A 71,046-nucleotide genomic window follows, 5' to 3' on the forward strand; every position below is an offset into this window, starting at 1 on the left:
TGTATGCAGTTCACTGTGAACTGAAAGAAACGAAAACAAATGTTACAATGTTACAGTGTTAAGCTGCTAACAGCACTTTAACCAACCTGAAGTAAATACATAAGTCAACCAGTGTCAAGGCAGGAGGCTTTTCTGTCCTAATAGCCCGCAGGTCAAATCTCCTGCCCACTGAAGTCTGCTAGGATTTCAAGCCACTCTTGGATTTGATGAGTTAGTATCTTCTTTTGGAAATAGTGGTATAGCATTTACCTCTCATGTACAAGGTCCTGGGGCCAATTCCCAGCACTGCATAAAAAGCGAGGAGGGAAAAATGGGAACAAAGAAATTGAGAGTTTGTATTTCTGCAATTTAACAAAACTCCTCACATGGCTTTACATCCAATACAATATAGCTTGATTGCAAAACATATTTGGGACGTAGGACTTGGTCAGCTGATTCAAATAAACAAACATGGTGCTGTGCTCCCTGACCCCTTAGTGAGAGGAAAGACAGATTGGGATGCTTACTAGAAATACGGCATGCAATCTTGCTCAAAATTGCCTATATTTTTTACAAAAGGATAAAAGTGTGTATGTCAAAAGCAAGTGTTTACCTCCTGGCTAGCCATGATATTATATTCTTGCTTTTTAGGCAAAAGGGTCTTCTGGACCCGGGGCAAGGATCCTAAAAGTGAGAAGGTGACAGTGAAGACAAAGACTGCTGAAGGCTGTGTGTCGGGAAGGCCTATGTCTGGGCTAGCTGTGTATAGATAAGTGTGTAGTGCGTGCGCATGTGTGTGTGTGTGTGTGTGTGTGTGTACTATGATCATGTAGTCCATCTAGTTAACTGGTCATACTGTCTACATGTGATGTGAGAAGTTCATGAGTCTTTTGGTTTCCTGAGGAGACAACTTTTTAAAGACAGTTTCCCCAGCTAAAGGTCTATCAGTGATGGGACTGTCTCACACACTGGTTTTGAAGAATGAAGAAGATACCTTAAAATCAAGTGTACTTTCCTGCCAAAGAATGAATTACAGAAACATCTTTGGAAAAGCAAGCTGTGAAAGGTTCTGCCTCCACTTCTCCAGAGAAGAGACAGGGTTTCTCTGTGTAGCCCTGGTTGTCCAGGAACTTGCTCTTTGACCAGGTTGGTCTCTAACTCAGAAATCCACCTACCTGACCAAGCCAGCTCAGTCAACAGAGTCTCAAGGGAGGCAGTGAGGATTGAAAAGAAAAAGGAAATTAGACACTATAACAGGACCCCAGACAGTTCTGAAGCTGAAGCAGGTTTATTTTTTTCCACTCTAGGGATGCACAAAGAATATGGTAGCTGTGGAGCAAACAAGGCAATAAACAGTCCATACAAGGCAATTGTAGATGGTCCTGAAACTGTTCGTAATTTAACGTTAATTCCACTTCCCCAAGAAGGGCTGCTTTGTCACATACTCAGGAGCTGACTTCAACTGAACCTTCCCATTTTAATTAGAAAAATAAAGGAGAGCCAGTGACTGGGTGGGGTGAGGGAGGTGGAGAGAGAAGGGGTCAGAGGGGGAGAAGTCAGAGGATAAGGGGGAAGAGAAACTCCAACATGGAAGTCCAGAAAAATGAGCTAGATACAGGTGGGATTAATTGGCATTAACCAGCTATGAACATTAAGGATTTTGTAGGTCTAATCTCTCATCTAGAAGGGCAGTTTGTATCTTTGTCTATTTGATGCAATCTTGTTGTGTAGAGGGTTTGTGGATCGAGAAATGAATACATAAACCTGTATGAAAAGCTATTGGGCTGTAGAGTTGTGCTTGTGTTGGGTTTTGGGGTGAATGAACACCCCAGGACAAAGGTGGAAAAGAGGTGGTAGAAAACTACCAGGGAAGGGAGTTGTGCAAATGAGCTAAGACCCGGGTGGCAGCTCAGATGGGGCAACAGAGGTATGCGGGGCTCCATAGTGGAATCCCTGGAGTGAGACCTCGGGCCAATAAAGAGATAAGCCACTATTTTTTTTAAAAATATTTACTGCAACAGGCAATAAACACAGGAACTTTTCAAGTTGATCAAGACTTTGAGCCTACTTCCTTGTCCTAGACAAATGTTAAATTCCTGCCGGAGCCTACGCCCGTGTCCTAGCCCAGTGTCAAGTTCTTGCCAAATTTCTAGAAGCAGCACCAGGAGCTCTCCACACTTGCCTGCCTCCCAAGTACTGGGATTAAAGGTGTGTACTACTCCACTGCCAATAATATTTTCATTCATGAGGTTTATCTTCTGTTCTGAGGGAGGGATTTAAAAGTAAAGACAGTGCATTATTTATTAAATCAAACATTAGAAGGTCTTAATAGAAAGTCACAGTTCCCTGCTCTCCACTCAAACTTATTTCCAATGTCTCTTCCCCCAAACCATCCCCCAGCTCCTTCTCCACAATTAGCTTCAACTTTTATTTTCCTTTCTTTTTTAAGATTATTTATTTCATGTAGATCCCATTACAGATGGTTGTGAGTCACCATATGGTTGCTGGGAACTGAACTCAGGGCCTCTGGAAGAGCAGTCAGTGCTCTTAACAACTGAGTCATCTCTCCAAGTCCTCAGTTTTTCTAAAGAACCATGATTATATTGCAATTTAGACTTCAATGTAATTTTGGAAAGGAAGATCCTGAGGATAAAACCCAGGGCTTATGCATGCTAGTCAAGACTCTACCATGAATTAGGCTCTAGCTGGACATTAGTTTTTTGTCCCATTACGGATGGTAAGGATGTGACTGCCTCTGCAATGGTGCCCTCTCCCTGTGTTGCACATGTCATTTTATTGAGGGCTATAGGGTGTGACTACTTGTGAGGCTTTCCTCTTGGGTCAGGTTACTCTACTACCACACCCAACAAAATGTGCCTATATCCTGCTGGGAGTGGGAGGAAGGATCAGTGTAGCTCTTTGCATCCTGGGGTTCAGAGGGTTTCCATCTTTCAAATGCCCCACTTCCAGTGCCTCTTTGTCCTAGAATGCACACTGAGTGTCAGCATCAGCTGGACTGGGTCAGGACGTAGCTCCACATTTGCATATGACAAGTCACTTTCAGAAACCCTACTCATGCACCGCAGAAGCGAGTCTGAGGACAAGCCATTGTGTTTATTGGAGTTTATTAACAATAATAAATTGGAGTTTATTAACAGGTGTAAATATGATTCTTTGAGGGATTTTCTTTGCCTTCTCTACTCACAAATAACTGCAGGGCATTTCTACACCAGCTCTGTCACATGCTCTAATCTGACTAGGCTGCTGCTATCCAGCCACATGGTCCTTTACCTGCATCTGAGTCTTGCCCTGGTCCATGTGTGTCCTCGTGACTGCTCTCTTATTGAGATCTTATGGTGAATCCTCTTGGCCTCTCCAGTGGTTTCTCTACACCTTCCTCTCCTGATCCTTCTCTACTCTCTGGTCTTCTTTGGAACCCTCTAACTGGGATTGGAAGTCTTACCTTTTTTTCTTCTGCCCAAGTAATTGGCTGGTCAGCTCTTTTTTAACCAATTTAAGGTGATGGAAAACAATTTTTACGTAACACCAAGGCTGGAGATGCTTGACCAAGCCATCCTCAGGCCTGCCACCAGAAGTCTCGGCTTAGACAAATCAACATCTGAATACACAAAGCACAAAACCATCCCCCAACAAACAGGTCTTAGGGGCTGAAGAGCTTGACAGTTAAGAGCACTTACTGCTCTTACAGAGGACCCAGGTTCTATTCCCAGCCCCAACATGGCAGCTTACAGCCTCCCGTCGCTCCAGTTCTAGGGAATGCAAAGCCCTCTTCTGACCTACTCAGGCACCTGCGTGCATGTGGTGCATACACTTATGCAGGCTCATATATATACAAATAAATAAGTTAAAAAATGATAAGTTTTTTTCTGAAGGGAGGAGGCAGCAGCTGGATGTCTTTGGTTAAAAGCTCTGGCTGATTCTAGAGAACCCGGGTTCAATTCTTCATGCCCACACAGTGGCTCACAGCCATCTATCTATAAATTCAGTCCCAGAGAATCTGACACCTTTACGGCTTTCGAGGACACAGATATACATGCAGGCAAAACACCCATATATGTAACAAAATGATGGGTGGGCAGAAGACATGTTTTGACATAGACTTAAGCACCGTGTTTAATAAAGAGACAAGTGCTCAGGGAAAGAGAAGCACGCATCCAATCGTAGGTGTAGGTGTGGGTATCCAGGAGAGTCAATTCTAAGTGTCTGGGCAGTAGCCACATTTACTATTTTGGCAGCCTCTTAAGTTGTACATCAAAGCATTTTTTAAGGGATGATTTTCCCTCTTCCCCTTTCTTTTAAGAAATTATAGGTGTTTCTCATTGGTTTGGATAGGATTGCAATCTGATACAATAAGACCGACCATGAGTCATAAAGGTTGCACAAAGGTATTATGACATCTTTTATCGTAAATGAAGTTTATGATCTTGCTGATGAGATTGCTGGAAAATCGAATGTTTACAGTTGGGGAGAGAAAAGCTGTACTTGCTCATATATACTTAGGTCTTAAGAATGGTTTGTGCCTGTTGTGGTGGGATTTGCTTGAAGGAAGTAAAGGCCTCACAAGTTTGAGGCCAGACAGGGGCTATACATTTTTTTCAAGCACACAAGAGGCAGAGGCAGCAGATCTGAGTTTGAGGCCAGCCTCTCTACAGAGGGAGTTCTTGGACATCCAGAGCTACACAGAGAAACTCTGTCTTAAAACAAAAAAGTTCACTGATATTTTAACATTCTTATCCAAGTGTCTCTGTGCAAAAGTACTGTCTCTACCTAGGCAACCTTTATAGCACAACCTGTTAATGATGTTGGAATTTTTAACTCCAAGCTTGTGAAAGACCTCAACCAGATTCCAAGGCGAGGAGGCTCCTTCCCATTCCAATGTCCTTTCACCTTTTCTTGTCTTTCCATTCTTCCTGACTTGGGCACATCCCCTCTGTCTCTCTAGGGGGTAAGGTTCTCACTTTCTCCCTGCACTCCACCTGCTGTGCCTATTTCCAGGCCCCCACATTCTGCACAGGAAATGCACAGCTGTTTTTCCTTGTTGGCTTTTTCTCCTACTCTGAGCCATTGCTTTCTCCTGTCCAGTACGTTTTTTGAAATCCAAAATTTTGTTGCCAGTTCTTATAAGCTCGACTTCTCGTCCAATCTCTTTGTCCAAAGGGGCTAGGACCTTTACAATTCCATTCTGATAAGCTATTTCTCCTAAAGTAAAATGAGCCAATCCAATCCGTATTAGATTATTTTAAATGCAGGTTTATTGGGAAGCTGTTCTAGGGCAGGGACCAAAGCCAGGGAAGTCACCAAGGGGAGAGAGAAGTTGGGGAAGGGGAAGAAAAGGAGAAAGAGAGAAAGGGGGATTCAAGCAGGGGGTGGAGGGTAAGAGTGAGTGCAAAATGTCTGGATATTATAGAGAGGAGCCTCTGGAGAAAGGGCAACCCAGACCCTGGGGGAGAAAGTTCAGGATTGGGGGTAGGGTATGCCAGTTAGGGACTGAGGGGTCCTGAGAGAACCTGGAGGCCAGGTCTGCTTTGACATGTAAAATATGCACATCACTCCCTTGTCCCCCAGGTCTGAAACCAAGCATATTCTATTTAAAATTATTCCTGTGTGTGTGTGTGTGTGTGTGTGTGTGTGTGTGTGTGTGTAGCCAGGCATGCTGATACATGACTTTCATCCTGGTATTCAGCAGGCAGGGGCAAATGGATCTCAGCTTGCTCTGTATAGGAAGTTCTAAGACAGCCAGAGCTACTCAAACAAAAAGTGTATGGGTTTCAGACTTGGTTCTCTCTGCTGTGTTTGGTCCTAGGGATCAAACTTGGGCAGTCAGGCTTGGAGGTATCAGCTCTACTAGACAAGTCACTTAGGATTTATTTCTGCTACTTTCAGGGATTAAACCTAGGATTTTATGGATGCAGACTCTTTACCATAAAGTTACATCTCCCATGCTCCCAAAATATCTGTCTTTTGATTTCAGTATGAAATAGCAGGGAGCAGATATATCCAGCCTTTCTTGTTTAATTGAAAGCTGTAGTCAGATTTAATTTTGTGGCAGATGCCTTTATACATTCTAGTTAACAAAACCGAAAAGAAATAGTTATATTGACAGCCAGGGTCAACACTCCCACCACTGCCAGCTATTATTTGATAAAATGTAAAATTTTAAGCAAAGACACCTACTTGTGCAGGTTGTGTGATTGTCAAACCTGTTGCCTAAGATGTCTCAATACATATATTTACTATGTACTTTGTGTTTCTGGAGAAACAGAAGCGGGAATGTAACAGATGGAGCATCAAGACATTGGCTGGTTTTAAATGTGGTCTATTGCAAGATGGATGGGAATCTGGGTCATCAATGTTTACAGAGACCACATGGTGTTTTGTTTCAATGAGGAGGAAAATGTTTTGTAATTAAATGTGGTTAAAAAAGCTTGTAGCTTTTTCCAACCAAGCAGCAAGAGGAATTACTCACTGTCCAGTGAAAAATCAAGAGTTAGTTCTCTGAGGCATTGCTAAGGCAAGGAAAATGTGTAGCTGGAATGGAAATTGTTTTCCTGGGTATTAGAAATAAAATCTAATGCACTGAAATGGAAATCAATAAAGCACGATCTAGAACTGCAAGTGCCTGTAGGGTGCTCCGGGAGTTTAATGTATTTTTGTGTGTTTAAGTACATTCATTTAAATGGTGGCACACATCTTAAAGTTCAGAGGCAATTTTTAGGGACTCAGGTTTCTGTGAGTTTGAGAATCTCTTCAGTTTTACTTCATCTTAAGGTTATTTATTTAAAGATTTATTTATTATACAAATACACTGTGGCTGTCTTCAGACACACCAGAAGAGGGCATTAGATCCCATTACAGATGGTTGTGAGCCATGTGGTTTCTGGTAATTGAACTCAGGACCTCTGGAAGAGCAGTCAGTGCTCTTAACAGCTGAGCCATCATCTCTCCATCCCCTTAAGTTTATTTTTGTTTTGGTTGTTTGAGACAGGGTCTGACTAGGTAGCCCTGGTGGAACTACTTGTTTTGTTGAGATCTACTTGTTTCTACCTCCTGAACGCTGTGATTAAAGGTGTGGGCTACCACACCTGTTGAATTTATATTTTGAGATATGGTCTTGCATAACTCAGGATGGTTTCAAACTCCTTATGTAGCAGAGGGACCTGGAGCAACCTGTCCTGCTTCTACCTCCCATGGGCTAGGACTGCAGGTGTTTACTACCACCCTCAACCCCTCAGTGTTAATTAGTTCTTTTTTCTTAGGTTAAATTTAAGGACTATTAAAGTAATATATTTACTTAATATTAATATGTAGAATTTAAACTAATGATCTGAGTTACCTTTTAAAATAAGTCTTTCTCTATTCTCCTAAACTAGGCAGAGAAGTATCTATGACTTATTTCTGGGTGGCAGAATTTTGAGTCATTGTTACTTTTTTTTGTATGTTTCCACGAGTCTATAATATGTTAATGTGTGCATAATCTCTTTTATTAAAGTAAGACAGGCTTTAAAATTTAAATAAACTTCAGATGTATTTTTAAAACCGATAAGATAAGCATGTAAGCTTTCCTGTGGAGTACAGTAAGAAAGAAGGGAGGTGTCTTGAAAGGCTGCCTTCTGCTAAAGGCTGTTCATGAGGGGAAGATTAAAGATATGTCAATGCCTCTACAGGAACTTTGCTAATGTGTCTGTTGTTGAGGTTCTCTCTCTCTCTCTCTCTCTCTCTCTCTCTCTCACACACACACACACACACACACACACACACACACACACACAATCTTCATTCACAATTTCAATTCTTAAATATGCAAAGTATTTTAATTTCATTTTTTTGGTTTTCCTTAACAAGCACTTCTATGGCATTGGAAAGGCAGCCGGTTATGTTCTGCATGCTAGACACGAGTCCTCTGAACAACCCACGAGGGGATACTAAGATGGAATACCTTCTGAACAACTTATTCTGTAATGCATATATCCTGTTGCATAGGAAGACATCAGGTTCCCTGTAATCTGTAAATGACTTTTCAACAGGCACTGGCCAGCCTGGTCCTGGGCCCCTTCAGATGCTAACATTTTTATAAGCATCATAACCTCAACCTTTCTACCGTAGTGGCAGTAATACACTGGAAACTGCCTGGGTCTGTCAACCCACATTTACATTTACTTATTGACTCTGCTTCATCAGATTTAGAAAGAGCTGGGAGCTGAGCCTTTAGGACTACTCTCTCTCAAGCATTTGCTCTGTCACACCTGGCCCTCGGGCTTGGCCAAGGGCTTCCCAAGACACCTGTGGAGCAACTGGGTCCCAAAGGAGTTAGGGATGTGAGCGCCCTGGATTTTAGGCATCTTGATGAGTTAGATTGGATTGAGCTCAGCAGCACGTTCTCCAGAACCACCCCGACAGCTGTTAAGGAGAAGAGAGGAAATCAGCTTCTCAACCTGACAGTACACAATCTTCTCACTCACTGGGTCTTACGATGTCTGCTAAGGTAGCCACTACTCAAGGAGACGTTTGGTGTTTAAAATGCAGCAGGCCAGATCAAAGAATGTAATTCCTAAACTTAGACTCGATCATCTTTTTATTATTTATTTGAGACAGGGTCACATTATGTATCCTTGGCTGGCCTGGAGCTCACTATATAGGCCAGGATTTTTGAGGCTCACTAGGAATCTATTTGTCTCTGTCTCCATACTGCTGGGATTACAGGTGTAAGGCACCATTCCTGGCTTGATCTCATTAATCATGCATTTTAATAAAATCAGCATTAAAAGCAAATAGTTCTGATCATTTTTCTCTTAGATTAAAATATACTGCAAATATATACATCAGATTTCAACGCCTTATCAAAATGAGATAAGCTATTCAATGTTTTTGTACAGATAATATGATAAAATGTTGGAATGATATCTCCTTCTTTCCTTTCTTCCTTTCCTTCTTTCTTTCTTCCTTCCTTCCTTCCTTCCTTCCTTCCTTCCTTCCTCCCTCTTTCTTTTTCTTTCTCCCTTCTCTCTCTTCCTTCCTTCCTTCCTTCCTTCCTTCCTTTCTTTTTCTTTCTCTTCTTTTAATAATTTTAATGTGCTGGAAAACTCAAGATCACATTTCTGGTTCCTGCAGTGGTTGAGAGAAGAGGCTCTGAGCCATCCTTTTAGCGATCACTACCTGACTAACCCTGTGAAGAGTCTTTGTAGTTTCACCCCAGCATCTTCCTCCTTGTTACTCTGTCTACACTCTGGAAATGGTCTGTAGGCATTGAGTATTAAGGCAATTGCTGATTTTCGCCGCCAGAGAGAGCTGCGACGCTACTCTTGTTGCCCAGCAACCTCTGGTCCGGAAGTAGTTCTTTGTCCCACCCCATGGTGGCCGCGGGCGCGAGTACTTCCGGTAGTGCGGGCGCTGGGTCGCGCTGAGCGGGTTGGAGGCTGGCGGCGGCGCAATGACCACGCTCCGGGCCTTCACCTGCGACGACCTGTTCCGCTTCAACAACATGTGAGTGAGGCACAGCCAGCCTCTGTCCTGGCGGCGCGGGACGGGGTCAGCCTCGCTGGGCTGTGGGCGGGTGGACGCGGCGCGGGTGCGCTGGCCGGTGACCTTGGCTGAGGCGCGGCGCGCCCGGTGCGCCGGGTGATGCGGAGATGGGCTGGACACCGAGCGCCCGCTCCCTGAGGCGGGCTCCCTGCGGAGGGCGGGCCGGGAAGGAGCGCGGTCCTGGTTAAATTGTATCCCACTGAAGTAACCTTGCGAAGCTCCGGGCCCTCTCCGCAAGTTGTGGTTTGTGCTTGGTAGTTACAGTAGCAGAGCGCCTAAAGTAGTCTGCCTTTTTTTTTTTCTTGAATAAAGACAGGGTCTCACTTTGTATCCCTGGGCTCCTGGAACTGTGTAGACCAGGCTGGCCTAAAACTCACAGATCCGTCTTTCTAGTGCTGGAATTAAAGGCATGCCCCACCACACCCAGCTACATTACCTTTTTTTGGGAGGGGTTGGGGATCCACTGCACTCAGGAAACCCCGGTGCTGTGTGGTTTCTTTTCAGTCCAGGTTTAAAAGACCCGTGTTTTGCCGTTCTCCCCTTCTCGCTTTTTTAAAAGAAAATTTTAATTTGGAAAATCATGGCCATTGAGAAAGCTAAGCATTTCACCGGCAACTCCTGTAGATACATTTTTTAGACCTCGATTTTGTAGACCTCGATTATTTGCTGGACATAACGTAGACGTACGAACCGGATGGTTCAGGTAGCAGAAGGGAAGAGACTCTAGGATGACATAACTGTGGACATTTCGAAGAGGGGATGAACTTTGATGAAGGAGATTTGGCGAGGAGGAAGTTCCGGGAAGGGCTGCAGGTGAGAAAATGGGAGTGTGAAGCAGGGGCAGGCCTTTGCTTCAAGTGAAGCCAGGTTTAATTACTATGTTAATTGGTTCAGATCCGACCCTTAGGTCCAGCGTGTGTCGAATCCTCTCCGAATTTAATACTTGTGGCAGGCGCTCTGGAATGATAAGCTGTTTAATCTTTATAACTTCTGTCATGTGCTGATGTCCTCAGTTTCTGGGCGAAGGAAGGGGTTTCGTGCGCGCGCGCGCGCGCGCGCGCACACACACACACACACACACACACACACACACACACACACACACACACAGAGAGAGAGAGAGAGAGAGAGAGAGAGAGAGAGAGAGAGAACCCTGACAGGATAGGTGGAGATTGGCCCTGGTGGTTGTTAACAAAATTGGCCTCATGGAGCTGGAGAGAGACGGTTCAGTTGTTAAAAGCACTGGCTGCAGGGGTTCACCACACATGGAGGTTCACATTTGACTGCAATACCAGTTCCAGAGACGCTGGTTCCTTTTCTGGCTTCAGTGAGCACCAGGTATGCATGTGGGGTATATACACAGGTACACGTACACCTATTAAATAAATGAAAAAAGACCCTAGCACTCAGGCCGAGGTTTGGGGCTCAAAAGTCTGAGGTCCTTTGGTATCCACAGGAGATTACTTCTAGTATGCACCAAGATTCAGTGATGTGTAACCTCCTTATTATGCAAATAACCAGGCACTTCCACATCCTGTAAATTAGATAACTTACCGTACAGTGTACATGTTTTATAAGTACTTCCAATACTGGTGTATTGGGGAATGATGGGGAGGGTACAGGCACATGGTGTTTAAAAGTTCTTCAGTCTGATTGATTAGAGGTGATAAAGTAGCAGGTAATCCATTGAGGTCGCCTTGGCTTCTAGGGTGATCCTGGGAGATGCTGTGTAAATGATGCAGTGCCTGAACTTAAGAAATACACGGGGGCTGGAGAGATGGCGCAGTGGTTAGAGCGATGGCTGCTCTTCCAGAGGTCCTGAGTTCAAGTCCCAGAAACCACATGGTGGCTCACAACCATCTGTAATGGGATCTGATGCCCTCTGCTGGTCTATCTGAAGACAGCGACTGTGTGCTCATACACATAAAATAAATATATTAAAAAAAGACAGGTAAATCTTGCATATGAAGCTTTAGGAAGAGACAGTGGCTTCATCTGGGAATGGATAAAGCAGAAGGAAAATAGACACGAACAAGTATTAAGCTCACAGGTGATGATGCCTCCTCTTGTTAATGCCAGTAAAGGAGCCCCACTTTCTCATCTTATTAGTAGGCCATGTTAGGAAATAGTGAGTCACCAGGTTAGAAGCTAGAGTAAGAGATGGAGAGGCCAGTCTGAGGAAGAAGGAAAGCTGGGGTGGGACACAGAAGCTGACGAACAGAGGACTCGAAGCAGGAGGAGTGCACTGTCATGAGGTGTCGGTGGCTTCTCTTTGCGCTCCCTTCAGGAGGCACAGTGGCAGGTGCACACAGGAGAGAATTGTAGGAGACTCCTTGGTGGTGAGAAGAGGGAGGGGTCTGCTACCCTTAAAATGGCAGAAAAGCAAGGAGTGTCTCGGTGCATGGGCTTCTGGGTTGGCAGAGTCAGCTAGAGGCCTTGGGCTGTTTTCTTACAGTTGCTGCTTTTTGCATTTTCATGTGTGTAATAGAGGAAGGGCAGAGACAGTTGAGGTGAGCCAAACATGGAAAGTAGAGGGTTGGGGTGGGGGTAGGGGTGTCTCTAGAAATATTTGTGTGTCTGAGTACACTGTCGCTGTCTTCAGACACACCAGCAGAGGGCATCAGATTCCATTACAGATGGCTGTGAGCCACCATGTGGTTGCTGGGAATTGAACTCAGGACCTCTGGAGGAGCAGCCAGTGCTCTCTTTCTCCAGGGCAGGGCCACAGCATGGAAGCCCTCAGGATTGGTTCGTGGCATCTAAGGTCAAAGCTGTTCTCACAGCGAAGACCGGCTGTGTTGTTTTGCCTACCACATTTATAGGTGTGCAGTCTGAATAGTGAGAACTGAAGAAGAGAAACTGCAATGCCGATGTCACTAGGTTTTATGTGTTTTTTTACATTACTATTTCTTGGTGAAATTATTCATGTTAACATGTAATTATTTTTAAAGGAGTGATTTAAAATTGAAAATATTTTATTTTGCTTTGCTAAAGGGTCGCTGCTTTTTTAAGATTTCCTTGAAGGGACACTATCCCTGGGCAGTATCCCGTTCAGCTGGGCTGGTGCACATTGTGCAGCAAGCAACCTCGACCAAAAGAAATAGGAGGGAAAGGCATGTTGATGCGCATCTGCTATTATTTTTTTTAATTTTATTTATTTATTACATATAAGCACACTCTAGCTGTCTTCAGACACATCAGCAGAGGGCATCGGATCCTATTGCAGATGGTTATGAGCCACCATGTGGTTGCTGGGAATTGAACTCAGGACCTCTGGAAGAACAGTCAGTGCTCTAACCACTGAGCCATGTCTCCAGCCACCCTATATGCCAGTCTTATGGAGGCTCTTCCTCAATCAAGATTGTCTCTTCCCAGATGTCTAGGTTTATATTGACCAAAGCCAATCAATACACAATAAGTAAATACAATAGGTCTGTCTCAAGTGTAAAGTAGGTTTTGCATGGATTAAACACAAAGCTCCCAGTTCCCAGTAATGCATTAGTGTCACGTTAAGGAAAGGAAGAAAAGCACTTCGCCTTGCTGTCATTTTAGCAAAAGCAGGTCCAGAACTGAATTCTCTACTTCATGATCCCTTAACTAGTACACAAGTCTTCTTTTCTGCCTGCTCAAATGCTGTCTTGTGAAATTTGTCCCTGCATTTGTGTTCAGTTTCTGTCCTTCACAAAGGGCTGGACTCTGTTTATTGAGCAGCACAGAAAGCATCACATGGGGGAAAGAAGGGATTCTTTACAGAATCTGTAACAGTTTCACAAGGGATTCAGTCTCTGACTCCAACTGATCCCAACTGATCAGGACAACAAACAGCATCACACACATCACTGTATATCAGCCAGTATCCAAACACTGTATCCGTGTTTATGAAGGCTATTCATCTTAGAAGATTGCTTTCAACCTCTGTATTTGCTGCTTTCTGTAAGTGATACACATGCACTCTTCTGGGTCAGGAGGATGGAAGAATATTTAACTTAAGGTTAAAGCCATTAGGTTTTAAAAGTTGATTACAGGGAAATCCAGGGCAAGTAAGTTGATTGTTACCATGTCTCATAAAGGCAGGTTAAGCACAGGCTGAAGACACAGTAGGCTACCATGTGTAGGTGATTTCAGGGTGCATTAACAACTCTGGTTGTGAGGTCCAACGGAAGTACCAGTCCTTTAAAAGAGGTATTTCCATAATACTCTTATCACCACAGGTCTTGGAACCTAAAGGCCGAGAACTCCTGGGCTAGACGAATGCAGGGTGACTGCCTGACATCCTTCAGTCTCAGAGATTGACAAGAGAGGGAGACAGTTGAAAAGACTGACTAGGAAAGAGACAGGGACAGCTGGTTGGAGATGGTTCTCAAGAATGCAGAATTTGGGCTTGTGTGATGGGACATGTTGGGTAGTTCTCATAGCACCAGGGTTTCGCTGACAGGAGGGAGCAGTGTGGAAGGAAGTGAACTTCAGTTGAAAGTACATGGGGTCTGTGAGGATTTGTAGGAAGAGAATAAGAGGAGGCAGGGGAGTGCTCCCATACACTTTGAGAAGGGGAAATTGTAGGGGAAGGCCCAGGGCCAGACAGGGATGGTGGAATGGGGAGTGGACAGTTGGACTGGCTGTACACAGGAGACACACGCCTAACTGGTCCTCATGTTTGTAAGAATCTGATGGAGTAAGCTATAACTCTGCTTATAAAGAGGCAGTTCAGTGAAAAAGTAGGGATCTCTTTATTGGTGCACATACGGCCCTGGGTCATTTAAACCATCTTTGGCTTTTAGGTTGGTTCCAGAGTTGTAGAAGAGCATTTTGTTTTTTTGTTTGGTCAGTCTTTTGAGACAGGGTTTCTCTGTGTAGTCCTAGGTGTCCTGGAACTTGCTATTGTAGACAGGGTTGGCTTTCCTTTGCCTCCAGAGTGTTGGGATTAGAAGTGTGAATCACCATGCCCAGCCCATAGTTTGTTTTAATTAATATAATCTTTTACGTTGGGCTCAAGAATTCTTACTCTTGCCATTTCTTGTTTCTTTCAGTAACTTGGATCCACTTACAGAAACTGTATCCTTTTTGAGAAAAAAATAAAATAAAACTAAGGATTATTTGTGAAGATCAAATTGGAGAAACAGAAGAAAAAGATGAGTTCTGGAAACTGTTTTAAGGAATAGGTTTTGAACAGCACAAGCGACACTGAGCAATTACAAAGCTGAGTGGGAGTGGCCTTAAGATAATGACGGTAAGACTCACTCACACTGTGGCTCTACTGGTCACCTTCCCACAGTAATCCTGGCTTGTACAGACAGCAGCAGCAGTACAGGTAGGCGGGGCCCGTCTCCCTCTGCTGTGAACCAAATCTAGAGAGGGTAAGTGGTTCCATGTTTCCAGGAGCCCTGCTGAAGAGAGCCAGGGTCTTTCTGGCATCGATGGCTTCCAGAACAAGTGTCTTCATATGTGTTTGGGGTGTGCAGTCAACAGGGGAGGGGATTGCTTTGGGAAGCACTGCACAGCCCTTCTCTCTCTCTCTCTCTCTCTCTCTCTCTCTCTCTCTCTCTCTCTCCCCCCCCCCTCCCTCTCTCCCTCCCTCCCTCCCACCCTCCCACCCTGCCCAGTAGAAAATGAGCAAAAACGTGTCAGGGTGTTGCTGACGGTGCTTCAATAGTAGATCAGTGGCTCACAGCACAGATAGGATGCTAACACCACGTTCCACTCACTGACTGCTGCTGGGAGTAGCTGGTAGCTTACTGCAGGGCAGGAGCTAATGAAGCGTTAGTGCAGTCTCACCAGTCAAAAGAACCCAGTTTAATGCATTAGATATCCAGAATTTTGAAAAGATACAACCCAGTACTGCTGCTGGTTAAGTAAGGTGCCTTAGAAGCTGCTGGTGCCCTAGTCATCTGGCATAGTCTTTCTGAAAAGCATTTAGCAGTAATGCCATTTCCCAAAGACTGAAAATAAAAGCCAACAGGCAGTTTACTCCAGGGATTGGCAAATATAAGGAGCATCAACCAAATCTCGCTTACCACTCATTTCTTAAGCATTGTTTTACTGGGGTACAGCCATGTTGTTAATTAACATACTGTCTGTGGTTCTGAGTTTGGGTAGACAGACTACCAGTCCCAAATACCCCATTTTATTGTCCCTTTAAAAAAAGTGACATTATAAAAGTTATTTTAAGAGAATTATATTAAAAAATTGGAATATCATTCACGTTTACCAATAAGGAAATGATAAGCCGTCTTCATCAAGGACATAAAGAATCTAGACTTTAGAGATTAGAAATCACCTAGCTGTCTCCTGGAGAGGGACGAAGTATTTTAAGTCATGTCCTCATGCAAAGGAACACAGCCACAAACAGTGGGATAGAAAAAACAAAAAGCCCCCAAAGCTTACATGAATATGTAGAATTTTCAAGAATTGCGTATCACAAACATTTTCCCTTTGGGAAAATAGTAGACTACAAATTAACCTATACTTTGACCATATGAGGCCTAGTGTTTATGTAGGGAGTGGGGATATTGACGGGAGTCATGGTAGTAGTGTCAGTTGCTGGATGGCAGAAGACCAGCTGGCCTGTCCCCTGAGTTCTGCAGGAAGGGGCTGCCCTTCAAGGCTAACATGGATGACAGTCTCCTGGGAACGTTTTAGTAGAGCGTGTATTAATTGTGTCTTATGTCATTGACATAAGGTGAAACAAACATGGTAGTGAATCATAGCAGTAAGGACACCTTGGTGTTGAAGAGGAACCATCATTCATTCTCTGTAAGAGGGCCTCACCTTGTGTCCCAGTTTGGCTTCAACTACAGATGTTTCTGCTGGAGTCCTGGGTTACAGGCACATGCCAGGCCAAGTGGGCATTTTCTCTGAACATAATTGATTCCTTAATAAATTTAATAGTTGTGCAACTGTAGTCAAAGTAGGAACTAGCCATTGAATTTTCCGGTGTAATTCAGAAAATACAAATGTTCCCTGTGCCAAGCAGTTGACCGAATAAATTTGAGAGTCTGAATTTCTAGGGGCAGGGTAGATGGACCATGAACAGGAAGTATCTTAGACGACAAATGGCACACATAACACAGGTACAATCTGATCAGTATGGTGGCAGACTGAACGAGAGTCTGCTTTCTATTAGGTGGCATCATATGCATTCTACATCTACATGATGTGCTGCTGTAAACACTCCATTTTGTGGCATTAGAGAAATTAGTGTGCTACGTGGAGTATAAAGTAACAATGTTTTTGCACGAGAAGGTGGGGGATAGAGGTGAGAGGCTGGCTCGGCTGTCTTTTCTGATCACTCTCCATGTACACAGCTTTCCCCAGGTGCTGGGATTACAAGCAGGCAGCCAGGCCCATCCAGCGTTTATGTGAGAACAGGCATCTGAGCTCCAGTCCTCAGCTGACAGCACTTTATCCCCATGCCGCCTCTCATAGCCTCATGGTAGTTTTTGTTTTGTCTCTACATCTCCCTGGCTGTTCTAGGACTGTGTAGACCAGGCTGACCTCACACTCAGAGATTTGCCTTCCTCTGCCTCCTAAGTGCACCATCACACCTGCTGTCTGATACTGTATTTTGAAATGACTACCCCTCCACCCAACCCACACAAAAATACCCTGTAACAAGGAACCTTTTGCTCTTTATTACGGCTCATATTCCTTAACAGCTCTAGTATGGGATTCCTTTTTACTTACAGTACCTTGCACACTGGCCAGAGTATTTCATCGTTGCTGAGGCGCCTGGCGGGGAACTAATGGGTTACAGTAAGTACAGTGCCACTAGTACTTTTTTGGGTGAGTAAAGGTTTTAATACAGGTTTCAGTCTGCCCTACTTTAGAATTGGTGTAAATCATGAAAGATGGAATTTTATTTTCAGGTCAATGACAGCTTTGTGTCCAGCCTTGCACTAGGCCAAGAGATACAGCAATGAACCTCAGAAATGATTGCAGTCTTTGTGGCTGACTCCCTGTTAGGTTTCTGAATGGTTACTTTGTATATAAGGCGGTGATTAAGGCATATCCATTTAACCAACTGCTAACAATCTGTGGGAGCTATGAGTTGCTGCAATCATACATACATTGTAAATGTAATTTTAAATGTAGCTATTTAAAAAAGAAACCTAAATTTATTTCAATGTATCTTATTTGAACAAAAAGTATCCTAGTCTTTGTTCTTGGTTTTTAGTTCATCATTTAAAAAAATGTAAGTCTAACTTTAGAAGTAGATATAGAGTATCGTTTGCAAGTAGCATTTCAGATCAAAGTGTTAATCATTAGCTTGATGACAGTACTTTAAAAGAAACGAATGGCAGACTATGAATTTTTGTGCAAATTGGTGTTTTAATTACTGATTCGATTTTTCTGTTGGTAGTCATGGGCAAAGCAGAAGGCTCAGTGGCCAGGGAAGAGTGGCACGGACATGTCACAGCTCTGTCTGTTGCCCCTGAATTCCGCCGGCTTGGCTTGGCTGCTAAACTTATGGAGTTACTAGAGGAAATCTCAGAAAGGTGAGAGCCTGTTTCTTCTTCTGAGTGTGAACTGTTAGGGCTTTAACAGGAATCTCAAAATGTCAGCTTGTAGGATTACCTACAATTGTGCTAGATTTATAGCAGTACCATTGACGCTCCTTTGCTATTGAGAACATTCATGCAGTGTTTTGTGTCCAACCACAGACAGCTGAGCTAACTGACTAGTTGGACTCAAAGATCAGTCGTTCAAGGAAGATCTTTGGTGTTCTATTCTAACAGCTAGTAGCCATCTACAGAAAAATAGAAATAAAATGTGCCATTTACTACTGAGAGATAAGCATGTAAGTACTAGTTAATCATAGCAAGAGTGAGAAGCCCATTTCATAAAAATTCTGTCATCAAGAGAGTTTTGATGTTTTTCCTTAACATATAAAATAGCCTGTGGCCAGGGCTAAGGCTATGTAAGTTTATAAAGATTAAGTAAGAAATAGAGAGAATATTACATTATCTTGCAAATTATAGCCAAAAGGAAGTTTATTTCTCATATTGGTAATACATCATAGCTGGATACTTTCTACCATTGTTAAGGGGTCACTGTATATTGATGACTTGCCCTAGTTCAGATCCTCAGAACTCATGTATAAAGTTGGACTTGGCAACATGGAGGGTAGAAGCCCGTGAGCCAGACCAGAGAGAGCTGGTCTTCATAGAACAAGCAAGGCAGGAAGACAAAGTTGTCCTTTGATTTCCTGTGCGCACCACACCCTGCCACATGGATATTTTAAAAACTGAATCCATCCAAGATGTGACAATGATATACCCTGGAAACCAGACAAACTGTTACTCTGAACATGCTTCTTTGTAAGGGCTGTTAGGTAGAACTCAACTAGGACACAGAAGTCAGCAAAGCTTTTCCAGGGCAGAGTCCATTGTGCATAGGTTTTCTTAACAGTTCTTAGTGTGAGGGTGATACAAAAGGAAGTTTGTGAGTCTGCCCTACCTTACTGGTAGTGCCTGGCTTTTTGATATGTAGTGAAGTGGCAATCAGGGAACATTTTGCCCATCAGATGTCCTGTCTTTACTGAAAACCTCCTGACGTGAGTTATGTCAGACTTGCAGTCCAAGTGTGGCAGCTCCCCTGTAACCCTGCATGCAAGGGGACTGTTGAGCATCTGAGGCCAGCTTTACAGTCTTTGGGCTGTGGCATCTTGATAATGTAAGGAAAGGAAGGAAGATCTGAACTGTCACCAGGAGACCAGGGTGTTGGGTAGCAGTCTAGAGAACAGGAGTGAGGGAAGCAGCAAACTGCTGTCACAGATGGAAGACAACCAGAAAAAAGTATTGAAGTTGGCATCAAAAGCATTATATGCTTGAGAAGAGTCTAAGCAAAATCTCCCAAAGAGTACGCTTAACATTTATAAAGCTTTATGGGGAGACAGATGCAAGGGAAAATGCTTGTGACTGGCCTTAGAGCAAATGTAATCACACCCAGAATACTACTTAGATTTAGCTCTGCCCTGTCAGATCCAGTGTGCAGCACAGACTCAGAAGATTGGACCATGCACTGAATGGTGAAATGTTTCCCTGGTTGCTACTTTACTACACACAAAGTCTCATGACCTCAGTGCAGAGACCCTTTTCAGCAGGCTGTAAATGGTCAGTAGATTAACGTCAAGTCAGGTTAGGATTTAACCAAGCTGACCATAACCCTTTACAATAGAACTGGAAATGTTTCCAGAGGTTGTAATTCATACGGTGGAAGGCTACACAAAGAAGGTATTACTGACCAAAAGACAGGATGTCCCCGGCATTCTCCAGCAGCTATGCTTGCTCCTAAATACTAAAATGGCAATAAAAGATGTCTACCATCCCCAGATAGTCACGAACCAAGGATTCTGTTTATGCCACTTTGTAAGCAGGGCTGGCCTCGAGCCCTTTATGTTTGTAGCCCAGGCCAGCCTTGAATGCACAGTTCTCCCTCTTCAGTCCCATGTCCTAGGATCACAGGCCTGTAATCCAGTCGTGCCATACTGCCTAGAGTTCTTACAGTTTTAACATTTCATTTTTCCCGTTTTCTTTTCTTTCTTTTAAAGAAAAGGTGGATTTTTTGTTGATCTCTTCGTAAGAGTATCCAATCAAGTTGCTGTCAACATGTACAAGCAGTTGGGGTACAGTGTCTACAGGACAGTCATTGAGTACTACTCAGCCAGCAACGGGGAGCCCGATGAGGATGCCTACGGTGAGCTTCCTGCTGGGAGTAACTCCAAGAGAAATAGTCACCATAGACTAACCAGCCAGTGGTTAATTTCTATAAGCTATCATTTCATGGTATAGATGTTCTTTTACTAAGAAAGAACATTTATATTAGTTTGCTTCTAGGTGGGAGTCTTTAAGTACATGCATACCACTTAGGACCTCAGGGAGGGCACAAACCTCATGGGAATCCATAAACTCAGTTTGATTTAAGTTTGGACTCAGTTGCTTACATTAGTCTTTGCTTCCTAACAGATATGAGGAAAGCACTTTCCAGGGACACTGAGAAGAAATCCATCATCCCGTTACCTCACCCCGTGAGGCCCGAGGACATTGAATAGCCATAGGCAGTGGTTCTCAGGCAGGCGTTCAGACAGTTTGTGGACATTATCATCTTCACAGGATGATCTTGGAGCTCTATGAGGAGGAAAGTAAGCATTTAAGTCTTAAAGACTTCAAAAATGCAGGCGATAAACTTACTTCGAATCTTATCCTTCCAATGAGCAATAGCATTCATGTTGGAACCGTTTGCCATAGTAAAATTCAGTCAAGGCAGCTAAGTGAGAAGGACGCGGTCCATATCATGGTTGACAGTACATGGAAAGACCCTCCATCCTAAATCCTGTGCCTGAAAACCACTGCTGCACATATATAAATATATATATATTTTATTTTGTATTGATCTGTTAATTGAAGCTTTAAAAGCATATATGAAATGTATAAATCTGAGATGTATAGTAAAACACATTGTTGACTATGAATGTTTTTGTTTTCTTTTAATCAGAATTATGGAGATCATGGTGCCTTTCTTGTTTTATATAGAAAACATCTTTAAATGTACTTTTGAAACCATCCCTGCCTGACATAAACTCCCTTCTTACTGTGTGAAATCTCCCAAGTTCCTACTGATGGTCCCAGATTTTCTCTTTAACAGTGCTCAGACCTTTGAATGTGAAGCTTTAAGAGGAAACAAAATCTAACTCCAAAAGATCATGTAAAGATAATCAGACAGTAAAGAAGTAATCAAAAAAGGCCCATTAAAATATATGTTTGTTGGCATTCATTCATTTTTGAGATAAGCTCTTGCTACATTCCTAGGCTGGCCTTGAACTCAGCTTCCAGTAACCCTCAAGTGGTAGTTGGGACTACAAACATACAGATGTACCATAGCACTTGGTTTAAAAGTTTTTATGTTAGAAAGGTCTTACTGTAAGATTAGGGTTGCACAGAATGAACTGTTTGCTCTCTTGAGGAGGAATAACATTTCTTTCAACTTTACACCTGCCTATGCTTGTTATGAGCGGACTTTTAAGAGAAAAGTCACTAATTTTTTTCTTTATGTGTATGAGCAACATACAGAGAACTGCTCTGTCCTCCATCTTGAACATGCACGAACTCATGCACATTCAGTGACAGATTCTTTGAGTCTAGTACTGGTCTGGTGCCTGAAAAGATCTTTTGCTTACCTAGTAGTACTATTTTCTTGTAACTTCCAAAATCATCCCATTTTTAAGACTTAATTTAGTATTATTAAATAGCTTTAAATCCCTTAGATGGATATACTTACATTTAATAATTGGTTGTTTACTGATGGTTCTTATAAGTAGAAACCCATCTTGAAAGCCCTAGGCGGTGGTGAGCAGAAGAAAATATGGCTGTGACTTACAGGACAAGTAAAACAGGGCCTCTGAGGGTCGGCACGCTGTGCGGTGTGAGCAGATACTGGGACAACTGTTAAAGGTCAGTGGTTAGAGCTCACACATTTTAAGGCAGCTATAACTGCAGAATTCACAAAGCTTGGGACTAGCAGTGGTGCTACGGCAAATCATACTTAACAAAAGGTTACCATAATAAACCCAGGGTTTCCTGCCCTGAATACAGAGCACTGTGCCTCAGGATCCATGTATGCAGGCTGTTGTTTTAAACAAGCTACTATAAAACTCAACTCATTTGAGAGAAAAAAATGAAGCCAATATAAAGACTTAGGATCAAAAAATACAGTCACTAGAAACCAATTCACATATTTAGATATTATATAGCCCAAGTCCTTTATTTCTGTGAAGTAGACACATGACTAAAAAGGCGGGGGGGGGGGGGGAAGGTGTGCTGTTGGAACAAAATTGACACCAGCACATTCTTTTTCTGATGCAATTATCAGAACGAGGTGCCACCTCACTACTGCTGGTTTAACTGAAGACCAACTAAATGTACAGCCAGCACACAGAAGTGTCAGGACTTGTAGGGAGCTGCATTGTGCCGCGCCCCAAAGATGGCGCCGACCTCCGCGATGGTGAGCGCTCCCTGTGATAAACAATTCCTTATTTGGACGCACTTGCCTGGCTCCTTAACTTCCTCATGGTTACAACCTATCTGCAGTGCCCACATGGCAGCCTATGGTTTGCCAGTCTGGAGTATTTAGCCTGCTCCCTTCCCTCCCCCGGGAGCGAGCGGAGTCAGAAGCAGAAGCTGAAGAAGCTTGTTCAAGGATCCTGAATAAACTGCTCGAAGATCTTCCCCGGGTCGTGTCTTCCTTGCTGGTCAAGGTGGGGCTCAACACGGACTGGACCGAACTCAGGTTTTGTGGTTTTAAAGAGACAAATGAAAGCTAAAAGTGTCAGATGCATGTGACCATCATGATAAACCTGTGCCTGTTCCTAGACAAGTCTGCAGTTCCAGCTAAAGGATGTGCTAAAAGCACACAAATTCCTTCTAATAAAGACAATAGGAGCAAAAGCTAGAGACGCTTCGACTCAAAAAATTGTTAAAAAAAAAAACTTTCTTTACTTGCAAGTTCTCACCCATAGTTAATCCAAGAGCATTTTAAAAAATAATTCAAAGATGTCAACTCCTTACTGGATAAATATATAAAAACATCCAGAAGTCAAACTCTAAACTGTTATAAAAAGCAGTTACAACATTTAAAAAGATGAGGATTCACTCTCATCAATGTCCTTATCTGGATCCTGTTCGGCAGCTTCTCTTTCTTGTTGCTGTTTCTTCCAAAGCTTGGCCATCGCCAGAAGCTTGAGGTTGGGCTGGTTGGCAGCATCCTCTGGAAAGATGTAGTCGTAGTATTCTTCCCACCCGGCATCAGACTGCAGAAGTAAACAAGAGTTAGAGAGTGAGCAGACACACAGCTGGCCATGGTTCTTTCAGAAGGCGGAATGAAGAGTGTGTCTGAAACCTGGAGTCCAAACTCAACCAGTTACTGTAGAAAGCAACATCAGATCCTGCATAGACGGAACAAAGGGCTGAGCCTCAATGAGCCACAGCTCAGATGACGTTACTGCAGCAGCACGCTAGCTCACTGAGGAGGGACCAAGGAAGAAAGCCAGCCATCTAAGCACAGTGGCTCCAGAGGCCATCAGACATGCAGTGCCTCAACCCACCTTCCAGCTGTACATTTACAATGTATAGAAATTGTGTCCTAGGGGCTAGAGAGGTGGCTCAGGTGGTAAGAGCACTTGTTGGCTAGGTCTCTGGCTCACAATCACCCAGCAGCTTCAGTTCTAGGGACCCAGTATCACTTTGTGATCTCCAAGGGCACCAGGTGTGCATGTGGTACACATGTACCATGCATGCAAAACACTCAAATCATTTTTTCAAAATCTGCGTTCTTATTTAGTAGCAGAGGACACATAGCTGTGTATTATCTGGACTCTTAGCTCTTCTTCGTTCCGATTGAGCATGGCTGTTACTTCCTAATATTGTCCTAAAACAGAGGCTCTCCTCGTCTACTTCCCACCCATCAGCTGCCAGGCTTTTAAAACCCACTAGATCTTCAACCTGAGTCTCACAGGTCTACCGTATGAGACGGCAGCACTCCAGTCATGTGTAAGTCTTCAGTGATTCCCACCAGACTTGTTCTACCCTACCAAGCTTCAGGACTGGCTCCTCTCTAAAAGGCGAAGCTCCCCCACCCCACCCTGTCACACTCTCAACAAACAGCAGGCTTCGTATAATTCTTAGACTCCACCTTCACTCAGAAGTCTTTGACCCCTGCATGTCCCTCCCATTTCCAACCTTGGCTGTTTTCCTAGTAGCCAGACAAGAGGCTCCTTATCCAGGTGTCTATGTCTGCTTTTAAGAATGTCCAAATACTTCCAAGTACAGATTTCAAAGTCTGTGTTTCTACTCCTTTGACATGAGGAACGAACCCCAGTACTGAGCCCTTACCCCATCGTCGGCCTGGACCTTTCTTCTCTTCTTGACCTTTTCTGGCATGAGTTTGTCTACTCTCTCCTTGTCTGATACTGTTCCAAATTCATCTTCAAAACTTCGCCAGGATTCCAGCAGCATAAGCCTTTCTTCTTTTTCTTCACAGTTTCTCATGGTTTTGTTAGCTTCTTCATAAATCTGTCTGCATTTAGCCACACTTCCTTCTTTCCCAGAAGATAACTCAAACTGAGCAAAACTGATCCATACCTTAAAAAAAAAAAAAAAAAAAACAGAACGAAATTAACCAGAAGACAGAAAGAGTGATCATATAGTTTCTCCAGTCCATGATGTACCCACTGATAATGTGCCACAGGCTGGTATGTTAAGCATATGCTTCCGTGTCAGTAGGAAGCAGTCTTCTGCTTCTAGGTGTCTGACATAGTTTTAAAATTCTGGAAAAATGTTTAACTTCTTTAAACCTGTGATGCCCAAGAGACTCATGTGCAACATAAACAATCATCTGGTAGGTATAAGTTTACTATTCTTAAGTCCTCTGAGAACAACAGATTCTAAGGACAAGAAAGTCATTTAAAATAGTTTGCCTACAAACATCAAAACTGCTGTACAAATAAAATGGGAGATTATTGAAAAAGTACAGGGTACCTTGACGTGCTGTGTGCGCTGAAGCAATTGCCGGTAAAGGTTTCGTGTTCTCTCAGTTTCTTCCTGCTCAATCTCAAAATCAATATATGATTTCCAGAGTACCTAGGAAAAAGAATAGGTCAGTCTCAGCACTAAGAAAGCCACATGCCCTATAGTTCAGCCATCCTGACCTACATCCAGGAACAAAGACTCAACAGACAACATGTGGATGGTAATACTAGCATTTAGAAGCCTGACAAAATGTAACTTGAATTTTAGAAAGAAAAAAGGGCTCTGGGTTCAGGTTTACATTACTTTTAAATGTTTAACAACCAAAACTTGTGAAGAATTGCAGGTACTTTCATGCCGCCCATGCAGGTTAGCTTTTAGGGAGAAAGCAGGCCAGATTAGCAACTGTTCTTACCAGTCTCTTGTTACTTGAGTTAAAAACATTAAGATTTATTTATGTGTACAAGTGCTCTATCTGCATGTACACCTGCATGCCAGAAGGGGGCATCATATCACATTGTAGTCGTTTGCAGGCCACTATGTGGTTGTCAGGAATTGAATCCAGGAGCTCTGGAAGAACAGCTAAGCTGTATCTCCAGCCCTGAGCTCAAAAACATTAATTACCCACCAGTCACAAGAACAAAACCGGGCAAGGACAAGGGAGCTGTCAGTCTAGGGTAGAGGGCGGGGCCACACAGCAGTGTAGGAAGCCTTGCACAAGACTGACTGGAGGCCAGGGCAGTCCTGTGGCTTCTGTGAGACCTCAGTCGGGCCTTGCAGTGGCTCAGCACTTCCTGTGGCTTAACTATTGCTGGCAGGCCTGCAGCCCTAGCAACAATCCAGGAAGATCATGTTTCAGTCAAAACTACCCTAAGGGCAGAGATACGTAGTCTCCACCCCCATTTCCTATGTTCCAGATGTGGGGCCTACAGCTGGTTCCTTACCCAGGCTGGTCCTCTTTGTCCCCTTTACCCTTCTTTCCCTGTTAGCTGTGTGGGGATTGTTCTGACACTCCCCTGTTCACTTTCTTATTCAACAAACAGCAGAATCCTAATCAGAGTGGAAAAGATGATACTATTATAATAGTTGGGTCATTTTTATACTGTGTTTAGATGGTTAGCTAAGGAGGAAAACTTGAGAAGTATTTAAAATCTATTCAACTTGGGATCTCACCTCTGGCATATCCAAGCGTGGCTGGCTGATGGCTAATTCGTAGATTGCTCGAGCTCTCTCAATATCACCAAGGATTGTCTCTAATTCTGCAAACTTAATCCATGAGGTACAATTTTCAGGTCCAAATTCCAAAAACTTTTCATAAAGCTTCCTGCATCTGTCAAATTCTCGAAGCTGCAGTTCCAGTTCTATGTAACCTTTGAATAACTTGTTCTTTGGACATTTGCCTATGGATGTTCCCTGGAGAAAGAAGGGCCAAGAGCACTGTTACCCTCAAGGTTCATCCGTAGTCCTTGTGAATGTGTCCTAGTGGCTCTCTGCTGCAGTCAGCATAGCAGGCCTCCGATGTGTTGTCCATCAGTCCACTCGCTCACAGGGCCTGTGCTCACGGGGCCTGTGCCCGCTGGGGCCTGTCTGGTCAGCTACAGACTATTCTGCAGAATTACACGACTGGATTCTATACCTCCCCAGGATCCCCTAAAAAATATGCATGTCAAACACACAAACCTTTAAATAAAAGGTAATCAAGTCTGACTTACTACTACCCACAGGAAGCATAATTTATCTGAAGGAAAAGTGTATATATATATATATATATATATATATATATATATATATATATATATATATACACACACAGTAATTTATCCTACGGAGACATTTTATGACAAATTATGAGGAAGGTGTAGTCAGACTGATCTCAGACTACTAATCTGGGGATAGATCTTGTTTTGTTTAAAGACAAGGGTTTCTCTGTGTGGCTTTGGTTTTCTAGGAACACACTGTGTAGAACAGGCTGGCTGTGAACTCAGAGACCCGCCTCCTGAGCCTCTCAAGCACAGGACTGAAGACGACCAGCCCTGGGATTAAATGCTGCCTTTGCATCTCTTGACAAGTCCACACACACACACAACACACCTTGATCATACCCACCCCAGGTCCCCTCGCATTCTCCTCTAACTCCTGCCCGCCTTTATGTCACACCAAGTGCAGGCAGTTCTGCCTGCATGAGCACGGACAGCCCACCAGCAGCTACAGCCCGGAAGAAAATGTGCTTCCCCTCAGCAGCCACCAGCTGTCAGTGGCCCTGTTCAAGTCATGCCACGTCCAGAAGACACTTCCCAACCCCACCCATCCTGTTCTTTCTTCTACCTCTTCTCCAGTGGCCCCTGAGCCTCGAAGGGCTGTGTAAGGCCCATATTTACGTCCCACTTAGAATGAGCGCTCAGCAGTCACTCATTCTCAAAGCACAGCGTGGTCTGAGTTTTCTAATGTGTCTATATAAAAGATAGATTTCTGTTGTCCCCCCACCCTCCGTATTCCTTCTCCTTTCTTTTCTTGAGAGCAGGGCTGGCCTTCATGGTGTATGCACTACACCTTGCTTTGCTGCTTTTCAGTAGGAAATGAAGCATTTTAACTGCCTCATGAAACTTAATGAAACATGCCAATCCTTTCTTTACTTACCAAAGCTCTTCTGGCAAACGGCAGGTTTTTCTGTCTTATTTCAAACTGTGCATAATATAGCCACATTTTGGCAAATGTGAACTACAAAACACAAGCACAGAAAGATCTGGTTTAAGAGGTGCATTTAAAATTAATTTAAATTAACCAAAAGCTCCTGGTAAAATTTCAGGGTGAGGGATGCGCTTCGTTTGCTTTGAGCAAAGATGGCAGTTATCAACAGTATGTTTGGCATATTTATACCTAGAGGCTGGTGAAATGGCTCAGGGGATGATGGTACCGGCTCTCAAGCATGACCCTTGTGTTTATTCTCCAGGACCTACGTGGACAGAACCCACTCCCCAAAGCTGTGTTCCATGGCACATGCGCACCCTCCTCCCATAAATAAAAATTATACAATGACTACATGCGGCATGGCATGGCAGCCTCTGCTTTAAACGTTTTATGGGATGCTTATAACTTGGTAAATATCCTGTTTCTAAGAACTCAGTTCAATCAGCACTGCTAAAGCAGGACTTTGTGTTTTTCATCTTGGGAAATTCGATAGAGAAAAACATCTTAACATTTGCAAAAAAGCCATGTGTTCAATCACACAAGCAGGCTCTTCGTTTCAAAAGGTCCACTTGGAATCTATGTATGTGTTCTGCCTCCCTTCCTCTGACCTGCCTCTGCATCCCCACACTCCCTTGGATGTCTACACTGGGAACTGCATTACTGACCTGTCATACAGTCTGTTCTATGACCCAGACAGTAGGGTGTTTCCTCAGGCAAACACCGCATCGCCTGTCTAATATTTTCATGGTGCCACTCACTTGAAAATTCAATTGATACATATAATTTTATCAGTAGTAAAACAAGATTTTGCTCCAGCAAAGTGTACCTTTTTGTGAGGAATGAGTTCCAAAGATGCTTGATATACCTGCCTTGTCCTCTCAGGATCCTGTATTGATATAAAAATAGATAAATTAATAACGCTAATACTTATTGTATCAATCAATTCCATACCTACAGTAAAAACAAACCTTCATTTCTCAAGATGTTATTTTTAAATATTGATTTTTTATGATTAAAAAATAGCAAGTACTTTTGATCATTAAACTTTTTTCTAAGAGTAACTAACAATGTGGCACCCAAGCTTGAATGCATCAGTGTAGAAAGGCCTTAGGCCAACAGCGAAAAGATGTTATCTCAGTGAGCAGAGTCTTTACCTATTACCTACATCAAAATGCCACTCGATTTTTCAATCTGACCATGATCTCTGTGATAAGGCACATTGTCAGGGAATTATATGTGATTAAATGGCTTCACTGGTCATCTTTTCAAGCTTTATAATGCTATCTCACAGGGCCTCAAGGTTTTAAAACAAAACACCACCACGTCTGAACAGGCACAGTTAGGTCTGTGGCTCTCACTGGGGTAGGAGTCTCCATGGTCGCCCCGCGCTGGCCGTCTCACCTTGGCCTCCAGCTCTTCATAGAGTGCGTAGTTAACCCAGAGGTAGATGTAGCGCTTCCAGTGCCTCTTCTCCTGGATGGGCGGCACGTTGGCAATGGCTCTCTCGTAGACTTCCCGCACGGCGTCAGCCTCCGCACCGCTCTCCACCAGGCGTAAATAATCAAACCACGCGTCATAGTTGTGTGGATTAGCCTAGAAAACACGCATCGCGACCAGTAAAGACAGAGCCAAGGGCTAGACCTCACAGGCTGTCAGACTGTGAGGAGACACCAAACTTGCTGGATCTTAGCAATTTTCCCCTTTAGATCTTTACCTGCTATCTCATTTTTAAAAAATCATGCCTGAGACTGTACAAAAGGAAGATGAAAGGTGAGGACCTCAAAGCAGAGATTCTTCCCTCTGCTGCTATCATGTAAGAGACCTGCTTGATACTGACATGCCATTGTTCTGAGACAGGGTCTCTCTCACATCCTACCTTCAACTCAGGGTAAGTATCTTGCCTTGGCCTCCCCAGTCTTGGCACGAAATCAGCTTCAGCTACTGTACATAGCTTTCAACTTGTATATGTATATCTCTACATATATGGCTGCTAACCATTATGTTGACAATGAAAGTACAGTGGGTATATATCAGACTCTGTATCAGGAAACCCACCTTTCAGATAACAGTAATTTTTTTCTGAACACATTTTACTGACCTACCACTTAACAGCAGACTTAATCCTTTGCTAGGAGCTACCTCAATCTGACTAAGCAAAAGGTGCACAGAACAGTGAGGGGAAATACTGTAATCTTTAGCTGAAATCAAAATGGTATATTACAGAGCTAAGAACAGACTGTCTACTGTAGGTCTCTTGCTCATGCAAAGCAGGTGTTTGGAACCATCTCTGACCCTCCCCCTCCTTTTCCAAAAATGAGCTCAAGTATATGCCAAATTTCAGGCATGGACTTGATATGAAACCTAGGCTGGCCTCGAAGTAACAATTTTTCTGCCTCTATCTCCCACGTACTAGGATCCACATTTCTTCATCTTGCTGTTAAAGGTGCTTGCGTCTGGGAATTGCACAGTAAATCCAAGCATGGCTTGCTCTCCTTTCTACCAACCACATTTACTCTAATTTGCCTGAAATGGCTCAAGTCTGTCAGAGGCGTCAAGAGAGTCATCAGTAGCCCCACTTGCCATTTCTTATGTGTGCCAGATGAATTCCACATGAACATCCACAGCAGCACCCACCTTCACTTCTTCTTCATACTGGAATCTCCGTTTGCTCACGATGATGTCTTCTATGCCCCTCCGGTCACCAAACTTCTTCTCAAAGATGGTATAGTTTTTAAAGAGTTCTTGAGCCTCTTGTTTTGAAATCCTATCCAGTGCATATTTGTAGATAACTCGTACCCTTTCAAACTAAAAGCAGGTAGAAAGATTATCATCTAAAACATAATCTCATTTTAGTCTCACCTTGAGAATAACTAAAACCTATTATTTATAAATTAATATGAGGCCTTGATCAGAAAATATTCATATTTAATAAAACAGTTCTATACTTCATCGTTCTACACTAACATTTCCATATTTAATACTGTCATAAAGCTTCTCCATCCTGGATCCTTCCCCAGGATGGTAGGCTACACCTCCATGGCATGCCTGTCCACACCCAAAGCCCCATGAGTCTGCCTTGGCTCCTCTCCTTCACTGACTCTTTGAACAAGTGTCAATCTATTTTTAATTTCTTTACGACTGCCCTTTTCTCTTCTCCCCTGCTGCTGACCCACCTCCTTTTCTAACTGATAACATTTTAAAATCTCATTTGGATTCCCTGTTTTTATCACCTGCTTCCTTAGTAGTTAGTGTTCATGATCAAACCCAGAACTTGACCCCTGTTGCAAGTGCTCTTCCACTGAGCTTATCCTCAGCCCTCCCCTGGCTCCACTATTGCTATGCCCCTACCCTGTTCCAAAATGCTTTCATATACTAGCCAGAAGGTCACTGAAATACTGTCCAGTCACTGTCCCATCCCACAAATCCCTCTAATCTGTGTGTCCTAGAAAGAATCTGACCCTCCAATCCTATTCTTTTCTGAGTACACCACGGGGCATCTACGTTTCCATGGTACATTGTTCCCTCTGCTTGAGGGCACTGGGGCTTTGCCTCCCCAGCTCATTGTCTCTGAGACCCCTGGATCAATCAGGACACCAAGTGACTCTCAGCAGGTTATACTTTTGTCTATGTACTGTGCCGGCTTCAAAGTTAAGTTTCTGTTGCCACAGCCTGAGTCAATCCTCAACATTCTGGGAGTTGGGATTGCAGGCTTGTGCAGACACCTAACACCAGGCATTCATATTTAAAGGTGCAATTTTCACACAAAGCAGAATGAAATTAAAACAGTCATCATACATGAGCACTCAGCTCCAATGTAGAGCTCAGTAATACATGCCTGTTCTGTATTGAATTATGTTTTTGTACCTAGAAAACATTTTCTCTCTGGATAAGCAAATAGAGATGAACTCATTGTGACTTACCTCTTTCTGATTTTCCTCGAATTTAGCAAAGGCCACATAGAGGTGTTCGTCCATGTGCTCATCCCCAAAAAACTCAACTGCTCTCTCGTAGACTTTCCGCGCATGGGCAAAATAAGCGTGCTTCTCTTCAAACCGAGCATACTTGATCCAGTTCTTCACGGCAGGGTGCACTAGCACGAGTGTGGGGAGTCAAGGAAAGAGCCAGCACAACCACACAGCTGGGCCGGAAGGCAGCACGCATGCACAGCACACACCAAAGGGCCATAACCTCCCACCTCCAACAACTCAAAACACAGCTGGGGACCAACGCACAGGGGGCTGGCCACTAACCCTCGAGGTCAGGCCCGCCTGCTCATCTGCTGGCCTGCGGCGCTGACTCAGTGATGTAGCAGTGGGACAAACCTGAGGCCAAAGAAAACCTCAAACCACATGATCTTCAACAAGTTGACTGTCTCAGTGTTTTCACGGGTGGAAAGGGAAAAATCGTACCAACTTCTCTCATCATAGCTTTATTAAATGAGGAAATGTTAGTGCTTTCTGGACAAAGAACAAGGTCAATACAAAGTACCTATTATATGAAACGCTCAGTACAGCAGCCTACCCACAAAGAAAGAACTGCCACAAAAAGAAAGCTGCTCTAAAGCTAAAGAGAAAGTCCTCACTTGCCATTTTATTAACAGAGCACATGGCCTTCCATGAAGAAGTCAATTAATTTCCACAGTGAAAATACATTCAAGAGTAGCAAAGATGTTAAGAACATCAGTTCCGAGACTGATTTCTGGGGTCAAATACCCCTATGTCACCGCCTGAGACCCTGGTGAAGTTGCTTAATCAGTCAATTTCCTTACGTAGAGTGGAGAGGTTCCTATAGATCAGGGTCCTCACAAGCACTGACAACATTAAGTGCATAGGATCTCATCTGCTACAAACCAAGCCTGTGGCAAGCCACTACTGAATGAGAAGAGACAACTGAGATCTTAACGTTGCACAGTAAGGTTCTCACTGCTTACAGCAGCTCTAGAAAGCCAGCAACAACTCTTGTCACTGAGTGCCAAACCACTGGTCCTAGGAGGAATGTGCATACATCCCCACAGACCATAGTTCAATTCTAAAACCAGCACATCCTATTACGTGTGTGTGCACACGCATGCACACATGTGCATGGGTGGAAGAGGCCAGAGCCTGACATCGGTATCTTAGTCTTACTCACTCAACCAAGTGGCCCTCCTGCCCCGCCTCCCCAGTACTGGGCTCACAGATATATGCTGGGCGCAGCTTTTCACATGCACACTACAGATTCAAGCGCAGGCCTTCGTCAACTATGTTGCCTGCTATGTGTGATGTGGTTAAGAGCATCAAGCGGCTAGCTTCCGGCTGTCCCTCTATGGCTGCCGTAACCCTGTTCCGCTGGTTTCAGAGAGGGAGAGCTCCTGTGGACATGGTGCGGGTTGTTCCTGCCTTCACTCAGGCACCACGATATACTGCTGAGTGACACAAAATGTTCACTGTTCCACACACGTCTACAAATGGCTGCTAAAGCACAGCAACTATTATTTGGGGGCTTCCAATAAACTTTACCAAGTGTGGCAATTTACAAATAAGGTGATGAGCATCACACATCCGTCTCTGACAGTGCTTTCGCAAACACCATCTTCTAGTTGTTAACATTGGCTTCTTTTCTATAGTGAGTTTAGCTGAGGCCTAAACTCAGGGCCTCAACCACGCTAGGCATGAGCTCTGTCCATGGGTATATATAGACTTCACCATGTTCAGTTGTAATTCTTCTTCTATAGAAAAGACACACAGGCTCAAGGAACTAGATGACTCTGGACTCGCTGGTAAGCAGTGAGCCTCCGATGACCTCTATTAGCAGTGCTAACAACCAACACAGACCTCTGGTTCTAGCAGCCAGGACTTTGCAGAAACCAAAATGAATCCACAACATCACTGGAAAGACCCAAATGACCCAGTCTGCCCATTTTATCTGACCAGTTCTAGCCCCACAGAAAATCGCTAGTGACAAAACTTGCCTTCCTGGCCTCCAACGTCACACTGATAGCTACATGTCTTCTCTGTGACATCTTTTTGGGAGGTAGGTGCCCAGGATAGCCAGAGAGCACAAACACCTCATTCAAAGGATATAGCGTTCATAAATGGTGCGGGCCCGCTCCACCTCTTTGTACCTCAGCTCGAAGTTGATATAGGAGTGCCAGGCCTGCTCCTCAGGCTGCCATTCCATCCAGCGCTCAAACACCTGGCGAGCACCAGCGACATTGCCCAGCATCTCCTCCATGTATGTGTATTTGTACCTGACACAGAACCATCCAAAGACGCTTGCTATGGTCAAGACGATTCGGAGAAAGAGTAAAGCTGTGACATTTCTAATGCTCTGTTAAATGCAAAGGTGTTTTGTTCTCAAGACAGGATTTCTCTGTGTAGCCTTGGCTATCCTGGAACTCTGTAGACTAGGCTGGCCTCGAACTCAGCTATCCATCTGCCTCTGCCTCCCAAGTCCTGGGACTAAAGGTGCATGACACCACTGCCTGGCTGATTTTAAGTCTCATCTTTCCAAGATATTTAAGCAAGTGTTTGCTTATTAAAACATAAACCTGAAAAAGAATTAACCAGGGGGGAAGGAGGCTTCATTAAGAAGTTTCTTATTAGTAAAAAATTGTACTAAACATTTAAGTCTGATTACATAGCTCTGGAACATTAGAATTATGACTCACAGATAATGAGACATTTAAAAAAAAGCATATTCTTTAAAAAGTAGAATGTAATATTACAATTCTATAATGTAACAGATACAATTAGCAGCTCACCAGAACTGGTTGACGCGTGGCAGAGTTGTTATGGCGCGATCCCAGATATTCCGGGCATGGTTGACCTGGCGGTTCTTCATTTCCATTTCTGCGTATTTCAGCCAGAGTGTGATATTCCGGTAGTCGACGTCTAAGGCACGCTCGTATATGGATCGAGCCCTTAACAAACGAGATATAGAGACCATCAAAGGAAGCACCTAGGAGACGTGCAGCAGCCGCTTCACACTACCGGCAGTGCCCTCCTATGCTGTCAGGCGTCTATCATGGGCTAACTTCTGCTCATAAAAAGACATTCTCAAGTTAGCGTGCAATGATTTCATAATGTCACGAGGAGTACACTCAAGATCTGGGCAAGAAGCAGAGAGGGGAATGGCAAGTTCGGTTGTAGGAACTCCACAACAGAGAATGGAAGGGATAGCTGTAGTTTGTTCAGAAGTCAAGGTTGGCAGAGAAGGTGCCTTCAAGGGGTGAAGGCGGACAGCAAACAAAGGGCTCAGTCAAGAGCAGTGGTGTGCTCAGGGATTGGCAAGGGCACGGTCACTGCAGAGTGCCCACGGCACCAACGGCTGGTCAACAGGAAGTGAAGGCCACCCACCATTTTTATCTTGACAACAGATTTCAGGAGAACACTTCTGGTCTTGGAACAATTATTTTGAAACAATATCCGATTAACACAGGAATCATGAAATGCTGTTCTTTAGACAGGAGAACCTCCCGCGACACTCCCAGGAAAGGCGGGAATTACCACGCAGTTCAGTTCCTGCTTCACCCCTCCTGGGCTCTCACCTGCTCGCCCACACACAGTCCTGGCAACCTCACCTTTGGATTTCCTTCAGACTTTCCTCCCATTGTGCGTATTTTATCCAGTTGCTAATCACAGTCCTATTTTTTCTTATGTTATCTTCAAAGGTCTGAAAAGCAAAGGGGGAACGGGGAGAGTTTATTAAAGAGAAAAGCGGTTTGCTTTCCCTTGTAATATACATTATTCGATTTACTTTTTCTAAGAGAAATTGTATCCTAGATGGGGAGGAACAAGAACCTTCATCCGGAAGGATGACAATGACAGGTGTCTGAAGTTTATGGAGACAACAAGAAAAATGTAGGTGTATCTATTGGAAGGTACTTTAATATATTCTATTCTCATCCTTATTAAGAACGAGAATGTTAAGACGACCTTTAACATGACCTTCAAGTGCTCAGCACTTCACAGAATTTTACATATAGCTTCCACAATATTAGTGGATTAAATGATCCCAAATACTAGCCTGAGGTCGATCACATAGGCTCTTTCGGAGTCGTCCCCTAGGCCCTCGCTCCGACTGCGAGTGTCAGCTTGGATGGGTGCGCACAGTTCACTCCTCACAGACTCACCTTCCTTTTCCGCAGTTTGTAGTCATTCAGTTCTTCTTCATCTGTGATCTTCTGCTGAGGCGGAGGTGGGAGGAGCTCGAGCTCTCTCTCCTTGGCTTCTCTCAAGAGCTGCTCGGCAGTTATCTGCACCTCTGCTGGCGCTTTGTTTTTCACCTTCCAAGGAAAAGACATGTTCCTATTTTGGGCAGTGTTTTCCACACAAGATCTTAAAGACCCTTGTCTCCAGGACATAAACTTCTCAAGAGTGAGTCCAAGATGCCAACTATGAATGACATCTCCAATTTTCCACGAGGCGGAACCGGGGGCCAGAGGGAAAATCGCACTGTCTCCTCCTTACAACCTGCATAGAGAACTTCTCTACTTATTTTAACCCCTCTAGTGGGCACCATGACATTTTAGGCCAATTGAAACCTTTTTTTAAAACTAAGTCTCCATCATTAACCCATAAGCTTTTACAGTGTGAAGGTAGCATTCCAGCACAGTAGCTACAAGACAAACGTGTTCAAGGTAGACGGCCCCTAAGTGCAAGTATACTGTTCTAATTTGCTTTTTTACTGCTGTAATACAACAACATCACTAATAAAAGAAACCTGGCTTACGGGGCTGGTCAGAGCCCATCAAGAAAGGAAGTCAGGGCAGCCGGAGGCTTCTAGGCTACGCTCAGTTGGCTCTTACCACGCTGTTTCACCTGCCCAGGTGTGGCACTGCCCAAGGAGAGTGGGCCTCCGCATCAATCAGTAACCGGGAAAATGCCCCACACACTTGCCTACAAGCAATCTTACCGACGAAATTTCCTAGTCCAGGCTCCTCTTCCTAGATAACTTTACCTTGTGTTAAGCGGTCAAAAACCTAGCCAGCACACATACACAGAATGTGCTTTTAATGACTCAGGATAGGGGGGAAAAGCTACCACATTAGCCTTTTACAATAATTACACGTGGAAATAAGCACTTGTCTCAAGACAAAAGGGCCCTATAAGAATCAAACCAGAGAAAGATAGTATGCTAAATACAAGACGACACTTATTAAGCATTGGTGAAGTATCAACAGCCGTTGGAAATAGAATAATTTACTGTCTAACCCAAATTATGCCATTGCATAAAGCCTACCCTCTCCCATTCCCTCCACTGTCTAACTTTCAAGCAGCCTTCAAGTGTTAGCTTCCTTCACAAAGTTTGCCCTCAAGTTTACTGGCACCCTCCGGTTCTTGCCTATGGTACAGTCTACGGTACTTGGCTACGCCTATCCATATAGCTCTTCCTCCAGGTTTACTGGAGCACTGTCGCCTCGAGTAAAGTAGGGGATCCTCAGAGACTAGGAAAGCAAAGAGTTTACGGAACCGAACCGATGCTCTGCATCACAGTACCACCCTGGAACGAAGGCTGGGCAGACGCGAGACGAACTCGGAGTGACAAGACCCCGTGCGGCTTCAGTGACCACCTGTCTTCTTGGACCGAGGCACAGAGATCGCTATCCTGAATCTCTGGTGCCCGACACCGCAGATGCTGTGCTGGGGCTCCTCGCGATCGCCTACCTTGGCCACTTTAGGAATTCGCTGTTTCCCGGCCGCCGTAGAGGCCGCCATGACTGCAGCCGCGGAACGGGAGCGACCCTGGCTCACACCCGGACTTGAGAAACGCGCTCCAAGCACGGGCCCGAACCAGAGCCGGCCCACAACAAACTAGATCCCGGAACCGGAACCGGAACTTGCGGAGGCGACCTTCGACCGCCCTACGAGTCAGGGGAAACGCTGCGTCGTTTCCGTAGCAACCGTGTGCGCGTCCTTCTCTGAAGCAGCACAGGCGCTGGAGCTGCGGGTGAGGTGGGTGGGCTGAGCTGCAGAGACACGGGACTCGGGCGGCGAGGGCTCACCAAGGTCCGTCTCTGGGATGCGTGCAGTTGTAGGCAGTGGTACCTGCGAGCGGTGTAGAACCCATCTCGGTTGTGGAAACTCGGGGTAGAATGGAAGAGCGCGGAGGAAACTACAACTCTGCAAACAGCTGCCCTGAAAGCGGTGCATGTTGGGATTTGTAGTCTCGGAGTTCCCGCCCCCTCGTCTCGGGCTTCTAGATTGGGCCGAATTAATGATCTTGAAACGTCGATTTTTTTTTTTTAATAGAGGTATTTTTGAAACAAGATGTTAGAGAAAGGTGGAAATTAGTAGCAATTTTTAGTCTGTAAATTTGTTTTTATTATTTCAATTCTGTTCTCCTTAATGTCTATAAAACGATAGAAATACCTATTTCCTTAAGATTAAAAAGAAAATCTGTCTATGTAGAGTGTTCGCTAGATGTTAGTATGCATAATATCTGACTACATTCAGAAACAGAGTCATCTAGCATATAGTTTAAGATAATTTTTTTAAAATAAAAAATTTGAGATATGACAGCAAAATTGGGAAGGTGAGCTTCTCCTACTGTTTTTGCCCACCCACAAAGGGCTTTCTATTATCCATCCCCATTCCCCACCCCCAGGGTGGTTCTTCGTCGTCTGTTTGAATTTACACTGACACATTACCAGTTAAAGGGTACTGCTACAGTTCACTCTTGTACAGTTTGAGATTTAGGACAAAGGCAAGACAGCCTGTATCTGCTGTCTCAGTAATCTGCAGAGTTCCAAGCCAAATCCTCAGGGTACCACATGCTCCTCCTCCTCTCCCTCCAGCCTTTGTCTATCAATGCTTAATTTTTAAAGCGTTTTTTAAAAAATTATTCTTTTCGAGTTTTGTGTTTACATCATAATTTTTCCCAGATCTACCCCACCCCCTATTCACCCAAACTTCGTGTCTTTTTGTTTTTTAACATTTTAAGACCAATTTGTGTTGCCCAAAAATTCTTGGATATGTGGTCTTCTATTGGAGCCTGGTCAACTTAGCAGAATGCTATACTCTTAGAGAAAACTCATGCTTGCCAGCAGCTAAAAAGGACTATTTTCTCCGCTGCTGGGTGTGGGATTGTGTGCCCAACTCACATGTGGGGATTTGGTCTGGCTTGAGTTGGCACAGGTTCTGTGCTGTGCTGCTATGTCCAGATGTTCTGTAGCCATCACACGCTGCCTCCTCTCTGACAGCCATCCCCCAGCCTTGGGGGATGAGGAAGTAGGACACTGGCCTAGGTAGCAGGGGTGGGTTGACCTATTTTTTAATGTCTCTGTAGGTCTTTGTAGATGGTTGGAGTGGTATGTCTCTTCACATTGGTGTCTTTCATTTAGTAACATGCATTTAAGCTTCTATCTTTATTAGAGGCTTAATTAAATCCTTATAAGTTTTTTTTGTTATTGGTGGTGATGATGGTGATTTGTTTGTTTGCTTGTTTTTTGTGTTGTTTGTTCTCTGGGACAAGGTTTTACTGTGTAGCCCTAGCTGTCCGGGAACTTCTAGAGATCTACCAGCGATTGCCTCCCAAGTAGTGAAATTAAAGGCTGGTACCGCCACACCTGGCCACAGATAATTGTTTAAGGAATTTCCATAGTTGCCCAAGTCTAGTATTTGGAAAGAAATATGTAGCCATGATATCACATCTACTCTTTCCAAATTTTTTTGTAATCTTTTCAAACTACAAATGAGTGTAGCCAATATCAAAATATCTGCCACAGCTCTAAACTGTGCCATCCGAATATTCAACATCAATTAATCTCCAAAACATGAAATTCATTGCGATTACTTTAGCTGCGCTCTTTAAGTTAAACCACCCGATAGGCTAAGAGCTGCTAAAATAAGAGAGAATGGGGAACAGTAAGCTAATACCCCACATTCTGGAGATGTTGCCTAGATACCAAGGTTTTCTTGTCTTTGAAACATGAAGTGCTTCCATTCTGAATCCACGGGTCCACTAGGCAACAGCTGGGCGGAGCTAAGGACGCACACGTTATCTAGCTAACCACACAGTCACCACAACACCACGGCAGCACAACACAGATCACGTCACACTTGGGGACCTGCTTCCCTCCCACCCTGCTCTATGAAAGGTGGAAGTCCTGCTTGTACTCAGCTCTGGGCTGTAGGAACAGTCGGACAGCTTCATTGGCCACTTATCATTGTAAAATAGGAAACTTTTATTTTTAAATGAATGAATTGACATTTTTGATACCTCTCCATTTCTGTAAGCTTGGGCAACATAGAGCTATCTCCAGGAGCTGTTAGCTGATAGGACTCTGTAAGCCTGTGGCTTTGGTGGTGTGAAGGTCAAGAGAGGACGCCAGCCTGCCACTCTGCTGTTGTCCCAGGGTTTAGTTAACTCCATCTTACACTTTTCACTGAAGATTTGCAGTTAAGGGAAACCAGTACAGGTTTGATCTGAATCCCCAAGGAATAATGAGGAGAGGGGACCTTTGCCCACAGAGCCCACGGTGGGGAATGGCAGAGGCAGTGCTGGCCTGAGAGGCCTATGTCTTTATTTCTGACCACATGTGTATGGCCTCAGCCAATCCACTTTTCCCCTTGAGTTTTGGTTTCCTCAAAAGGGGATGAGATAGGAGAAGAGGCCTTTGGTCCAGTGAAGGCTCGTTCTCCCAGCCTAGGGGAACGCCAGGGAGCTGAAATGGGAGAGGGGGGGTTGGAAGAGGGAGCACCTTCATGGAAGGAAGTGGAGGGGGAGGGGGTGATGGGGGACAGATGACAGAAGTGTAAATACAGGGAATATCAATTAAAAACCATCAAAAGGGGGGTGGCAGATGAGCACAGTCCATTTCATCTTCAGGGCCCTGCAGCATTCAATTTCTTTGGAATATCTAAGCTTAAAAAAAAAAAGTAATGGGATGCATTTTGTGATAAAAATCACACATGCTATATAATTCCATTTATACGATGATTAAAAATTGGCAGAAATCAACTGCTTGCTACAAGTCGGAGCTGTGGCCATCAGTGCGGGAGACTAAAAGTCGCCGAAGGCTGGCGTTCCATGCTGTTCTCTGAGGCACTGTGACTGTGCCAAGCTGACGTCCCTGATTTCGGTTGACCTGTTAATATGTAATAATTATAATTCCTGCCTTGGAAGGGAAGGGAGGGAGGAGCAGAAGGGGAAAGGGATGGAAAGAAGAGGCAGACAAGCTTCGAGACATGGAATCCATTTTGTGGGCTACTGTTGCTGTCAGCAGCATTTCCCCAAACCTCTGGAACCGGACACTCCCCTGCTGCAGCCAGTAGAGGGTTCTGTCGAGAATGTCTGTGGGAAAGATGTGCGAGTTACAGAGAAAGCTAGTCTCTGCGATGGATCCCTTCAAGCCTTTGATGGGCTTGCTAGCTTTCCACTTTTTGGACAAAATTAAGAAGCTTTGAAGGCATGATTCCAGAGAGCTCTGTCCGTCTGTGCTCACCCAGCCCTGCTCTGTGGGCCTCTGGCTGCATCGTGATGGGAACTTACGGCAGGGGAGTCGGTTCACTTCGTGGTGGCTACAAAGCAACAAGAAAGACAGCTAAGGGACCAGGGTTCCTTCTCCCAAGAGCATGCCTTCAGTGATCTGTCTTCTTAAATGTCCCACCATCTCCTAGTAGTGACGCCAGTTGTTGGCTGAACCCATTGTACACGAGCTTTTGGGGAGTCATTTCCAAAACATTATAACCCATGGTTTGGAATGGGTTTGGAACCCAGGAGTTCAAAACATTGTGACCCCCCCTGGGGAAAACTGTTTAAAACATATGCTTCCTTGTTTAAACTTTATTTTGCCTCATAAAATCTCTTAATATTGCTATCTTTTCGGGTTCCAGTTTCCAAAAGGGCAAACCCTTATTTGGAATGTGGGCATCTGTGTCAATATTTTCCTTATAACATAGTTGTATTGCTGCCACGGTGGGCTAAGTCCACCAATAATCCCTTTCAAAGCAGTCTTAAAATGCCTGTAGAAAGTTCTAGAGGGGCCAGCTCTCAGTTCATTTTCGAGGAGAGCAGCATTTTCACAGGTTCGAAATGAGAGTCGTTATAGCTGTCCACCTGAGAAAATGTGGGTCCTGAGTTCTCCTACACAGGTTCACTCTAAGCACGGGAAATTAAGTAACTGTCCAGTGTTGTATGTGTTGTAATTGCACTAGCCTGTCATCTGAGATCAATAATGGACGTCTCTCTCTCTCTTGAGCCCAGGAGAGGAAAATGTCCATCCTCACTTCTCCCAGAGGGAAGGTTGAGGTGGTGCATTGCCGAAGAACAGAATCACAGGATATCTTCTGTATCAAAAGCCTCATTAGAAAGTTTACTCAGAAGCTGTTTGGGAGGCTCAACATCATCTATCTGCTGTAAGTACACAGCTAAGGAAGTTCAAGAAAGCTTGTCATGTTTTATTACAGGGCTGGGGAAATGCAGCTTAGAGACAGAGCTTTAGCCCAGCACACACAAGGTCCTGGACTCAGTTCCCAGTAAGAAAACGACCACTACCACCTTTTAAACACTTCATCATGCACCAAAAGAGGGATCTCAGTCCCTTAGTCTCTTGTCCTACATGCGATCTCTGCAGTGACAAATGCCTAGCAAGAAAATCTAGGTGACAACCAACCTCCGTGTTCTCTAACGGTGTGCAAATTGAAGACTTCTCATGGGTTAGAGTAAAGCAAACTTGAACTTGAAATCCCAGCTGCCCCACTCACGAGAACAGTCAGCTGGGGTTACATTATTAACACGCCCATGTATTGAGAAGTTCCTGCACACCAGGCTCCGTGCCTTCCAGGGTTATGTTACTGAGTTACTCCGGCTGTTCTCTGAGGTACCTGCTATTGTTTCCATCTTACAAATGAGGATGGGAGGCTTGTACAGAAGTGTCTGAGCCCAGGTTTGCTCTTAACCACCACTGTTAGGGTGTTTTTTCTAAACCTAAAAATGTGAACAAATGTTTTTCTTCGAAGATCTTGTTCAGCCTGTGTATGTGTATATATAGCCCACTTATATCAACACATCTGTGTGTCTATTCATCCATCCATCCATCCGCCCATCCATCCACCCACCCATCCATCTGCCCATCCATCCATCCATCCACCTGCCCATCCATCCATCCACCCGCCCATCCATCCATTCATCTGCCCATCCATCCATCCATCCATCCACCCACCCACCCACCCATCCATCCATTTATCCATCCATTTACCCGCCCATCCATCCATTCATCCATCAATCCGCCCATCTATCTATCTATCAATCAAAACTCTCTATGGGCCCAGGAATAAAATCTTACAATCAGGCCTTTGTATTTCTTGAAAATATTACATAGCCTTATATCTCAGAAGGCTGTACCTCACCTCTATGATACACACGCTCATGCCTCTGTGTTGTGCCTTTGCACATGGAGTCAGGCGTGGTTCTGGGTGACCCATAGAAAGCTGAGAAAGTGAGGCTTTGTGGCTTCCAAGGCACACAGAATCCTGTAACTTTTCCTAAGTCTCTAGTAATTCTCCCTCTCAGAATACAGATGCTGTGCTGATCTATGTTTAAATCCCACAGCTATAAGAGTGTTCGTAACCGGCTCAGCTCAGCCATAGCCAACATCTTCTGCCATCATGTGTGTCAGTCATTTCAGTCACTCACTCTTCAGTTTCTAGCCTCAGCCACATTTGACTCTGGTCACAAACTCTCAGAACCACAGACCAGTCATAAGTCGTCACCTTAAGTCTGTAAGTTTCTTTTTGCACTGGTTTGTTACACATGCAAAAGGTAAATGTCTTATTCAAAATGTATATAATTCTTTCATTTGGTTACAGTCATCATGCAAACAATAGGCCTAGAGATTGGAATGTGTAGGATCTGCAGAGGAGAAAATGGAGCAGAATTCACGCTCCAGGACCATAAGAGGGGAAGCGCGCTAGTTACTTTCCTTGTCTCTCTGACAAAATATGAGGCAGAAGTGTCATGAGAGAAGGGAGGTGTGACTGAGTTCACAGTTCTAGAGGGTACGGGTGTCCGTCATGGCGGAAAGGCCATGGGGTGGAAGCTTCTACCACGGCTTATTCACCTCTCAGCAGGGCCAGAGCCACAGGCAGATAGAACCGAGGCATCCCATTTCTGCTAGCGAAGCCAGATGTCTCGAGTTCCAGCCTCCCAGAACAGTAGTACTACCAGCTAGCAGTGAGTGTTGGGAACAAGTGCCCCAGGGGACCTTGTTTATTCACACAACAAGGACAAGAGAAGACAAAGACATACAGTGCAGGATGTACTAGAATCACGTGAGACGAGAGGAAATGCTCACACACACGCATACTCAGAACACACGTGTATGGACAGAAGTCTTTAGTGCAAAGGTTAAGATGGTCATGTTGCCGAAAACACAAAGCAAAAATATGAAAGCATACAAAGATGTAAAGTAATAGTTAGTACTGGGGAAAAGAGATTTGCCACCCATGAGCTCTTCCAAAAATGTGGAATCATCCCCCCTTTTATGTGTTGCTCTCTTCAGACACAGCAGAAGAGGGCATCAGATCCCATTACAGATGGTTGTGAGCCACCATGTGGGTGCTGGGAACTGAACTCAGCACCTCTGGAAGAGCAGTCAGTGCTCTAACCACTGAGCAACCTCCCCAGGCCCCTGTTATTTTCTTTTTTTAGACATCATCTGTCTCACTGTGTAGATCAGGCTGGCTTTGAACGCACAGAGTGCTGTGGACAACAACACGTCTGGCTTTACATACTTTTAATGGTATCATCCCAAATTTCCTATAGGGAAAAAAAGTCACTAGAATAGGAAAAAGTGTAGTTCTGCTGGGGAAGCATCTCCAGGAAACTACTCAGAGAGGGTGTATCACAAGGGAGAAGGTATGTGGCCCTAGAGGAAGTGAAACAGCCAGCCTATGGGAACTATTAATTTGGTCTGTTGATAGATTAAAGGAAGATAAAGTAAAACTTATCTCACCATCTGATATATTTATATTTATTTAACATAAATATATTTAATATAACAATATCTAATAAAATCTAAGTTATTCTTAGTTATAACTCAATGTAAGAACTCTCTTAACATGCTGAAGATATAAAACCATTTAATGTCATGATGATATTAAATGAATTTCTTTTACTCTAATAAACAATGCAGAGTTATCTGTCACCATGTCTCTTATTTGACATTGAATTGAATTTCTTAACTACTGTAGTAAGAAATGAAACATGCAGTATTATGGTGTACATCTGTGATCCCAGCTCTCAGGAGACTAAGGCAGGAGAATTATGAGTTGAAGGCCAGCCTGGGCTACATAGGAAGACCCTTTCTTAAAACAGCAAAACTGGACTAAAACAAAATGGTATATGTTGATGGCTGAAAAAACAAAATAGATTACTTATTGGCAAATGATTTATTCTTTGTTTTGTTTAATTATTTATCCGTTGGTAATTATGGACATCTATAGAACATCTCTTCCCATCTTTGTGTCCCCTGCCCTTTCCATTTTTAATCTATGGAATGTCATTTGTCCTGCCTCCTGGAATGTTAATGTCAGGTTCACTTGGCCTTGTTAATCATCCCCACAGTGAGCTCATCAGTACAATGGCCTTGTCCTGGCCAAAGACAGTATTTCAGAGAACCTCTCCCCATCCTCCTCACATCAAAAGGTTTTTTGATTTTCTGTGTGAGTATTTGGCCTGAAATCATAGATGGTTGTGAGTTGCCATGTGGGTGCTGGGAATTGAACTTTGGTCCTCTTTAAGAGCAGGGATGGTGTTAACTGCTGAGCCATCTTTCCATCCCTCGTATTCTCCCCACTCCCTCTCCCGTGGTGTTTCTTGAGCCTGGGATGATTTATTTATTATGTAGATCATCAGAAGGAATATGTAAAAATAATCATTAGACTTCAAATTGAAGTTTGAAGTTTCCAACTGCCAAGTCATTAAATTAAACTGCATTTTCAGAACTAACCACAGATTGGAAATGTTAGCCATTTACACTTATGCCAAAGAATAAAAAGTATCAAGTCTAAATTGACAGGATCACTCCTGTGTTCATGGGAGATACTGTCAATTTCTCAAAGCTATTAAGGAAAAGTTATATAAATCAAGGGAGTTACTGCCCTTTGGATACAAAGATTTAAAAATCACAAATGGGCAAAGCCAACCATTTCCCCAGTCTCCCCCAAGATTGTTTGTTGAACTTTATAACACAAACCTAAACTCACTCGGGAAAGCAAAAGACCCACACAAATCTGGAAGAAGGAAACTCTATAGAGAGACATGTTCCAATAAAGGTTTCTAGGTGCAGCTCTTGAAAGAGTATAGGAATGGCCAAGATATTGTCAGACTTTGATTGGCCAATCTGAATCCTATAGAGGCCCATGTGTGTTGGGTTGTGATGGTGCAAACTTTTAATCCCAGTACTTGGGAGGCAGAGTCAGGAGGATCTCTGTGAGTTTGAGGTCAGCTTGGTCTCCATTGTCAGTTCCAGGGCAGCTAAGACTATGTAGAAAGACTCTATCCTAAGGTGGGGAGGTAGGGTGAGAGCGAGAGAGGAAGAGAGGGGAGGGGCTATGTGTATGAAAGCTTAATGAAGACAAGGCAGAAAGGGCTTCAGAGAAAGGCAGCACCATTTTATAAGTGGCGCTGTAACCATTTTCTAAAACCAGTATAGATAAGACAATAATAGGTGTCCATAGCAACTTCCCATCTTAAAAAGTTTCAAATTAGTTTTGGATGAATTTGTGACTCCAGTGTGGTTAGCACCTAACATTGCTGACAGACCTGCAACTAAGTATCTGCCTTCCCTGGGGAATGCTGCTATAAGCAGATACATTAGCCTTGTGTAGCCTTTGCCTGTCTTCATCTCCTTCCACCACAGCCACTCCAAAGACTCCATCCTCCCATCTGAACTTAGGTCCCTCTTTACTCTTCTCCCTTCCTATATCTGCAAAGTCACTCAATCTGGCTGGAGCAGGTTGGGCAGAGAGAATACGCCTGCCTCTGCCTTGGTCTTCAAAGGAAGGTTCATTAATGGTGCATTCAGACATAGAGGCTGTGTATCTTACAAGTGCGGCCCACCTACAGGTCTTTTTCTTCTTTGGAAATAGGTGGAAACAAACCTATTTTCTCAAACCCTGTGCTAATTAAGTGATGTGCTAATTCCATGAAGGCTGGACATTCAGCAGCCAGTTAGTCCTGAGGGTGAGCTGGGTCTTGGCATGATTTTGAGGGTAATTTTTAATTCTCCAGTTGGTAGATAGGGAAGTACAGGTATGCCATGTGGAAAGGTGTAGTGAGACTGCAAATCTGTAAGTCAGACAAGGTGGCACAGTGCCTGTGATCAGTCCCAGTGCTTGGGAGACTGAGACAGAAGTGTTGTGGAGTTCAAGGCCGGAAACGATTGTGATCAAATGTGAATCTTATGAAGGTTGTGACCAGCCTTAGAAGCCAGCATACTTCAGGAGGAAAGGTAAATTTACATTTTCATTTCCTGCAGCAGCAAGAACATCTGCTCCCAAACCCACCCCTCTTTCATTCTGCAGGCGAATTCCTGGCTCTTTGCCAGGCTGACCTCAAGGCTTAATGGCCGATTCCTTTTTTGAGACATTTCTCAAAACAACGATTTCTTTTCTCATCGGTTTAGTTTTTTCCCCCTCATTCACAAAGAAGTGAGCAAAACTGTTTAGGATAAAAATGAGCAGACCAGGCAAGGCTGATGAGTCAGGGCAGGAACGGAAGCTCCCATGCTGAGAGCAGGCATCACCCAGTGGCCAGGACTGAGCTTTGCCAGCAGCCTCCCATCTGTGTGTGATGAATTCACTGAAACCGAGGCCTCTCACTCATTCATCTAAACAAAGCAGAAAGGATCCTCACCAAGTACTCTTGAAATAAGTTTTGCCCGCCTTTGGGAAGTTCCTGAAACCAGTGGAACAAATGAGACATTTGTTACTCCAGAGAAAAAAGTTCTGGTTTCCATTGCCAGGAATTCAGTATCTGAGCTTTTAATGACATTTGTGTGGAGCACATACCGTGTGCATCTATCACGTATAGACACAGACATGTTATGTACATGTATGGAAGGTCCCAATAGTCTGTATTCGAATTATTACAAAGAACAGTTTAAATCCCATCTTTAAAAAGCATGACTTCTCTTTCTGCTGTTGTCCTCTCACCCCCCCACCCCATCTCAGAATGGGTTTTATCTGTCCTCCTTACCCCCACTTTTGATCCCAGAATGGTTTTTATCTGTCCCTAGAAGGACACAATGACTAAGGAGCAGTAACAAATGGAAATTATTGTACACAAAAGGATAATGCTACAGAGGTCTCCTGTTATTATGGCAGCTATTTGGAAATTATAGTGCATTTTCCCCATTGAAACAAAGTTGTTCCTGGCTGGCTTCCCAGGCCAACCCACAAAAGCTTATTTAATCCATAATGTCTGTGCAGGACGGTACCGTGTTAATTGTGCTATAGAACCCAAGCACCACCCTAAGGTTCCCATGGATAAGTGCATTTCAAGTTAAAATTGAGATTCCAGGAACACATTGTCCCTTGCTCCCCCAGGGCAATGGCAGTTCCCTGTTCTCAGTTTTTCCCCACCTCTTTCTTCCCACCACTGCTGTGACGGTCATACCTGTGTGCTGGGTTTTGTGTGATGGGTTTTTTTTTCCATACAGAAGTAGAGGGATGGCTCTCATATAGGTTATGGCCTGGGGCAAAAAAGCCCAGACAGAGACAGAGAGAGGGAGAGAGAGAGAGAGAGAGAGCAGAGAGGAAAGAGAGGAAGAAAGCCCAGAGAGAGAGAGACAGACAAAGAAATACACAGAGAGAGAGAGACAGAGAAGCAGAGACAGACAGACAGACTGTTGCTTGATGAACAGTTTAATAAAACTAGGGCTACACACAGTATGGACTCCACACGTGTGTTTATTTTTTTCTTTTAAGATCTATTTATTTTATGTGTGTCTGTGTGTGCACCACAGGCCTGCCTGGTCCCCTTGGATGTCAGAGGAGGGCACTAGATCCTCTGGAAACTGAGTGGTGGTTGCAAGGCACAGTAACTCCAGGCAGCTGACTTTCAAGTAGTCTTTAAACTGATGCTTAATTTCATTCTGCTAAGCAAGTGAAAATTCCCTGTCAATTCATATGCAAATATCCTTCCTGTGATAAGCTGTGTGCCACGTTGGAGTGCCACAAGGCTGGCTGGTAGGTATAATGTTGAGACAGTTCCTTGGGACAGTCCACCGTCATAGGTGCTAGAAGGCACCACTTCTCACACTGATGAAGGTGCCAGGAAACCTTAGCTAACCCCTCTGGCTCTCCGTTTCTGCATCTCTACCAGCTGATGTTGCATGTGATGGCAGGTCTTGTTTGTCAGGTTGACGCATCTGGGAAGAAGAACCCTTGGTTCAGAAACCGGCTCCATCGTCTTGGCCCCGGGGGAACGTCTGGGAGCATTTTCTTGAGTTCCAACTGATAGAGGAGGGTACACCGCACTGATTGGTGCCTGGGATGAGTAAGGTAGTGTGGGTCTGGACAGACTGTTGATCACTTAAGGGCACTTGTTGCTCTTCCAGAGGACCCAGGTTCAGTTCCCAGCCATCTCTGGGATATCCAACACCTCTGGGTTTCTATACTCACACACATTATTTAAAATAAACAAGTAAATAAATAAACTAAATAAATAAACTTAAAAATAAACCCTAAACTAAAGGAAGTTAGCTGAGGAGTTAGAGATAATAGCATGACGGTAGAGTACTTAGTCCCAGCACTGGTCAATCCCTAGGTTCAAAAGTTCGATCCTGAGGGCAGGGCGTGGGGAAGAGAGAAGGGTGTATCCTTGGCGTACATGTGTGCCGAACACGAGCTGAGGAGCATGCCAGTAAGCAGCATTCCTCGGTGGTTTCTCCGATAAGTTCATCCCTTGAGCTCCTGCCCCGACTTTCCTTAGTGATGGTAGTATCAGATGAAATAAACTGTCTCAGGGTTTTACTGCTGTGAACAGACACTGTGACCAATGCAAGTCTTATAAAGGACATTTAATTGGGGTTGGCTTACAGGTTCAGAGGTTCAGTCCATTAACAGCAAGGCAGGAGCTTGGCAGTATCCAAGACAGTCACGGTGCAAGAGGAGCTGAGAGTTCTGCATTTTCATCTGAAGGCTGCTAGCAGAATACTGACTTCCAGGAAGCTAGGATGAGGGTCTTATAGCTTATACCCACAGTGACACACCTACTCCAACAGGGCCATACCTTCTAATCGTGCCACTCCCTGAGGTGAACAGATACAAACCATCACATAAAACATAAACCTTTTCTCCCTGAGTTGCTTTTGGTCCTGATATTTATCACAGCAATAGAAAGGGAATTGGTGACCATAGATGCTTAGGCACTGTGTGACTCTGGTTTAGAACATGGGCTCTGGGCTTTAAGAAGCTACATAAGAATGGTAGTAAAGCTGGACGTGAACACAGCTTTGCCACTGTGCACAGGACACCTGCTCATCCCAGTTTGCCCACGCCTTTACTGGTTTTTTGGAATAAAGTCTTACTATCCTGAGTATCACCCCCGTCTCAGCAAAGGACCACTGGCCACCGTAACTGTGTTAGGAGAAAAGTGTGTAATGGAAAGATGTCTGCCCCGTGAGCCACGGAAGGCTTTCAGATATTTACTATGACAAACACAACACTTCTGAAGAAACATAATTTTAAACAACAACCTGATGACATCATATACCTTGAACAAGCACACCCAACCTTGAGCAACATTGTATCCTTCCCCCACATCCCCACCCCCACCCCGGCCAGGGTGTAATGGGCAGCAGGTGTACTCTGGAGGAAGAAGGAGATGGCCTGCCTTCACCTCACTTTTGGTTGTCTCTGTTCATGTGTGCATTTTCACAGAGAAAAGGCAAACCTCGCTGTCACCGTCTGCAATGACAAGGAGGAGATCATGGCCCACTCCGTCTTCTTGGACTATCCCAACTGGAATGTTGCCAAGCAGGACGACTGGATCTCAGTGTTCAGGGAACTTGACAAAGAGATCCCGTGCACGGTAAGAGAGCCCACAGCGGGCTTGTTAGAACAATCCTACTGTGGATGGGGGGGACTGGCTTCAGACCCGGGTCACTCAGTGTCTGGGTCGAGAAACCCAACACTGGAGCAGAAAGCATCCCAGCAATTAAAGAAAAAGCCATAGGATGCTGGAGCCCAGGAGGCCAGAGATACAGGAGGGGTACCTGGTGGCCCCATCAGCCAGCTGCCCCCATGGCCTACCTCATGCTTTTAAATTAACAAGAGCTGCAAGCAAGGGGCTTGTATGTCAGATATGTACGTCCCTCTGATGTTTCTGTGTCCTTGTGTGATGTCTGTGATACCCTAGGAAGGTCCCTGTCACCTAGGCAGGCAGTCCCCTTTGAAATGACAAGAGAGCTCCAGGCTTAGTCATGTTCTATAACATTTAAAATGCCGTGGTAGAGTGTGGTGCCTTTGATTTTAGGAGGCCATTGTGGATTTGAAGTTAGCTAGTCTGAACTGGGAAGTGCTGTAAATATTTGAAACAATCAGTAGAAAAAAATGTGTGAAGTATGCCATTAGTGACTTTTTAAATATTAAATATCCAGGTATGGTCGCACATGCCTGTAATCACAATAATTGAAAGATTGAGTCAGGAGGGTTGCTGTGAGTTTAAGTTACTGTTATGCAGTAAGTGGCCAGCCAGGTCTCTGTCACAAGACCCTGTATCAAAGCAAATAAGCAATCAAATACAATAATTTGCATATTATGTGTCAATTATATAGTGAACATATTAGGTTAAATGAAACATTTAAAACCAACATGCCTGCTCATCCTTAATCTTGGGTATATGTGTGCTTATGAGTAGGATGTGTATGTATATGCACGGTCATATGTGTAAATGCTGCTGAGTATATAATGTGACATGTCTGTGGAGGTCAGGGCAGCCCTGGGTGTCAGTTGTCATTGTTTTGCTGCCCGTGTCAAGGCAGCTGGGCCTCAAGCTCACAGGCATCTGCCTTCTCCTCCTCCTATGTTCATGTAGGAATGTCAGGATTCTAGACATGGCTGTCTTTTCTGTGTGCATGTTGGGGATTTGAACTCAGATCTTCACACTTGCACAGCAAGCACTTTTACCCACAGAGCCGTCTCCCCAGCCCCAACTCTTCTTTTCCAACGTATCTGCCCGAAAACGTGGAAATATCCTTTGGTTTGCACATGTGACACTACTTTGCTGCTGAGCAGCCACGATTGAGCCTTAATTAAAGCCTCAGTGTATTGTCGGCCCCTTTAGCATTTGCAACTGAAGTAATGGTTTTTTGTTTGTTTGTCTGTTTGTCTGTCTTAAAGAGCAAATCCTGAATTTTCTAGATAAACCAAGCAAGCGGTAAGCCGTATACTGCAAGGCCAGCCTGTTAAGCAGATGCTCAGAAAGGTTACGAGGCTAAAGGATTAACATATAGGGAGTACTTGGAACCTTATTGTATGTTGTTCTCTGGATTTGGAGTTTATGCTGTGTGCTTTTGGGGAATTTTCAAGGTCACAGGTCAAACTCACAATTCTTCTCCAGCCAATTCCTGCTGAGTGCTTCTGAGTTCATAGCTATGAAGTTGGTAACCCAAGGCTACCTAGAAAACCACAGTCAGTTCTTCTCCTCTTCAGGTTTCATACCCATGGATTCAACTGCCTAGTGATGGGAAGTGTTGTTGTTGTTGTTTAAATTGTACATGAAGTAAGCACATGCAAAGCTTCTGGTTATTTCCGAATAACACAGTAGAACACCCCTGGAGCCACACCTAAGCATGAGAAGAGATGTACATCACAGACCTATGCTAGCTGTGCACAGACACCACACCCTTTGAAAGAGGGACCAGAGTCGAGCAGCCATCAATTTTGGGGTCTGCAGAGGTCCAGGAACCAATATCTGAAACTGACAGGGGGAGGGGCAGCTTTCCTAGGAAATAGGGAAACAGAGTCTCCGCTTTCCCAGGGCAAATGTCAGCATTACTCTCAGCAGTCGGCTACACCAGGCCAGTTCTAGCATGCCCATGGACACAGGGTCTGGGAGGTGGCTCTGTGGGAGTACCATTATTGTTTAGGTCAGCCAAGCTCCAAACATTAGAAGGATAGAGCTCTTCCGGAGCTCGGCTGCCGAAAGCCACGTGAGAGCCTTGCTTCTCTGAGTTTTTAACTCCCAGGTTCTCTGGGTCTCGGGAGTAATAATTTGATTTGGACTCTGGGAATGTTGAACAACAACAACAACAACAACAGTAACAGTAACAAGCCTTTGGATTCCTAAAGCGGCATCTGCCTTCCAACCTCCAATTTCATAGGAGAATCTCTCCCCAGTGTCTCATGAATAGAGCAGCAGCTGCTGGGCCAGTAGCCTCAGGGAAAGGGCGATTGTTTTCCACTTGGCATAGACACTCCCAAAGGCAGGACTCTGGAGTCCATAATCGATTTCACTCCGCTGCAGGCTCTCTCTCCCCCTACCCACAATTCATCCGTGAGGGCAGGAGCAAGGGCTGGGTACTCTAGACTCATGGTCCCCATTTCCTTAAATGATTCTGACCTAGTCAGACCCAAGGCAGTGAGTGAGGTGTCGAGGGGCTCAGACTGCTATCTGGGTGTCTTGTTATTTCCTGTAAGCTGTCACCCACATGTGCTGTCCAGCCCTGCCCTTGAGACTGCTCTGAGCCCTGATCTGTCTAGGTCCAGCCTTTTACGCCTGTCTTATTTTACTCCTGAAGCCTCTGAACACGCTGTTTATGCACTTCTTTGTGGCTGTGGACGAGTATGCCACGGGCTGCCTCAAGGAGATCATCCGGTGAGTGGAGGGCACCTTGTGGAGAGTGATCATAAAAGATGCCCTGTGGAATTCTTTTCGAATGACACGGGGCATTTAATTTGCTGGTAGTTTATCATAATATTAATCCTCTTACTTTAATAGCAGCAGTAAAGAAAGTAATCAAATTCTTTGTTCTCTTTCAAGCCCTTGTTTTTACACTGCTACCCTCTGAGGCCAGCAGGTAGTACAGTAGTTTAAAGAAATGGATGGGGGTGGTCAGGAAGGAGTCAAGCCTCACCAACTTACATGTTTTCAAAATCAGATTTCCTCGGCCCTCTCTAGAAACTCGTATGGCCACGATGTCCTGAATAATAGGGTGTGTGGAAGGTTGAAGAGCGGAGCCGTGTAGTCATGGGGAAGCATCTCTGACAGCCTGCACAGACCTCCGGGTGGGGATGGGGGACTCCGCTTTCAAGGCACTATGTAATGTCACACCAGACCATCCAGATGCCAGGTCAAAGGTTAATGTCAGCAGAAATCTGGTGTGCCGCTCGGACATCATGCCCTTTAATTCCCGCAGCCTCCACCAGACAGACAGGAAAGGAGCTCTTTGAAACTGACTGACGGGGAAAAGGAGAGGGGGAAGAAAGTGGCCTGGGCGATGCTCTGGCCTTGGCAGGCAGGGAGGAACTGAGCCCATGTGACCTTCCAGACACCTCATTTCCTCAGGGGCAGGGACCGTGACTGCCTTGTCATTAACACTGTCCTACCTGTCTTTCCTCCCCAGGACTGTGTTCAAGGCAGTGCCAGAACTGTACTTCATATTCCTTATAGTGCCGACGTATGTGAGCCTAGGTAAGGTCCTCAGAGGTCCGGGGTCCCCGGTGGCTGACAGGGAACTTAAGCTTAAAGCAGCAAGCTTGGGAACGGGGGAAAAACATTGGTCACCAGACTTCAAGCATCTCACGTGTATACTTGAGTGTGACCAGTAAGGATCCACGTGGAATCGGGGACCACATTTTGTTCTGAAACCCAAAAGTTATCCCTCGATTAAACAAGGACATGTCTCTTTCTTCCTGTGACGTAGGCGCAGCTCTGGTAACGGTGTTTGACCAAGTGGGGAACATTCCAAGTCTGAACTATAATGAGGACTTTACTGTGTACATATGCCACAGGCACAGCCACTATCCTCAGCTGCACATTCGCAAAGCCAGGTATGGTTGGCACGATGCCCGTGTGGCACAGACCATTGGGATGGTCGTTTTTATGAGAGACTTTTAAAGGGGTCTTCAATCAGGTAGAGTAAATTTTTACGGTACTCATTCATTTGAGGGTTCCTAGAGCCTCTTGGATGGGTATATTAAGCAAAACTCTCTGGTGATTTTCACTTGGTTCTGTGTGGCTGCAGAATTATGTGTTTGCTGCTAAGGGGTTCTAAAATGCAGCCTTTAATCCTGCAATCTATCAAATAAAACAAACTTGAAGATGAATCTGCCAGTTTAGTTTTCCTGGTAACCCCACCTGTGTTCTGACACTTACTGAAGAAGGATGATTCTGACTCCCATGACGTCCCCCGCGTGTAGCAGTTTAACGGTATAGCTTGGCAAAGTGCATTTTTCAAGATATCCCTGTCCTGTCTTTCACCCTGCTTTCCCCATGACAGTGTGACCTTCCCAGTCCTCTTGTCAGCCCGTGGGCAGTGCATGCCCTCTGAGTGACAGGAAAGCTGTGAATGCTGTCACTGGCACAGCTAGGTAGAAGAGTGTGCCATGTCTTGGAAGCTTCCACCTGGTTCTCTGTGGATGCTTGCTCTGAAGAAAGTCAGCTGTGACAGAGAGGCCTCATGTTGGTATGCTAGTCAGCACCACACAGCTGTGTATGTGAGCCACCATAGATAGTCAGTGAAGGAAGGTCCCTGCAGGGGTAGGCAGGTGGGGCGATGGGCCTCGAAGAGATGAGAATGAAAGTTTGGCTTCGATTGGCTCGGGTTAGCCTGGGTCAAACTTCAAGGAGTCTGATGCCAGGTGGTTTATTGCTAGTATATTTAAACATAGCATAGTCTGGAAAAGAGCATCCCAGTGTAATAGATAATGTTAGGGTCATTTAGACAATTAGATATCTGGTCCTGGTTGTCCTTGGAGGAGTCTCCAGCTGTAAGGGTCATTTACATTATGAGCCCACCTCTAGCTCCAGTTTTAGACGCTTGATATGATCCAACAGATGCTACAGGTCTGCAGGCTGGCAGTGTAGTGTGCCTAGTTTTCCTGGAAGTGTGTGGGAGATTTGTGCTCCCAACAAGCCAGCCTAAGAGGACACCTTTCTGCAGTACCCTGAGGTCCCAAGTGAGGACCCTTGATGCCCCCAATGTAGCTCCATCTTAAAATGATGAGGACAGGATAGCCCGCTTTGAACTAAGAGTGCACTAGGAAGTCTCCTCACACAGATGATGGCTTCCCCATGGAGACTTAACTCTTCATCTCCATATTTGACAAACATTTTAGAGAAGTTATCAAAACTGGCTGTTTGTAAAAAGCGAGAGTGTTGTAGTATTACGTCATCGTTTTGTAAGAGCACTTGATGATGACGGTGTAGATCTAGGTCTGACCTTGGTCTCGCCACTTGCCAGCTAATGTGCAAAAAGAATTGATGCTGGGGGGCAGAGCACGTGTGTCTGTTAGTAGTGGAGTGTTTTCCATGGCACAGAAATGTCGTGACAGTCTGACCTACCGTAAGCACTTAGTACCTCCGATTACATGTAACAGTCCAAGAAGCACGGAACATTTTTCATCGCAGGCACCAGCGGCCTGCTTGGTGCGGTTTCCTGAGGTTAATGCCAGCACCGCATGTATCGCAAAGGGGCTGAGAGTTAAGCAGGGCGAGGGGCCTGTCTGCAATGAACTGTACGGATATTTCGTTTACAGGGGGGAAGGACACAGAACAAAAACAGCCTCGTATGCCCTCCCCATTCAAGAATGGCCCTCTGCGCTGCCTACATCTTTCTCCGAGTATGGAAAGCGTCGTATCTTACCTCTCTAGAAGGAAAGCTTTCTTAAAGCCTTGAGAACAGTGCCGGGCGCGGAGGCGTGGAGCCCAGGTGTGCAGAGTAGATCTCATGGGTCCCCTTGGAGTGATAAGGGTGAGTGGCTGAAGCCACTGGAACACCTGCCACGAGATTGTTTTAGCCTCAAAGAGGTGCTGGGTAATGGTGCGGGCACCTCCTCCCCTACCTGGAAATATTCTAAAGTCAAAAGTATGCCTGCAGCCGTGGGCAGGAGAGTCGTCACTGCTGCACGGAATGCCGAAGGAAACCAGGCAGGACTTCCTGAGGAGATGCTCTGCAGATCCGGGGTGGGCTTCACGCCGGGGTGGGCCAGTCTGATCCGGCCTGTGGAGCCCCGAGAAGAGGGACCTCAGCTTGAGCTCTGCAGTTTCGCTGTCATTTACAAAAGGCCACACGGAGTGGCCTTAAGTTAACTTAGACCCAAAATGCTCTCTGGAGCTGTTGCCGTTTGACTTCTAAAAACACCAGGATTGCACTTACTACAACGTGAGGAAGGAGCAGAGGAAAGAAAGCATGTCCCAGGCAACTTTGCTTGTAGTGGTCACGGCCAGGGACTTCGTTGAGGAGAATTTGTTCAGCAATATTTAAATTATTTTACAATGATCATTTTAATATTATACTGTGTATATAGTTTTGACTGATTGTTCAAGACAGTTCTTAGATTTCATACTTCTATAGCTTTGTAAATATCCTACCTAAAAAATAGACCCGTTATAGCTCGGTGTTTATTGCAAATAAATGGTAGGGTACTTGTCTAGCATGTAGGAGGCCCTAGGTTCAAAAATAAAAAAGTAAAAGAAAAAGAAAGGAACGGCCGTCTGAGTGCTTACTCCGTACACGCTGTGGTACATCCTTGCAATGGATACCACCCCGCTGAACAGAAGGAGCGAGCTGCACCTGTAGTGACGGCATGGGCCAATCTAAGAAGATTCAAGCGGAACTGAAGGAGATGAAGAATATGTGTGTGTGTGTATGTGTATCTATACATGACGCGTAAAACTAGTTGGTGGTACCTGTGGTCCAACAGGACATGAGATGGGAAGAGGAAAGAGGGAATTGTGCAGAGGGCAGGGGTCATGAGAGTGCACTGGTGGGGGACATTGTCCAAGGTCATCAAACTATATTCTGAAGATCTTGTACCTTCTTATGTCTTACTATACCTCCCTGACAAAATAAAAGAAATACTTCACCAACAAGATGACCTCTTGATTTTGGTCTTGGGAGGGGGGTGAGTCATAATTCAGCCAAAGGGGCAGGGTGGGCAAAGGGGCAGAGGCAGGAATTCCCTGGAGTGGCCGTCACCAGGCAGATAGGTGGGTCTGGCTGCTTGCTCTCCCATGTGTGGCAGAAAGGGAGTCCCATGGGCAGGGACACTCTTAGCAGTTCAGGAAGTTACATTCTTTAAAGACATTTTATTGATAACTCAATCAAAAATTGGCAGTTTGGGTTTTTTAAAATGGCAAATTCCCATAAATGAAAATTTTAGGCTATTTTAGGAAATCTAAAAGTTAGTATACCTTTATCTTAATTTTATTTTAAAAGCTCTTGGTTTTTCCCTGCCATTTTTACTCTCTATTTGAAGGATAGGTTCTCTTAGTTGATAATACTCGCAGATTTAGGGATTAGAATTACTTATAGCAAGCAACGCGCAAGCGAGTACTATTGACCTCTCCCGCCCCACCATAGCTGTTCTGATTCCAAGGACTCGATCGAAGTACTTCCTCCACAGACAACAAAACACATGCAGGCAGAGCGCTTGCTTGCTGTGTGGAAGGTCCCAAATTCAATCTCTAGTTGTGCGTAGAGCAATGAACGCATTCAGATATTTTTTGGAGAAAAAAATCACCGCTGAGCCTGGCATGTTGGCATGCGCCTGCTGTCCCTGCGCCTGGAAGCTCCTGGGTCAAAGCCCATTGAGCTACACGGTGACACCCTGTCTCAAAAAGCCCAGATACACAGGGGCTAGATGGGGAGAGGACTGGAGAAATGGCTCAGCAGTTAAGATGACTTGTAGCTCTCACTTAGTTCACAGCACCCACATGGCCACCTCACACCGTAACTCTAGTTCCAGGGGACCCCATACTTCCCTTTGGCTTCTGTGGGCACTGAATACGTTATACAGCATTTGCGACCACATGCTCTGTCAATCCTGCACTTAATATAGCAGCTCACCATCTTTGTAGTTAACTAGAAGCTGGAGATGAGAGGCTTACGAGGCCTTACTTTCCTTGTGGTAAGACAGGAAGTGAGACTGGGAGAGACAAGAGGGAGTCACGGCTACTGATGGAGGGATGGGTGCTTTCTTCAGGTCTAGGAAATGCTGCAGGAAACAACCCCAGCGAAAGTCATTGGGTCATTAATTTAAAAAAAAAAAAGTAAAAGGTAGAAGGTGGGCTCAGTGGGGGAGAGGAAGACAATCAACAGGAAGAGGAGGATAAGAGCCTATCAAGGAGCAAATCAAAATATATACATTTGTGAAAACATCACAGCCACTGTCACACATCACTTAAGATAATAAAGCATTAAAAAAGGATCTTGTTCTTCCTGATGACTGTCCCTTCCATGCCTACTGTGTGGCCACAATTCATGTAGCTGTTTGTTATAGAAAGGCTAATGGTTGTCACCTTGATCCCATTGATAAGTACCTGGGAGACTATTTGTGAGGGAGTTTTCAGAGAGGATTTACTAAGGTGAAGACATCAGGAGGCTTGACAGGAATAGGAGAGGCGGGAAGCCAGAGAGAGAGAGAGAGAGGGACGGAGGGAGGGAGGGAGAGAGAAAGAGAGGGCACAGACATGGTCATCTGTTTCTCGATGCTCCATGTTCTGAACAGCTCACCTCAGCCTCCCCACCAAGTCACATCAAATCCTTTGCATCAGTGAGTAAACATTTCCCCATCTTAAGTTGTTCTCAGGTATCTGTTACAACAGGGCACACTGACACAGAAGTTTAGTTGTTTTTCTATAATACAGATACCATGGGAAAATATTAATCATAGTATTTTATTTTCTAAACATATTATTTTTTAAAAATTCAGTACAGTATTGCTGTCTTCAGACACACCAGAAGAGGGCATCAGACCCCATTACAGATGCTTGTGAGCCACCATGTGGTTGCTGGGAATTGAACTCAGGACCTCTGGAAGAACAGTCAGTGCTCTTAACCACTGAGCCATCTCTCCAACCTCGGTGTAATATATATATATATATATATATATATATATATATATATATATATATATATATATATATATATATAATTTATACCTATAACATAGATACCTAAGAGAGGAATGTCTTTGGATGAGGAATACCAAGACTTAAAAGTAGTTCTCAAGTTGTTCAACCAAGAGATGTCAGCATATATGACAGCCAACAACTGCTTCTTTAGACCCAGTGATTCTATAGATCAAACTGGAGGCTTTGCACATGATTGATGAACTATATCCCCAGGCCCTGGATATTTTCAGTTATTCAAAAGTTTGTAATCTGCTAGAGCAAAGTGATATTTGGTGTTGTAAGTTGTGCTTAGTGTGTGTGAGTGTCATTTGACAAGTTCCGTTTTAAATGAGCAAACACTTCCATTTAAAGGCATTTCCAGTTTAGAGATTACCCTGATGGAGGACTGACTGTATGGACAGTTCTTCAGGGGGACATTAGGTCGAATGTGGGGGGCACAATTAGCATACAGATGCAGGTGGTACATTTCCAGAAGTATTTTCTTTTTAAAAATTGTTTTATTACAATTATTTGTGTGTGTGTGTATGTGTGTGTGTGTGTGTGTGTGTACACGCCTGAGTTCACATGCTACATAGCACACTGTGGGTACCAGGTGTTGAGCTCAGGTTGTCAGCAAGCACTGTTGTCCGCTGTGCCTTCTTACTGCCCCCCCCCCCATTTCTTGTTGTTTGTTTTTGTATTTTTTTAAATACATAGTTACTATACATTTGGATCTTAGGAATCATCATTTTCCAGAGGAATAGTAAGACTTACTTACACCCCCAAGACATTTTTGTATTAGAAAAGTTGTTTATAAATGTAGTGCTCAAAGTGTCATGCACAGAAGCAACCAATCAAAACGATTCATTTCTTATACTTTTTAGTAAGATAATTCCTTTGTAAATGTACTCCCTGGTCCCCTATCTGCTGTTCAGGATATAGGTAAAGAGGAGAAAAGACAAAAGCTGTCCTCAGTCCAGGACTAGACTCCTAGAAGCATTTGCAACTTTTTCATTGCTATGATAAAACACTTTGACAAAGCAAATTAAGGGGGACGTTTATTCTGGCTCACAGTTCAAGACTACAGTCAATCGTGGTGAAGTAAGGCAGCAGGGGGCTTTGAGGCAGTGGTTACACTGTAACATTGTATCTTCAGAAGACAGCCATGCCATGAACTCCGGTTACCTCCTGGCTCTCTTCCTAGATTTAAACAATTCAGGATTCCAGTCTGGAAATGGTGCTGTCCACAGTGGGCAGGGCTTCCCGCCTCCGTAAATACCATCCAGATACCGTTCCCCAGCTGTGTCCAGAGACTACTCTAACCTGGATAGTTCTCACGGGTGTGCCACGAGAGTTGTCTCTTAGTGATGCTAGATCTTGTCAAGTTGACAATACTAACCCTCATTTACAGCATTTGATAGTTCCCATTTGGCCTTAATTTCTCCCTTGCCTTTCTCATCCCTTCCTTTTCTTTTCTTTCCTCTTCTCTCTCTTAAGACATTGTAGAATGGGCTTTGGCCTTCCAGTGGGCAGGTCCACAACGCTAGAAATAAACCTTTGAATAACTGGTCTTGATCATCAGCCTTTGATGGCCAACTGTTCTGTTTGTCCACACCACAGAAAAGCCCAAGAGGGACGTTGTCCCAGTGTAAAGAGACAAGGAGGGCACATATATGTTGTGATGAGGACACAGTAATGAGAGCTTTTACCTGAAAAAGGTGTAGAAGGGTAACATTTTAAAAGCCCTCTCCCCAAAATGAACAGATTGGAATTTAAGGACTTGTGGATCTAAAATGGCCTGTATCTCAAAACTTTTTGTGAACTCTACCTCTTTAAGAGTGCTAGGAACTCAAAGACATTGCACAGCACGGTGGAACAGGTGTGGCTGCATGCCTCTTTTTAAGAAAGATCTATTTTATTTATTATTATACAATAACACTGTAGCTGTCTTCCAATCCACCAGAAGAGGAAATCAGATCCCAAGACAGTTGTGAGCCACCGTGTGGTTTCTGGGAATTGAACTCAGGACCTCTGGAGGAGCAGTCAATGCTCTAACCACTGAGCCATCTCTCCAGCCTGGCTGCATGCCTCTTAGTACTCTTACTTCTCCCGCATCTGTTTCATCAATAGCCACTTGCACTGATAATTAATGGTGATGAACATAGTTCTTCAGACACTAACCAGGGAAGGGTTTGGGGATATAATTATCCTTCCGCTATTTAACTAGCAACATATTCAGAACCAAACGAATTAACACCATAATCCCTTCCCCTGTCTCTTTCATTTAGCCACATGGACAATGATGCTATAATCTGCCCTTGTGCTCAGACACTAATTAACGAAGTTACTCTTCCCTGTCTTTCATTATGTTGGAAACAAAGCAAAGTTGCTACTAGACACACCTTTAAAAACCACAGTGGCTTCATTAATCTTCAGTGGTGGACATGAGATGTTCCCGGCGTGGAAAGACTGGCATGGTCTTGGTGTGGTGGTTTAGGGAAGACTAGGCCAAGAGAAGGGTTGTACACTGGTCGTGTCATTAAGTGGCTTGAGTTTTTCTTGCTGGCATCCTGCCCATTTGAAGATGACTACAGTTAATCACGTTGGCACAAAGAGATGGAGATTTTCTTTGTGAGGAGAGAGGAAATCAGGAGTTCCGTAAATGTTTAAGGAGATGAGTGTGCTCAAATTTGATTGTTACAGCTGCATGCTTGTACCATACACGTCTCACAAATATGTATAATTTGCATTAATTAAATTTTAAAACCTTAGCCTGTTTTAAAAGTAAAAAGAAAATATGAAAAACTTAAAAAATATTTTACTTTTTAAAACCTACCTTTCTTGAGGTTAGTCTGGCCCACAAATCAAGTTCCATGAAAGTCAGGGCTGTTACACAAACCAAATCAAATCAAACCAAACCAAGCCAAAAAACCCAAACATCAAAAACCTACCTTTCATTTCTTAAGACAGTTACTTTTTAATAAACAATTCTAAATTTATTTCTATTTAGTTATGTGCATGGGTGTTTTCTCTGTATGTTTGTGCCTCACGTACATACCTGGTACCAGAAGAAGGCGTTGGATCTGGAGCTGGAGTTACAGACAGTTGTGAGAAACAGTGTGGCTGCTGGGATTTGAACCCACGTCCTCTGGAAGAGCAGCCTGTGGTCTTAACTGCTGAGCCATCTCTCCAGCCCCAGAAGTTAATTTTGTGAGACAACTGATAGTCTCACGCTTTTTTCATTTTGACTTGTAAGCAGCTCATAGGAATTTAATGTTTTGACCTATAAGTTAAGAAGATCCAGACACATTTTAGAGGAAGATGTAGAGCGATTACAGCATTTAGCCGTAGGCTTTCTTGTACAGTGGGAAATTTGTCACCCCAAACCCCTGCCAGACATGTGGTTTGGGGAACAGCCCTCCAGGAGCTGTAGATTACCATTGTCAAGACAGGTACATGGAGCCCAATGGTACGGATGGTGGGGTCTTACATGGCCTGGTACATGCTTTGAAGTCTTTCTAATTACATAGAAAGTTTTATTATCACACACACACACACACACTTTAAAAAAAATCACATTTTCCAATGATCAGGAGTTAAATGACTCTAAACCCCTGTTTTAAAGTTTTAGCATGACTTGTTTAAAAGATGGATTTAATTTTCGTAAGACAACCACTAGAGGGCACAAGAGATCTTGGAAAGAAAAAGGTACTTCTGCTTCCCTACAAATGGATGAAAAAGAAACATCTAGTTGGTAACAACTTTGAAGTTGCTCTGTCCTATGTTGAGACAGTGTTCTTGATAAAACATGCTTTGACAAAGCTGTATTCCTTAGAACTAAGTTGGATTCACTATCATTTTTTCAAATACACCACAATAAAATGTATTTGTGACATTTAAAGTAAAAACTTTTTTTTTTAAAACTGTAACCAGCTTTATTAAAGATACATTTCATAAACAATCATGGTAGTCAGGCAGGACGTGGGCAGACAATTAGCAATATACAAGAACTTCCAAATTCCCTTCTTGTGTAGACTACCAAAATCAGAAAGCCACTGTAAAACCCAATGAAATCTTCATTCAATGCTTCGAAAAGGGGAAAGTAGCTTAGAGTGAGGGTTGACATTTCACATTAAGGATGTTGTTCAACAACTTCTCACAAGCCGACCCCTACTTTCAGGAAATGAACATGGCAGAATTATCAATCTGAAGATCCACAATCTTTTATAAAAAAAGAACCATTGCTCTTCTGAGAACACTCGATGAAGTCACTGCAAAGTCCACGTTGTCCAATAGACTAGAAAACCAATGTTGGGGGTCAGGTTTCACCAGGTCTCTGGTTTTAAGGGAATTATGTCTATGTTGATGGTACACAGGGGAAAGGTTATAAAAATGAATTTAGAGTTTTCCCAGACCACAAGGCATTTTGTGCCTTGGTATCCACCTATGCAGGATCAGGAGCCTCTCAAAATTACCAAGGAAAGAGGTTTTCTGTCCTTAGTCCAGCTTGGGTGATATTTTGTTAGTGACACGTGATCCTTCCTCCCCACAATGAAGTGTTCTGTGTGCTAACAATATAGTTTAAAAAAAAAGTAAAATTCTGCATTTTTATAAAACTTGATAAAAAATAGTATTTCAAACTGTACAGTCACCAGAAGTGCACAGTTATCAAAAATGCACACAACATCACTTGGTATCTCCAGCACCTTCAGCTTCCTGTGCCTGGTCTGTTTTGGCATCTCCATTTTCTGCAGGATTATTTGAATCTTGACTGGCATCAGCTTTTCCCTTCTTCCTCTCGGGTACCTTCTCTCCCTTCTTTGCTGGGGCCTTTTTAGGTTTGGGCTCAGGCTTTGGAGGAGCAGGTTTAGCAGACAACCTTGCAGATCTCTGTGGCTCCTCCTTCACCTTGGCTTTGTCTCCTTTAGCATCCCCTTCAGCCTTTCTTTTGGGCATGGTGGCGGCAGGGGATGTCGGCGCTGAACACGAGTATACAGTGGCGCGCGCTTGGTCCATCTGGGGGTCGTCCTCACTGCTTCTTCAAGTAACAACTCTTTTAAGTATATATATCTTTAAGTCTAACTGGAGAGTGCAGACACTATAGATAAAGATGCGTTGAGGCCAGCAGCAGCGCCTGGGCTATATTCTGGCATGCAGACTGCCTTTGTGCTGTTCTGAGGATTTGCACAGCGGCCCTGCTAGCAGTGTGCATTACACACATCTCTCTACCTCAAGGGAAGCCAACCTGTCCCTTCCTTCCCTCTAGAATGGTGGTTGGACAGAGAAGACAGGATGTCACTCGCAGCCATGAAGCAATCTGAGAAACTGTCACCCAGAAGCTCCATCAGGTTGCTAGGAAGAGTTCTTGGGATCGAGGGCTCCACCATGTACCTCCTGGCTAGCTGACTTAGTGAAGGATGAATAACTCTGTCTTCCAGAAAGCTGGTTAGAGTGTGTCTGGGCTGGCTTTTTCTCCTGAAAGTAAAACATCTTATAGTTGACAGCATTGACCAGCACAGCCCCCCACCCCACGCAGCACCCAGAATGAACACATAAAGAAACGCTACTTTTTGAGCCTGTTTCTGTTCTTCTCTGTGCTGATGGAGTGAATAACCCCAGATTAGTCATCACCATGGGGATGGCATACACCCTGCAAACGGCTGGATGTTCCCAGTCAGCATGCCACCCTCTCTCACAGTGAGATGGGGCTGTCCTCTCGTCTGACCCAGACCGGAAGTGCCACAGCTTTAGACCGCGGGCTCTTAGACAGTTTACGGCTTGGGTGGTTCTCCTTAGCCGAGATGTTCTTTCTGTGAGGCTGGCCTTTGTCATATGCCGTTTGAGACTTTGAGGCTGATGTCATCCATTGTCATTAGCGCTTAGGGTGATGCAAGATCTTAAATGATCGATTACCCCAAGGAATGCATTTAGTATGTTGAGCAAGTTCCTCTCTATTCCATCCTGGAGAAGGGCTTAAGGGACACTGTTCAGAGCTCCAGGCTTTGGATGTTTACTTCTTGTTTGTCCGCAGGAGAGTTGGTATCAGGTCTGATTTTGGACAGCTTTGCTAATGTGCAGTGTAAGGTTCATGGCTAGGCTTAGGGCTCGCTGTCTCTCCAGATCTTTACTCCCAATTTTAATATCAACTATTACTTTTTTTATTTAGTTTAAGATTATGAATATGTGTTTCTTCACTGTATGAAACATTTACAAACACACACACAAACACACACATACACACTCGTGAAAATTGGGGGCCACAATTTTATTAAGTGGATATATAAATACACACTATATAATGATCCAGTCTATGTACATTAATGTAGTTAACATCACCATCTCAAACTATTTTTTTTTCTATTTTCTTCTATTTTGTTTTTGTGAGACAGGAATTCACTATGTAGCGTGGGCTGTCCTGAAACTCACTACTGTAGACCAGGGTGGCTTTGAACTCCTAGAAATCTGCCTGCTGCCCCCACACCCGACCCTGTGCTGGGCTTAAAGTCATACTCCATCACACTCAGCCTCAAACTTTACAGACGACGTTTCCATTCATTCGTTGAGAATTTCACATAACCAATTCTCCTGGGGATGGCACCTTCCCCGAGTCTCACTCATTGAAGAAAACCACGGTTCCCTTACCCCGCCGCTGTTGAGTGTAGCCAGTTCTTAAGCTAGGGGTGGGACTTTGTGCCCACTTCCCTGCTGCCACGCTGGGTTGGTCTGGCAAACTTTGTGCAGGTTTTACTCAAGCCCTAACAATCTGCATGAGTTGAAATGTAGGTTTGTCTTGTTGTGTCTGGAAAACGCTGCTCCCTTGAAGTGGCCGACCGCCTCTGGCTTTTACAGTATTTCTGACACCTCGTCCACATCAAGCCTGGAGGGAAGAGACACAGTGTAGACATCCCATGGTGCAGGGAGCAGGCAGAAGGCAAAGCAGAAGGGTGGTGGGGGCAGTGTAGTACTGTAGGTTCAGATTTCCAGAGGTTTGTCACTTCCCCTCAGAGCTGTCGGTGGGGTCTCTTGGGAAGGCCAGCATAAAGTAAGGACCTGGGCCTTATTGCCTGTCACTGTCGTACCACAATTCAGAGCCGTCCTAGAATCCCATGTCCCTGAAACTTGTGCCTTGGTTACTAAGATGCCGCATCTTGCTCACAGTACAGCAGTACTATGACTACACGCTGTATTTCCAGCAATGGCCCCAGTGGTGGCTCTTTTGGAACACTTGCAGGAAGTGTTGATGGAGGGTGCGTGGTAGAGGAACCCTTGAAAGATGGGGGACCTTGGAATAGACAAGTAGCTCGGAGTTCTGAATCCACATAGAGGCAAGAAGCACACGGTCAAGGAGGCTTTCCCAGACCAGCACGCTTAGCGGCTCACACACGGTTCAGATGGTTGACGGAGAGGAGGCCAGCTCTGTACTCATCTAGAAACCGTGAGGAGCTCGCAAGCACTGCTCAGTGAGTGCTGGAGGTGGGAAAGCGGAGCGGGAAGATCACGGATGGTGCAGCACTGGTTAGACCTGCCAGGGCCATGTCAGGGCAGCGAGTCAGCCGTCTAGAACTAAGACAAACAAGCAAAACCTCCCCTCTGCCTGCTGATTGCGGATGTTCTCCAGTGGTTCTTCTTGCCTGCGTAATAATTACGGTATGATTCACACTCAAACATCTCTTCGTGTGGCATAGTTAGTGGCTGTAGTTCCAAGAGAGGATACTGCATCTTTGGCTCAGAGTCACAGGTGGCAGATTCAGTGTCCAGCCAAGGTGGGCTGGCTTTCCAGGTCTCTCTCTCTCTCTCTCTCTCTCTCTCTCTCTCTCTCTCTCTCTCTCTCTGTGTGTGTGTGTATGTCTTCTTTCTTTTTCTCCAAGCCTTCGATGGATTTATGGTGGAGCTTCAATACACCTGGCCAAGATGACCACTGGTATTTCTCAAAGCAATCATAGACACGTGGAAATACATGGGCGAGGTCAAGGGCAGCATTGGACCCAGAACTTGGCGTTTGCTTTCGGCTCCCTGTCGGAGCGTCACACCTGGGAATCCCACAGATGCTCGGCTGGGAGGGACGAGCCTGCCAGTGGCTATGACGTAAGAGCCTGGGCAGCTGGAAGAAAGAAGAGTTTGGCTGCTGAGACCGGAACTGCCTTCCAGCTTCAGAGTGCTGACAGCTAATCATGTCACAGGGATAACAATTGGTGTCCTCTGAATAGTGAACAGGGCAGCCTTTTGCCTTTATTAGTACCTCCCTCTTCTACAGGAAGGGGAGGGAAGTTTAGGGAATGAAGAGTATGGCGGGCCAGTTTGGAGAAGCGCATAAGGAAAGATGAGTGTTTTTTTTTTTGTTTGTTTTTTGTTTAGTCATAGTGCTTTTCTGAGTCTTTAATATGTAATTGCAACATTCCAGGAGGTCGCCTAGGACAGGCTCTGTTTTTTGTTTTGTTTTTCGATGAGCTACATCCTCAGTGGCAGCTCTTCATGGGAATCTGCAAATTATGTTGACCAGCATTTATCTTCTGGATTATGTATGCCTTTCCCTTTGGTATTTGGTGGAGGTCTCTCCTTAGCTCTGAGGTCTGAGTCGGTGTTTGGTTTGTGTTTTTGAGACAGGGTCTCACTGTGTCTTCCTGGCTGGTCTGGAGCTTACCGTGTAGTCCAGGCTGACCTTGAACTCACAGAGCTCAGCTTGCCTTTACCTCTCCAGTGCTGAGTTAAAAGGTGGTGGCGGGGATTGTGCACACCAGGACAGGGACCCATTCCTATCCCCAGTTCATCTGTGAGGCCTTATGCTCTCTTTGTTTTTTTTAAAGTGTATTAGTTTCATCAAGATACTTGGAATGTGTGTGTTTGTATATGTGGGTGTATATGTATGTATACATACACATACACAGACACACATATATCTCTATCTCCATCTCTATGTGTGTATATATGCATGTATGTATATGTGTGACTAAATTATTCTAGCAACTGAGCCTGTGTTACAAGAGGCAAAAGTTTCATCCTGGAGTCTGGGTAAAGATTTCCTTCAGACGCCCAAGTTTGAGGAAGTCAGCTATGGCCGACTGGAGGGTTGCTGTATTGAGGCTAGGAGGAGTTAATGACCCAACTAGTTGGATGATGAACTTTGGTTACTGAACCAAGGACACATCTCTCAATTTGCATTTTGCTACTGGTTTTCAAAAGGGGCGCCACAAAGAAGGGCTCTGTGAGCCTCAGAGCTGGGGAAGGCAGGCTTTTGTCAGCCAGGGGTTGTGTGCAGGCGCGGCGGCAGCCCTGTGGCCTCAGCCAAGCGATCTCCCACCCCTGGTAGCCTTACTTTGCTCCATGTGAACAGGAAAGGGTGCTGCCTGCCTCCTGCTGTTACCACGAGAAGCACAACAGAGAGATGGAGTAAAGCCCCCAGCCCTAGACACATCCGGGTCTCTCATAGACGGGCTAGTGTTAGCCTCAAAGGGAACACAATAGGTGATAAAGCGGGTGGTGGAGATGACAGAGAAATGGATGAAAAGCGTAGAGAAAACAAAGGTCTATGGTTAAGTCACAACACACTGGAAGACATAATGTGAAGGTAGAATTTTTTCTTTTCTTTTTTTAGTATTAGGAAGACTGTATTAGAGGATCGTAGACAGGTAAACACAACGCCAAATGTTCTCAAAAGTATGTTTGGAAAGAAGAAAGGGATGGAATTCAAGATCACATCACTATGTGATAGTAAACCTAGTTCCTGCTTCCTTGAGTAGGGTCAAGGTAATTCACTGTACAATGTCCTGAGAATGGAAGTCAGTGTGCATGTCTCCAGAATGGTGAGCAGGCCTTCAGTACCTTCAGAGGAGGCGTAGAGCTGTCTCTGAACAGAAGCACATAAGAAGGGCTCACAGGGCCCGTGAGATGGTTCGGCAGAGGCAGAGTTCCAACTCATATGATGGAAAGATTGGCTCCTGCAAGCTGTCTTCTGACCTGTACATGTGTGCTGTGGCCTACGTGACACACACACACATTCTCGAACACACACATGCACACATATGCACACACACATATACACATGCACATACTGAATGTTTAAGAAATTTAAAAGGACAGGGACTGTGGGATAATGTCATAGAAGTAATGATTCCTAGAACAACATCTGTAAACTGCTGTCCTCAACTGTCCTTTGGCTCCTGGCAGATGCTGCCCAGCCTCCCGTTCTCTGGCCACGCTGACCCCTCTGCCCACTTGACGCCACTTCCTCCCTGCCTCATCGATTGTCACACTTCATCCCAAGGGACATAGTGACACCTGAAGCCATTGAAGTGTGTCACACCTTTGTGTATGATAGTGTGTCAGCTCAGTTCACCACAGTGTCGCGGCATTTTGGCACCTAGAATGGGTGGGGGCGTGGCAGGCACTCTGTTGAAGGGATGCTGTGGATGGAACAAACCCTAAACCAAAGGCTTTCTGTTACACAGGGTAGAAGACCATGATGATCTCATGCCTATATTTATGCACTATGACAACACTCTGAAGCAAATCTATGGTGAATACTTCTTGGCTGAACTAATCGAGGCCCAAGATGAGGAGCATCATGCTGTGGTGTGCGAGGTTAGTGACAGAGTGACGCCTTGGCTTGCTGAGAACCCATGAAGCTGATGTGCCCAGCTGCTGTTTCTAAAACAAAAATTCTAATTATTCGATTTTACCAAACAAAGTCTCAGGAGCTTGCTAGCTCAGAGAGGCAGAGAAAGCACCCAGCTGATCTTTGTCCTCAATGAAGGAAAAAGCCGGTAACCCTTGCAACCGAATGTCCCTCCTTTCTACTTCCTGTGCACCTCTATCCATCCCGACTTCCTCTCACTCTCTCTGTTTTACTTTCTATGGCTTTTTCCTGTGTTCACTCCCTATCAACTGGTTATGTGCTCCACTTCTTGACCCATGGTTGACTTTATTTAATCCTGTTTACCATCAACAGAAAGCTCTTGGATTAAAGGAGTGTGCTGGGGGCTGAAGACAAGTTTTCAGTGTGCGATCGCAGGGTTCAGCGTATGGTTAGCTGCCCTGCCCTCCTGCACACTCTTCCGGGTGATACAGGGCGGCTTCTGTATCCTTCTCACACTTAACCCTAAAGTGACCAGACTACCGTAGATCCTTTGTCTCCAGAAATGTTGAGTAGAGATTGGGGAAAGGATTCCGCAGAGATGAATACGGGAGATTTCTGGACATCCCACAATGTCAAGAGACCAGAGTTTAGTCATCAGTGTTCTGCCGCCAGGAAGATTTTGTTTGACTTAAAAAGTGATTTTAT

At 44.5% G+C, this 71,046-nt stretch overlaps 4 protein-coding genes across 4 annotated transcripts in view; 2 read left to right on the top strand and 2 right to left on the bottom strand.

Annotated features, from left to right (window-relative positions):
* Nucleotides 1-9,354: 9,354 nt before the first annotated feature.
* NAA20 (N-alpha-acetyltransferase 20, NatB catalytic subunit) lies at nt 9,355-20,951 on the top strand. Its single transcript, XM_080931689.1, has 6 exons — nt 9,355-9,480; nt 14,547-14,571; nt 17,178-17,268; nt 17,876-18,011; nt 20,066-20,211; nt 20,481-20,951. Exons 1-6 carry the CDS (start codon nt 9,428-9,430, stop codon nt 20,564-20,566), a joined length of 537 nt encoding a protein of 178 aa, XP_080787815.1. The 5' UTR covers nt 9,355-9,427; the 3' UTR covers nt 20,567-20,951.
* A 1,352-nt stretch (nt 20,952-22,303) lies between these two features.
* Nucleotides 22,304-37,514, bottom strand: CRNKL1 (crooked neck pre-mRNA splicing factor 1). Its single transcript, XM_080931690.1, has 14 exons — nt 37,370-37,514; nt 35,836-35,988; nt 35,284-35,375; nt 34,465-34,623; nt 33,776-33,951; nt 31,643-31,812; nt 30,357-30,527; nt 29,124-29,315; nt 28,549-28,608; nt 27,672-27,752; nt 26,208-26,447; nt 25,047-25,148; nt 24,402-24,650; nt 22,304-23,320 (listed from the first exon to the last, which is right to left on the bottom strand). The coding sequence occupies exons 1-14, from the start codon at nt 37,418-37,420 to the stop codon at nt 23,144-23,146; spliced, it is 2,073 nt and encodes a 690-aa protein (XP_080787816.1). The 5' UTR covers nt 37,421-37,514; the 3' UTR covers nt 22,304-23,143.
* Nucleotides 37,515-41,918: 4,404 nt separating this feature from the next.
* The window catches only part of CFAP61 (cilia and flagella associated protein 61), a gene marked incomplete at both ends in the record, with an annotated part of 250,940 nt that continues 221,812 nt past the window's right edge, over nt 41,919-71,046 (top strand). The window contains 6 exons of the mRNA XM_080930962.1: nt 41,919-42,061; nt 50,591-50,741; nt 53,452-53,528; nt 54,277-54,344; nt 54,577-54,703; nt 70,214-70,346. Of these exons, the coding sequence (XP_080787088.1) occupies nt 41,919-42,061; nt 50,591-50,741; nt 53,452-53,528; nt 54,277-54,344; nt 54,577-54,703; nt 70,214-70,346 (699 nt within the window). The remainder of the gene's footprint in view (nt 42,062-50,590; nt 50,742-53,451; nt 53,529-54,276; nt 54,345-54,576; nt 54,704-70,213; nt 70,347-71,046) is intronic.
* On the bottom strand, nt 64,455-64,724 carry LOC308431519 (non-histone chromosomal protein HMG-17-like; the record flags this gene model as incomplete). Its single annotated transcript, XM_080931032.1, has 1 exon — nt 64,455-64,724. One exon carries the CDS (start codon nt 64,722-64,724, stop codon nt 64,455-64,457), a length of 270 nt encoding a protein of 89 aa, XP_080787158.1.

The sequence above is a fragment of the Micromys minutus genome (genome assembly GCF_963924665.1).
Source record: "Micromys minutus genome assembly, chromosome: 17".
NCBI lineage: Eukaryota > Metazoa > Chordata > Mammalia > Rodentia > Muridae > Micromys > Micromys minutus.

Coding starts and splice junctions, on each gene's coding strand:
- NAA20 (XM_080931689.1), top strand. CDS start 9,428: ATGACCACGCTCCGGGCCTTCACCTGCGACGACCTGTTCCGCTTCAAC. Junction 9,481..14,546: donor CTGTTCCGCTTCAACAACAT/GTGAGTGAGGCA, acceptor TGTTTCTTTCAG/TAACTTGGATCCACTTACAG. Junction 14,572..17,177: donor TGGATCCACTTACAGAAACT/GTATCCTTTTTG, acceptor TAACAGCTCTAG/TATGGGATTCCTTTTTACTT.
- CRNKL1 (XM_080931690.1), bottom strand. CDS start 37,420: ATGGCGGCCTCTACGGCGGCCGGGAAACAGCGAATTCCTAAAGTGGCC. Junction 35,376..35,835: donor ACAAACTGCGGAAAAGGAAG/GTGAGTCTGTGA, acceptor TTTGCTTTTCAG/ACCTTTGAAGATAACATAAG. Junction 29,316..30,356: donor AGTATGAAGAAGAAGTGAAG/GTGGGTGCTGCT, acceptor CGTGTTTTCTAG/GCTAATCCACACAACTATGA.